The sequence below is a fragment of the Nicotiana tabacum genome, chromosome 8 (assembly GCF_000715075.1).
Source record: "Nicotiana tabacum cultivar K326 chromosome 8, ASM71507v2, whole genome shotgun sequence".
In the NCBI taxonomy this organism is placed as follows: Eukaryota; Viridiplantae; Streptophyta; class Magnoliopsida; order Solanales; family Solanaceae; genus Nicotiana; species Nicotiana tabacum.
This window is the reverse complement of record NC_134087.1, coordinates 187205929-187278017: the sequence shown is the minus strand read 5'-3', so window position 1 is coordinate 187278017 and position 72089 is coordinate 187205929. Positions and strand designations below refer to the sequence as shown.

At 37.7% G+C, this 72089-nt stretch overlaps 3 protein-coding genes and 1 non-coding gene across 6 annotated transcripts; 1 reads left to right on the top strand and 3 right to left on the bottom strand.

The window, feature by feature from the left end:
• Window positions 1-35252: 35252 nt before the first annotated feature.
• Window positions 35253-39692, bottom strand: LOC107781511 (putative polyol transporter 4). Its single transcript, XM_016602224.2, has 2 exons — window positions 38910-39692; window positions 35253-36948 (listed from the first exon to the last, which is right to left on the bottom strand). The coding sequence occupies exons 1-2, from the start codon at window positions 39139-39141 to the stop codon at window positions 35588-35590; spliced, it is 1593 nt and encodes a 530-aa protein (XP_016457710.1). The 5' UTR covers window positions 39142-39692; the 3' UTR covers window positions 35253-35587.
• Window positions 39693-44448: 4756 nt separating this feature from the next.
• On the bottom strand, window positions 44449-48887 carry LOC107781512 (uncharacterized). Of its 3 annotated transcripts, XR_012693829.1 has the most exons (6): window positions 48031-48882; window positions 46348-46420; window positions 46009-46263; window positions 45387-45523; window positions 44933-45309; window positions 44449-44859 (listed from the first exon to the last, which is right to left on the bottom strand). XR_012693829.1 is itself a non-coding variant. In XM_075218853.1 (5 exons), the coding sequence occupies exons 3-4, from the start codon at window positions 45660-45662 to the stop codon at window positions 45169-45171; spliced, it is 417 nt and encodes a 138-aa protein (XP_075074954.1). In that variant the 5' UTR covers window positions 45663-46263; window positions 46348-46485; window positions 48031-48882; the 3' UTR covers window positions 44449-44859; window positions 44933-45168. The 3 variants fall into 3 exon arrangements, 2 of the variants coding, with proteins under 2 accessions (XP_075074954.1, XP_016457711.2); XM_075218853.1 differs by having other exon boundaries at window positions 45387-46263; window positions 46348-46485; XM_016602225.2 differs by having other exon boundaries at window positions 45387-46263; window positions 46348-48887.
• Window positions 48888-56916: 8029 nt separating this feature from the next.
• On the top strand, window positions 56917-56989 carry TRNAV-UAC (transfer RNA valine (anticodon UAC)). The gene has a single exon. It is a non-coding gene; the product is annotated as a tRNA-Val (tRNA).
• Window positions 56990-57819: 830 nt separating this feature from the next.
• Window positions 57820-61166, bottom strand: LOC107775103 (uncharacterized). The gene is made up of 2 exons (XM_016594786.2): window positions 60755-61166; window positions 57820-58080 (listed from the first exon to the last, which is right to left on the bottom strand). Exons 1-2 carry the CDS (start codon window positions 60996-60998, stop codon window positions 57851-57853), a joined length of 474 nt encoding a protein of 157 aa, XP_016450272.1. The 5' UTR covers window positions 60999-61166; the 3' UTR covers window positions 57820-57850.
• Window positions 61167-72089: the final 10923 nt, after the last annotated feature.

Here is a 72089-nt window from a genome sequence, read left to right as displayed (position 1 = left end):
AAGGCCCAAATCTATTCAATTCGATTACATAATGTAAATAATACTTCAAGTAACTGATTCTACAATTAAATTCTAAGCTAATACGCGAAATTATGTAAAATGACCAAAATGCCCCTCAGGCCCACATCTCAAAATCGGGTAAAATTTACATTTTTAGATTCCTCATACCCTCACGAGTCTAAGCATACCAAAATTATCCAATTCCGGTACCATTTGGTCCTTCAAATCATCATTTTACATTTTTGAAAGATTTCACAATTTTTCTTCCCAAATTCCATCCCAAATGATGAATTCAATGATGGATTCATGTACTCTAGCCAAATCTGAGTTAGAATCACTTACCCCAATGAATTTCTTGAAAAACCTTCAAAAAATCGCCAAAATCCGAGCTCTCTAGGTAAGGTCCTAACTCATATGCACCCTTTCCTGCAATACCTCGAATCATGTAAGGTCCTTCCCAATTCGGACTCAACTTTCCTGCATTGGCCGCTTTCGTTGATTGAAAAACTTTTTTGAGTATGAATTCCCCAATCTTGAAGTACCTAAGATGAGCTTTCCTATTGTAAATATCGCTCAATAATTTGCTTCTGTGCCACTATCCTTATCAAGGCTATTTCTCTCCTTTCTTCAAGCTAATCGAGATTTATTCGCAACTCTTCCTCATTTGACTCTTTGGTTGCTTGGGTGTATCTCGTACTTGGTTTACCTATTTCAACTGTAATTAAGGCTTTAACACCACACACAAGTGAGAATAGAATATCTCCTGTACCTGTTTTTGCGTCGTGTGGTAAGCCCATAAGACTCCTGGTAACACTTCTAGCCACTTAACTTTTCTCTTCTAACCTTTTCTTCAGGTTATTAATAATAACCTTATTTGTTGATCCAGCTTGTCCATTGACCACAGGATGATAAGGTGTTGAAGTTATCCTTTTAATCTGCCAACTTTGAAAGAATTCTGTGATTTTTGCACCTATGAATTGGGGGCCGTTATCACACACAATTTCTTTTGGAACTCCAAATCGGCATATGATGTTTCGCTAAATGAAGTCCCTGACTTCTTTTTCCCATATCTATTTGAAGGCACATGCTTCTACCCACTTGGTAAAATAATAAGTTAGTACTAGTAAAAATCGTACCTTTCCTTTGGCTTGCGGTAGTGGACCCACGGTATCCATCCCCCACTTCATAAAGGGTCACAGTGCAATAACTGGATGTAATAACTCTGCTAGGCGATGCATGTTATTACCATATCGTTGGCGTTTGTCACATTTGGCCACATAGCTTTCTGCATCTTCTTCCATTTTAGGCCAATAATACCCTGACATAGCTTTATGCATCTTCTTCCATTTTAGGCCAATAATACACTACTCTAATTAGAGTTTTTACCAAGTATCTTTCTCCTATGTGATTTACATAGTGCCCCTCATGTACTTTTTACATCACATACTCTTTTTGAGAAGGTCCAAGACATCTTGCTAAAGGTCCACCGAACATCTTTCGATATAAGTTGCCTCGATCCAAACAATAACGGGCACCTTTTCGCCGAAGAGCCTAAGCTTTTTTCTTATCTTCTGGTAGGATACCGTACTGCAAAAAATTGAGGATCTCGTTTCTCCAATCCCAAGTTAAATTATTGAAATTTATCTCTTTTTATCTTGATCGAGTACCGAATGAAATAAATGTATTACGGAAGCATTTTCTTCATTTGTCACTTCTGCGGCGGATGCAACATTAGCCAGCACGTCTGCTTCGGCATTTTCTTCCTTGGGTATTTGCACGATTTTCCAATATTGGAATTGTTTGATCATATCTCGTGCCTTTTCCAAATATTGTTTCATCCTCGCCTCTCTTGTTATATAAGTCCCCTGTATTTGATTAACCACAAGCTGCGAGTCGCTCTTGATTACAACCTGCTCTATTCCGAGCTCTCGTGCTAATTCTAGACCTGCAATTACAACTTCATATTCTACTTCATTGTTAGTAATGGGATGACACTTTATGGCTTGCCTTATAGCTTCTCCTGAAGGTGGGATTAAAATAATGCCTAAACCCTCTCCTTTAACATTTGAGCAGCCATCAGTAAATAGGGTCCAAGTACTTGGATTAGACCCGTTGAATACCTGTAGTTCTTTTTCTGCTTCTATTATCATCCCTGGGATGAAGTATGCCACAAAATTTGCCAAAACCTGTGATTTTATCGCAGTTCTAGGTTGATATGTGATATCATATTCACTTAGTTCTATAGCCCACTTGGCTAATCTACCTGATAATTCTTGCTTATGCAATATATTTCGTAAGGGATAAGCGATCATTATAGAGATAAGGTGACATTGAAAATAAGGCATCAACTTTCTAGATGCCATTATTAATGCTAAAGCAAGTTTTTCTAAATGAGGATATCGAGTTTCAGTATCCAATAAGGACTTGCTAACATAATAAATTGGATATTATTTACCTTTGTCTTCCCGAACTAATACCGCACTTACTGCCACTTCTAAAACAGTAAAATAGATGAGTAGCCTTTCTCTGTCCTTTGGTTTAGCCAGCAACGGTGGATTTGACAAGTATGTTTTTAGATTTTTGAGTGCTTGTTGGCATTTCTCAGTCCACTCAAATTGGCTTTGCTTTTTCAATACTGAAAAGAACTTAAAACTTTTCTCCGAAGGGTTAGAAATAAACCTCCCCAATGCTGCTATCCTACATGTCAACCTTTGCACCTCTTTTTTTGCTTGTGAGTATATCCAGTATCTCCTATCCGGTATCTCTTCGATGGCTTTAATTTGTGATGGATTTACTTCAATTCCTCGGTTATAAATAAGGAAACATAAAAACTTACCTAAAGGCAAGCCAAATGCACACTTCTTAGGGTTTAACTTTATATTGTATTTGTGGAGAATCTGAAATGTATCTGACAGATGTTGGATATGATACCCCATCTGTTGTGACTTGACCAGCATACCATCGATATAAATCTCCATGATTTTTCCCAGATGTTCTTGAAACATCTTCGTTACTAACCTCTAGTACGTGGCTCCTGCATTCTTTAGGCCGAAAGGCATGACTTTATAACAGTAAGTCCCCCTGTCTGTAATAAAGAAAGTTTTTTCCTCATCTGAAGGATCCATTTTTATTTGATTATATCCTGAATAGGCATCTAAAAAACTCAACAATTCGTGTCCTGCAGTAGCATCAATTAGTTGATCTATGTGTGGTAAAGTAAAAGAATCTTTAGGGCAAGTTTTATTCAAGTTAGTATAGTGTGATGACCCGCCATGTCATCATGCCACATAGGCGCCATTTGGCATATATTATTGCCATGTGGAAGCTTATATAAGAAGAAGGCTAGTATTTGTAAGAAAATTCTAGAGAGGTATGGACATTTCCTTAGGAAGAACCTAGATCCTTATGGATTTGCTAGGAAAGTCCTTGGAATCCTCTAGGCTTGTAGAGAATTCTAGAAAAAGCCCTTATCTTGTAAATATCAAGGACTTGTGTAATAATTAATATTTACACACTAGCCCCTAGGAGACTAGTATATAAAGGGGGTCATTCATTTGTAATTCATCAAGTAAACAATTCAAGTTCTCTATAATACAAAGCTTCCTTTAACAATTCTCTTGTGTTCTTTCTTCCATTCTCTTAGAGATCTTGAGTGTAGTAAGGTTGACTTGACATAGCAAGAACGTGAGCAAGTTGTGCAAGATTGTGAGCGATTTGTCAAGTGTCGCACGTGTACTTAGTTAACAACTAAGGACGTGACAACGTGGTATCAGAGCGAAGGTTTCAACTAAGGGAATGGTGAACGACGGAGAAATTAACGATGCCAACACCCAAGCCAATGTCATCCAGGATGCTACTTGCAAGAGCGGTCATATCAAAAAGAGGAATGCCACCAACAAGAGCCAGGAGGTGCCACCTGAGGTTATGTCAAACGAAGGGCTTACATCCCAAATAACAATCTACCACTGAGGCGAGCGAGGATGAAGTGGAGGTCCTTCCAAAGGATGTCTCACTCGGTAAAGAGTGGGTGATGAAGATGAACGCGGGGATGGACGTCGTGGAGATCTTTGGCCAATGCTTGGGGAAAGTGGAAGACACCCTTAACGTTCTTGAGGGGCACACTCTTGAAGAGATTGAGAGTATCCGAAATGACTTGGAGGGATGTACACATGCTGAGATGGAACTAAAGCAAACCATCACTGCCTTAGAGTGCAGAATCATGGAGGCTTTGAGTACTATCGATGGTATGAAGGCTAATATAGAGTCACTCCAAGAGCATGTCAATGTTGGCGTGACCGAGGTAGCCAACAATGTTGTGGTGACGAGGGAGGCCAAGATCGAGGCTCCTAAACCCCCGGTGTTCAAAGGTGTTCGTGATGCACAAGAAGTGGAAAACTTCCTTTGGCACTTGGAGAACTACTTCAGGCACGACAAAGTGAGGGACGACGAGGCCAAGATCAAAACTGCGGTATTGTACCTCTCAGAGACTGCCATGCTATGGTGGAGAAGGAAGATGGCCGACGTGGATAAAGGTCTATGTACTATTAGCACATGGGATCAATTCAAAGCGGAGTTCAAGCGATAGTTCTTTCCAAACAATGTCTTGTACGAGGCAAGGTGCAAGCTTAGGGAATTGAAGCAAACAGGGACCATACGTAACTATGTCAAGGAGTTCACTACCCTTATGCTTCAAATTCCCAACCTGACCAATGATGACTTGTTGTTCCACTTCATGGACGGGTTGCAAAATTGGGCTAAGCAGGAGTTGCAACGCCGACAAGTCACTGATATAGACCAAGCCATAGTGGAGGCCGAATCATTGATGGATTTCAGGCATGACAAGCACGACAAAGGCAATGTCAAGGAGTCAAAGGTTAACAATTCCAAAGGTGGAGGAGACCATGGCAAAGTCAAGGAGATACAACAACAATACTCCAAGACTCAAGATTTCAAAAAGTCGAGTGGTCGTCAGGGCTACGCCGAGAAGAAGGCGCAGGTCGAGAAGAAGGGATGCTATATATGCGGAGGGCCACATGGATTCAGGAATTGTCCTGACCTCAAGAGCCTCAGTGCCATGGTACATGAGCGAAAGGAGCAGCCACATGGAGAGAGTTTGGGAACCGCACAGTTGGCTATGATCGGATTATGTGGTGCTGTCATGAAGCAAGCTATCCAACCTACCGAGAATGGCAATCAGTACGTGGATCTCACCATCAACAACAAGCCCGCTCATGCAATGGTGGATACTGGAGCAACTCATAATTTCGTGACTGAGGTTGCCGCAAAGAGACTAGAATTGAAGCTTGCTCCAACCAACTCTCGTGTCAAGACCGTGAATGTCGAGATACAGAATGCTCGTAGGGTAGCTAATGGAGTTGGTGTCAAATTGGGAACTTGGAAAGGTATGACAAACTTTACCGTAACCGCTATGGATATCTTTGACATCATACTGGGGCAAGAGTTCTTTAGACATTGTCATATTTTAATCGACCCCTACCTCCAACGTCTCTTGATTATGGAGCGACAAGGAGCTTGCATGGTACCTACAGTGACTATGCCACACGGACAGATCCAAGCACACCTCTCAGCTATGCAGGTTGTCAATAGGATCAAGAAGGGAGAGCCGACGTTCATGGAAACCATTGCAAGTCTAGAGGAAGAAAAAAAATTTCAAGAGACAGTGCCGCCTTGCATAGAGAAGTTGCTTAAGAAAAACAAAGATGCCATGCCCAAGGAGTTACCTAAGCACTTGCCGCCCAGGTAAGAGGTGGATCACAAGATTGAGTTGGAGCTAGGGGATAAGCCACTCGTATTTGCCCCATATCGTATGGCACCTCCCGAGCTAGAGGAGCTCAGGAAATAATTGAAGGAGCTACTAGATGCTGGTCACATTCGCCCATCAAAGGCACCTTTTGGCGCACCAGTATTGTTCCATAAGAAGAAGGATGGATCGTTGCATTTGTGCATAGACTACCGAACACTTAATAAGGTCACAGTGAAGAATAAGTACCCGATCCTGCTTGTCACACCTCTTTTTTCCTACACCCCCAGAAGGGGCAGTATAAGGGAGTTTTTTCCAACTTAAAGTGACAATCAAAACAGGATTTATTTATTTAATGATTCAGAGTCGCCACTTGAGATAATTTATGGTCTCCCAAGTCATTGGTTCAAATCCCAAGTCAAGGAAAAGATTGACTCTGTTTTGAAGTCCGCGAACACAGAAACTCAGGTAAGGAATTTTGTTAACCCGAGAGAAGGTGTTAGGCATTCCCGGGTTCCGTGGTTCTAGCACGGTCGCTCAACTATTATAATCGGCCTATTATCTGATTTCAATACATGTTTTAGCCTATATTTCAATTTTAACTTATTAACCGCTTTTATTCATTTTTAGGAAGATTGCAACATTATTAAAACACGTCTTGAACCACATCACATAAATGCACCCGCGGTCCTCAGCATATTTTATCTAACATTGTTGAGATTTGAATTTGGGTCACATAAATGCGCACCCGAGTTTAAGAAGGTAAATTATTAAAATAACGCGCCTAAAGCAACTGCGCGTTTGCAACTTTGCGAGGGCCATGAAAATTCGCCAAATGACACGCCTTGATTTCTAAGGATGAACAATATTAGTTGAGAGAAGGCCATGCATTTAAAGTTTTTGTTTGGCACGGCGCACCGCGATTTATTCTAACCAAAAGGTTTCTAAACTAACTCCTGAGGGCTATAAACTATTTGTATTATATATTATGGCTCGCCTTAATTGTAAAAGGGGTTTGGCTAATTGATTAAAGGGCATAAGAAATTCTCGAATCAATTTTACGAAACCAGACTTAACCAATTTGTAACGATGAGGAATTGGGTCAGCTATTAGATACTAATTGGGCCAACAATGGCCATCAACAAGAGAGACTATTTCGAGGCAAGCCAAACGCATAGAGCGGGGTTTACCATTTTTTGGCTCCGAGTGCTTTCAAGATTCTGGGCCCATATTGAGCCCAAATTCTTAATGTGAGATGAATGTCCAAGGGCATACCCCTAAGCAGACTTAGCAGGCCATAACTTGCGTCAAATGGGCTAGTATCAGGCCCCAAACCTTGGAATCAGCCTTTAAGCCCAGATCGGCTAGCTAACAAATTGATTTAGATTAAAAGCACAGTGAGATTAAACTAACAATTATTTCTGAACCTTAACTAGTTAACACAAATTGCCTAATTAAATTTCTATTTATATTTTTTGGCATGTATTAGCCAAATATGCTTATGGAAGGGAACATTCAGTGATCCGAACGAATGAGATACTGGGCTCGAGAAACAAGCCCATGTAGCAGCAACAAGCCGTTTTCTTTACAAAGGACCTCACAATCCAAAGCTTAATGAGCTCAGAACCTTTAAAGAACAAGGCTGAAGATCATAGACTTAATATCGAATCCATGCTAATGCAAAACAACCACAATTAACAAGTGAAATATGTATTGACAAATCTCATCACTGTCCAATAATGAATACACCCAGGAAACTTTGAATATTATTAACAACACATGTCCAGAAATGACTCGTAAGGAAAAAATAAAACTGACCATCACCTGGGACCCCATTCGATTAGCTATTCCTGAATGTTGTTTAAACACAATACATATGCCATGACATTTAAAATGAATCATACAACAAAAGATAGCTCTAATACAGTCCCCTTCACTTAAATTCCATAATGAAATGTAGGATCCAATTACTGACTCATTTAACACATACTGCATAAGGTCTAAAATGTTCTGAATCACCTACACTCCAACAGAACCATATTCTAATCCTAAAGTAAACACATAGCATTTAGGAAGAACATGAAATGGAAGAAATTCATAAAAGACATGAAACTAAGCTATGAACCATTAGACTAGTGTTTAAACTTCAAAATTCTATTTCCATTTCAATCTTCAATTTGAGTATCACATTGTATGAGTCTCAAGAACGTGTACCTGGAAATAAAGGGGAAAAACAAAGGGAATGGAGGGTTAGTAACTAGCAGCAGTAGATCAAGAACCCAACAATACCAATAAAATAGTAAAACCTCCACAACAACCCAAAACCAGCTTTTAAAATCCAAATCAAACCATCTTTCAACCCATATGAATCAGAGGTAACTTCAGAAATAAATAAAAAAACCTCAAGAATCAAAGAATTACTCCAATGGAACAGTGAAGTTCTTATATTTTAGACCCTTACAGTATTTCCAGCCATTTTTCAATTTTTCAGATCTCCTCCCCAAAGAATTCAGCAAATTATGCTTTTATACAGGGGTGTTAGGGCAGCAGAAATGGGTTTCAAATTTTGCTCTTCAATCCCTCTTCAACTTTCGTTTTTGCTTAAAAATTCTCAGTTGCAAAATTCAATTTCATTTTAGTCTCAAAGTCAGCTTCTAAGAAGCTTCCCATTTCTGTTACAGAAAGATTCCTTAAGCCTAAGTTCCTAAACTACTCCTTAAGCACCTAAAAATTACCCCAAAATTCATAGGTCAAGCTAACCCAATAATTAAACTAAAATACATATGGGTCAGAATGCCCCGACTCAATTTGGTATGAGTCTGTAAACCCCAATTACATTCCCTCTTGTGCTTTTGATTCTTCATAACCCAATTCAATATCAAACTCAGAAAAACTGATGGCTAATCGAAATTGCCCCCTCAAGAAAAATTAGAATTCCTTTATCTTGCAAACAAAAGAGAAAAAATGAAATAAAACAAAAGAACCAAGGCGTGAAACAAACACGAACTGACAACTTTTGATTTTAAGAGAGAAGAAGAGATGGAGCAAAAGGGGAATGAAAACTGGAACGAAACGAACAGGAAAACAATAAAAGAACTCGAAATACCTAATTAGAAATGGACGGACCTCTGCCATGGCTTTGAACGAACCTCCATTATCCCGAGTTCAAGCCGAAATTGGTATTCGTCGTGGGTTCTTGTTGAAAACCAGCGAGAAACACCAATTTAGACCCTAACCGGTCATGGAGACTTGAAGAAGTCAAGAAATTTTGCTTTTTGTTTCTCTGTCCCTTTTTAGATTTGAAATTGGCTCTACTTTGTGGCGATTCGAGGGATATTAGTTAGGGATTGCAAAAGGGGAGGTTGAGGGGGTTCTATGGTGAGATTTGAAGGCTGGTCCGAGGCAGCGCCGCTGGGCTCGAGGCGGTGGGGAATGGTGGTGGCGTTAGGGTTTAGGTGGTGTCTCTGAGAGTGAGTTGAGAGAGAGATGATGAGAGGGGGGGTTAGAGGGGTTCGAACACTATTATACCTATCAAACCCCACTTCCGGACCGTTAGATCAACGATCCTAATTTGGTCTGTTAAAACGGGGAAATTTCGGTTAAGTGGAGACCGGACCGGGTGGGAAACGGGTTTGGGCCTCTATTAAACGGGTTTCAAGGGAAAATTGTTTGGGCTGGATACTTGGAATTAGATAAAGCCCAAAAATCTGATTCAATTCCTCTTTTGCTTTCTTTTCTTTTCATTTCTCTTTTTTCTAATTTCTTTTAAATTAAAATTAAAAATAAACCTAAATTAATCCCTAATCAAATTATCTTATCAAATTAAATTAATTAACTCTAGAACAATTACCACAAATAATTAAGAACCAAATTTAAATGGAAAACTACCAATATTCCAAATGTAAAATTAAAAAACGCAAAAATAAACTATTTCTTGTGATTTTTCCATTTCTATGGGACAATTAAATTACTAATTAATTTTAAAAATGCAAGATTAAATCCGAAATGCGAATGCAACATATTTTTGTATTTTTCATAATTTAAACAAAATTAACATGTGTAGACAAAAATGCAAACAATTAATGAAAAATACTACAAAAATCTACGAAATTACAAAATAATGGAAAAAAATTATTTTTCTTGAATTTATGGGAGTAATTCATATAGGGCAAAAATCACGTACTCACAGCTGCCCCTCTTTGCTTGAAAATATGAAGAGTTTTCGTGCAAAGATAAAGTGAGCGGATACGAGCGATTTTTGCCCGTTTGAATACTCTATGGGAAGCATTTTTGAAAGATTTGACCGCACCCTGCTTCCGAGGTTGCCTACCTATCCTTGGCTATAAAGGAATCAGGTCAGTGTAGTTCGGGAAGTTTCGGTAGCTGGGACTACCATGAAGCTGTGATTTCACTGTTGATGCTGCTGCTGCTTACTGAACTCCTTATTACACCATGACAAAATAAAAGAAGCTAGACTAAACTATGATCTATGCATTACAAAAATCCTATCTATATCTTCAAACTTGCTCATGTGATTCTTGTTGCCTTGTTGACTTGTATTTCCCAGGTGAAGTTTCTTTGTTGCCGACTTGAATTGTGATATGAGATGCTTTCCCTTTTCTTAGGTGGACACCTGATTGCTGAGCTCGAATTATAATCCGAGATGCTTTCCTTTTCTCCAAGTGGACGCCGGATTACCGACACTTAAATTGTTTCTTTTCCTTAAAACTAGTGTTGTTCTCCCTTACTCTCCAGGTGATCGCCTGATTGCCAAAACTTTAGTTGTATTCCCCTACTTTCCAGGTGGGCGCCTAATTGCTGAACTTGAACTGTATTCCCGTGCTCTCCAGGTGGGCGCCTGATTGCTGAACTTGAACTGTATTCTCGTGCTCTCCAGGTGGGCGCCTGATTGCTAAAACTTGAACTATATTCCCGTGCTTTCCAGGTGGGTGCCTCATTGCTAAACTTGAACTGTATTCCCGTGCTCTCCAGGTGGGCACCTGATTACTCAACTTGAACTGTATTCCCGTGCTCTCCAGGTGGGCGCCTCATTACTGAACTTGAGCTGTATTACCGTGCTCTCCAGGTGGGCGCCTGATTGCTGAACTTGAGTTGTATTCCCGTGCTGATATAGTTAGTTGTGGGCGCCCAATTTCAACAAAATAGACAAAACAAAGAAAATTTTCAGCCCCAGTTTGGTAGCTGCGCACATCTGTGAGTGTTAATCTGAATAATGTTACCAAATATTCTAAAAATTTGAAAGCTAGATCCCATTATCCAGGAGGGTCCTGACAACTCCTAGTTAAATGACAGTTTTAAAAGCTGAATTATGTTTTCTAAAGGTATGACTTTCTCTAAATCTTGTTATCTAAGAAGGTCTTACAACTACATCCCATTATCTAGGAAGGTCCTGAAAACCAAAAATCAAGTCTTATCTTAAGAGTGACAATTTTATGGCTACATCTTGTTATCTAATGGAAATCTTAAAGCTAGGTCCCATTATTCAGGAGGGTCCTGAAGACTTCTAATTGAATTCTATCTTAAACATGCAAACTTTGAAACCAACTTATGTTCCTCTGGGTACATTTACGCTAGGTTTTGCTACTCATAATTGTTTTGATTTTTAAACTAGGTCCCATTTTCCAAGAGAGTCCTGAAAATTTACGGTCAACCTGTTTGGTGCTTGCTCTTCCCCTACGGAGGGTTTTTCCGAAATAAACGAAATTTTCTGCCCCTGTTTCAATCAAAGAAAAATCTTGTCAGCTTAAAATGTGGTGGTTAGTTTGTGGCATTCTTGCTGAAGGTGGTCTCCGTTGTCGTGTTTTGTTTTAACTAACTTCCTCAAATTGGCCAAGAACCCCTTTGACTTTCCGACTGACTTTCAACCCCCATGACCTTGGATGATCCGAGTGTTCTATACCCAAACCATTGTGTTACATCTCAGAACCATCTGTTTAAACCTCTGCATCTCCCATGAAATTACTAAAACCATTCCACCAATGAAGCTTTCGCTAACCCTTTATATCCCATTTCGCATCATACTATCTTTAGCAATGCCTTGACCGCCTTGTGCTTTGTGCAACTTGGAAGTTGGTAGTGAGCTTTGAAATCCTTTCTTATTGCTTAAACGGAACTGACATTGGAAAAACTTTAGAGAAACAAACTCAAAAGAAATGAAATGTAATGACTTTGAGAGTTAGGGATAAGAAAAATCCAAAACTGGAAGACTATCTAAAGGAAAAAGAAAAGAGACTTATCTGAGTGGAGCAGCTGGCAATAATGATCATGACATGCATTTGGGATTAATCGGCCTAGTCTGTCCAATCCAATCAGCTTTCCTTTATGCCCCGAGATCTTCAAAACCCAATTTCTTCACCAAAACCTTATCCTTGTTCGACCTGCAGTGCCCCGAAGGGTTTTCACCAACAAACCTCTCTCATTTGTTCATCTCTCAACTCACTTTCGCTTTAAGGTGCCCGTGAAGGTTTTCACCAATAAGACTCTCTCATTTTTTATTTCTCTCAGCTTTCATTGCCTTACGGTGCCCGTGAGGGTTTTCACCAATAAGACTCTCTTATTTTCATTATTTTTTCTGCTTGGACTAGAGTGTAGCCCCTGATATGAATCACCTCTACTTGCTCGACTTGGCGTCTCTTGAAGACTGATCAGAAGGTCTTTCTTTGGACCATAACATGGGCTTTTGGATAGGGTCAGAAAGAAAAGGTGTCAAAAAAAACAATTCAAGTGGGTTCAAAATTACAACTTTCGGAATCAGATTTCTTAACAATCACAACTTCTGCCCCAGTTTCTTTGCTTGTGGTCTTTTGGATTTTTATTTTGATGGGACCGAACCGTGAGGCTGCCTACGTATCCTTAAAAGGAATCAAGTCGAACGTAGTTCGTGTCATAGAAATTACTTTATTGTTGTGATCTTTCTTTTCTTTTTCTTCCTCTTTCTCTTCTTTTCTTTTCTTTTTCCTTTTCTTCTTTTTTTCTCTCTCTTTTCATTCTTTTTCTTTTCTCTTTTTCCTTTACTTATCTTTCACACTTGCGTTTCTGATCTTTGCTACTGATTCCAAAAGAGGTGTATGGAAGGAATAAATAAGGCTCAAAAGGGGTAACAAAGGATAAAGTATTTGGATAGCATAACAAAATGCCTTCGTCATTCCAATCTTCAAAATATGTCAAGTATAAACAAATACAATTTAAACAAAGAAAATCATACATAATATCTCTTGACCGCGTCGAAATTGATGGCCATTTATACACACTTGCCTTCAATGTCTGTTAAATACAAAGCATCATTGGACAACACTCTAGTTATGATGAACGGCCCCTGCCAATTTGGGGTGAACTTGCCTTTAGCCTCGACCTGATGTGGACGGATACGTCTCAACACTTACTGACCCACTTCAAACTTCCGCGGACGCACCTTCTTATTATATGCTCTTGCCATTCTCTGCTGATACAACTGGTCATGACACATTGCTACCAACCTTTTCTCATCGATCAAACTCAATTGTTCCAGGTGGGTTTTGACCTATTCATCATCGCCAATTTCGACTTCTATGACAATCTGAAGGGATGGGATTCCGATTTCTGCGGGTATCACTACTTCAGTGCCATACACCAGCAAATAAGGAGTTGCCCCTACTGAAGTACGAACAGTGGTGCGATAGCCCAACAATGCAAAGGATAGCTTTTCATGCCACTGTATGGAACCCTCCACCATTTTTCGAAGTATCTTCTTTATGTTCTTGTTGGCCGCCCCGACTGCTCCATTCGCCTTGGGGCGGTAAGGGGTGGAATTGCGATGTGTAATCTTGAACTGCTGACATACCTTTTTCATCAGATGACTATTGAGATTAGCACCATTATCTGTAATGATCACCTTTGGGATCCCAAACCGGCAAATGATATTTGAGTGTATAAAATCGACCACCGCTTTCTTGGTCACAAACTTGAACGCTTTAGCCTTAACCCACTTGGTGAAATAATCGATGGCCACCAGAATGAACCAGTGCCCATTTGATGCTGCTGGCTCAATTGGCCCAATGACATCCATGCCCCACGCAACAAAAGGCCATGGTGTAGACATTGTGTGCAATTCAGATGGTGGAGAATGAATCAAATCTCCGTGTACTTGGCACTGATGACACTTGCGCACAAAACTGATACAATCTCGCTCCATAGTGAGCCAATAATAACCTGCTCGAAGAATCTTCTTCGCCAGCACGTACTCACTCATATGCGGTCCACAAACTCCAGAATGTACTTCGGTCATGATAGATGTGGCCTGTCTAGCATCTATGCATCTCAATAATCCAAGATCCGGAGTCCTTTTGTACAAAACCCCTCCGCTGAAGAAAAATATGCTTGCCAACCGCCGAATTGTTCTCTTTTGATCACCTGTGGCTTGTACTGGATACACCCCCATCCTGATATATTCCTTGATATCATGAAACCAAGGCTCACCATCAAGTTCTTCTTCCACCACATTACAGTAAGCATGCTGATCATGGACCTGAATATGCAAAGGGTCCACATAAGCCTTATATGGATAATGTAACATTGATGCCAAAGTAGCCAAAGCATTAGCAACCTCGTTATGGATCCTTGGAATATACCTAAACTCTACTGATCGAAAACGTTGACAAAGATCATGCAAACATTGCCGGTACGGTATGAGTTTTAAATCCCGTATTTCCCATTCCCCTTGGATCTGGTGTACCAGAAGGTCCGAGTCTCCCAAGACCAAGACTTCCTGGACACCCATATCTGTAGCTAACTTCAAATTCAAAATGCATGCCTCGTACTCAGCCATGTTGTTAGTACAGTAGAAACGAAGTTGAGCTGTAACAGGGTAGTGATGCCTGTTTAAGAAATAAGTAAAGCCCCTATCCCGACGCCTTTCATGTTAGCAGTTCCATCAAAGAAAGTTTCCAATCTGGCTCTCCAACTGGTTCCAACTCATCAATATGCATTACCTTTTCATCAGGGAAATAAGTCTTCAAAGGCTCATATTCTTCATCCACTAGGTTCTCAGCCAAATGATCGGCCAATGCTTGGGCTTTCATCGCAGTCCTAGTCACATAGACGATGTCAAATTCTGTGAGCAATATCTACCACTTTGCGAGCCTCCCTGTAGGCATAGGCTTCTAAAAGATATACTTTAACGGATCCAAACGAGAGATGAGGTAAGTAGTGTAAGATGACAAATAGTGCTTCAACTTCTATGCTACCCAAGTTAGGGCGCAACATATTCTCTCAAGGTGAGTGTACTTAACCTCGTAAGATGTGAACTTCTTGCTGAGATAATAGATGGCCTGCTCCTTCCTGCTAGTGATTCCATGCTGACCCAACACACAACCAAACGAGTTGTCCAAAACCGTCAAATACAGAATCAAAGGTCTCCCTGGTTCAGGTGGCACCAATACAGGTGGGTTCGACAAGTACCCCTTTATCTTATCCAATGCTTCTTGACACTCGTCTGTCCACTTGACCGCAGCATCCTTCTTCAACAGTTTGAAGATAGGCTCACAAGTTGTCGTAAGATGAGCAATAAACCTGCTTATGTAGTTCAACCTCCCTAATAGACTCATCACCTCAGTCTTGTTCCTTGGGGGTGGCAATTTTCGGATAGCTTTAATCTTTGACGGGTCCAATTCTATACCTCGGTAGCTGACTATGAATCCCAATAATTTTCTAGACTGTACACCGAATGCGCACTTTACAGGATTGAGCTTAAGATTGTACCTACGAAGCCTTTGGAAGAACTTTCTCAAATCTCTGACATGTTCAGGCTGCTTTCTAGACTTTATGATCACATCATCTACATAAACCTCGATCTCCTTGTGTATCATGTCATAGAATATGGTCGTTATTGCCCTCATATACGTTGCCCCAGTATTTTTCAAACCGAAAGGCATGACCATGTAGTAGTATGTTCCCCATGGCATGATGAATGTCGTCTTCTCCGCATCCTCCTCATCCATTAAGATCTGATGATAGCCCGCATAGCAATCCACAAAAGATCCAATCTCCTGTTTGGCACAATTATCAATCAAAATATGGATATTTGGAAGTGGGAAGTTGTCCTTTGAACTTGCCTTGTTGAGATCTCGGTAATCAACACACACTCTGGTTTTACCATCCTTCTTTGGCACAGGCACAACATTGGCTAACCAAGTGGGATACCGCGTGACTCGAATGACCTTTGCCTCAAATTGCTTTGTGACTTCCTCTTTAATCTTTACGCTCATGTCAATTTTAAACTTCCTTAACTTCTATTTGACGGGAGGAAATGCTGGGTCAGTAGGCAATTTGTGAACCACCAAGTTAGTGCTTAGACCCGGCATGTCGTCATATGACCATGTGAAAATATCTTTGTATTCAAACAATGCTTTAATTATCTCTTCCTTGATTTGTGGTTCAAGATGGACACTTATCTTAGTTTCCGTGACATTATCTGGGTCCCCTAAATTGATTGCTTCTGTATCATTCAGGTTAGGCTTGGGTTTTCCCTCAAAATGACTTAGTTCTTTACTAATATCTTCAAAGGCCTCATCGTCATCATATTCTGATTCATCATCACACTCTATTTCTTGAATTATTATTTCAGAATTAGATTGACTTTTAAGACTGGGCCGAAGATTCCCCATGCATGTCATGTCATTGAAACCAGCATAAAAAGAACTATACAAGGAAGAAAAGAAAAAGAAAAAATAAAAACTATCAGGAATGATGAAAAAGGGAAATTGCATTTCATTGAAGATAAAAGATAACAAGGTTTATACATCCAAACGGACGGAACATAGAATCTGAATTACAACCCTGGAATAATCCAGATAAACTGAAAGAAAATCAAAGCAAACTACCAAAACTCCTTCCGGGTAGGGAGAGGAGTAGCTTCCCAATTGTTAATCTTTGCACTGGGCCCAACAAATTGCACATCCGCCTTGCTAGAACCCTTTCCAGCTTCCACCATGTTCACATCATCGAATAACTTCTCGAACCTTTCAATCAACTCTTTGTCAGGACCAACCATAGAACTGGGAACTGTTGTTACTGGGCATTTCTTGGTGTCAGGCCTGACAAATGATCTGGAGAGATGTGGGACAGGCTTTGGGAGGACCCATGCCCTCTGTTTCAACTTTTTGGATCTTTTCACGTCTGCAACTGTAGGCTTGTATCCCAAACCAAATGTATCCAAGTTTTTGGGGAGGGACACCGGTTGTACGATACCTTGCAGAGATGCACCCAAACCCTTTCCAGGTACAAAACCATTTTTCAACATTTCAACGGCTACCATGACTGATGTGGCGGTTACCCTTGGCATTGGAACGCATTTCCCTTCTGGAATTTTCTCAACCGACACTGTGTCAAAAACCTAATAAACCCAAGGCCCCTTATCGTCTTCAACCTCAATGAACGGAACAATGGCATCACTGGGAGCGCACAAATTATCCTCACCGTGCACAACGATTTCCTGTCTGTCCCATTCATACTTGACCATCTGGTGTAGGGTAGACGGGACTGCTTTGGCGGCATGAATCCAGGGTCAACCCAACAGCAGATTGTAAGAAACAACCACATCCAGCACCTGGAACTCCATAGTGAATTCAACTAGGCCTATTGTCAGCTCAAGTACTATGTCCCTGACTGAATCTTTCCCTCCGCCATCGAATCCCCGAACGCAGATACTATTTTTGTGAATTCTTTCATCCTCCACTTTCAACTTGTTTGGAGTGGAGAGAGGCAAATGTTCGCACTGGAACCATTTTCAACCAATACCCGAGTAACCACGGAATCTTCGCATTTCACCGTAAGATAGAGGGCTCTATTGTGCTCAGTACCCTCCACGGGCAACTCATCATCAGAAAAAGTGACTCTGTTTACCTCAAATATCTTATTGGCTATCTTTTCCAAATGGTTTACTAATATTTTGTCAGGAACATGGGCCTCGTTCAGGATTTTCATCAAGGCTCGACGATGCTCGTCTGAATGGATTAACAATGACAACAGTGAAATCTGAGCAGGCGTCTTCCTCAACTGCTCCACAATGGAATAGTCTTGCATATTCATCTTTCTCAAAAACTCTTCTGCCTCTTCTTCGGTCACAGCTTTCTTCACTAGCACTAGATTATCTTTAGAGGTTCTAACTTTTCTTAGCTCCTCGGGGGCAAAGCATCTCCCCGACCGAGTCAATCCATGAGTCTCATAGACTTCTTCTTTAACTTCTTTTCCTTTGTACGTTACTATCACCCGTTCATAATTCCAAGGGGCAACCTTGCTATTGACTATCGGTAACTAGGTTACAGGCTTGATAATGACGGGATCTGTGCGGGCCCCCTCCACAATTACAACAGGCTTGTTCGCCACCCCTGGCACAACCACTTTTGCTCTTTCTTATTTTGCCGCGACATCACTTAAGGACCCCCTCTTGGCTACCACAGATGGTTCACTGTTTGTCCCGTTCAACTTGATCACTGGCTTCTCACTTATTGACTTTTCAACCGACCTGACCTCATTGGGCCGAATCATCATGACGGTCTGTGAAGGCTTCTTAGGTTCCCCCTCCCTTATGCACTATCTCGATCATATTTGTCTCATGATGGGCAGGCAATGGGTTCTGGTTGATATTGGGTGCCTCCGGAGCTTGGACTTCAATCCGATTGGTATCGATAAGCTCTTGAATAACTGTTTTCAATTGCCAACATTTCTCCGTGTCGTGCCCCGAAGCACCAGACAATATTCGCAACTTACATAATGATCAAGATTTCTCGGGGGAAGATTTGGCAGTTATGGCTCGATCGGCCTTAGCATATCCAGTTGTCTTAGCCTGTGGAACAAACTAGTATATGACTCTCCCAATGGAGTGAAGGTTTTCTTCTTCTGCAATCTCTTGTTCTTAAATACTTGATTGGGCCGAAAACCTGATCCAGGAGGGTTTTGGTAGGCTCTTGGGGGTGGATAGGCATTTTGTGGAGTTGGGTATGTATTTTATAGGACTGGCGCATGCCATTGTGCGTGGGCCAAAAGTTGGCTATATGTTTGGGCATGGTGGACAGAAAAATGGGGGTCTAGTGGTGGGTAATAGTGTTGGGGTGGATTATACGGGGTATGGGGGTAGGTTTGGTGGTAGGTTCGAGGCTGATTATAGTGGTGAGGTGAGCCCCTAGGTCCGAACCAAGCTCATGAATCAATCGTTGCTATATCCTCTTTCTTTTTCTTTCCAATTACCCCCCAGTTCCACTTTGAACGGCCTGGGTGGTTGCCTTAATAGTTGAATAGCTCATGATTTTGTTTGTCTTGAGCCCTTCTTCTACTATACTGCCCATCTTCACCATTTCATTAAAGGACTTGCCTATAGCTGATACCAGATGACCGTAATAAGTAGGTTCTAAGGCCTGCAGAAAATAATCCACCATTTCACTTTCTTTCATTGGAGGGTCCACCCTTGTTGCCTATTCTCTCCACCGAAAACCATACTCCCCGAAACTTTCATTGTGCTTTTTCTCAATCTTTGTCAAGGACAGACGATTTGGAATAATCTTGAGATTGTACTGGAAGTGACAAACGAATGCTTGGCCTAGATCATCCCATGTATACTTTTTTCTGTGATCCTGCCGGGTGTACCACTCCAACGCCAAACCACTTAGACTTTGACTGAAATATGCCATTAGCAACTCGTCTTTCCCACCAGCTCCCCTCATTTTGCTACAAAAACCTCTCAAGTGCGCCACTGGATCACCGTGCCTATCGTACAAATCAAACTTGGGCATCTTAAACCCTGCCGGCAATTGCACATTTGGAAATAGACATAGATCTTTGTAAGCCACACTTAACTGACCTACCAACCCCCGCATTCTCTGAATGATTGTTCCAGGCTTTTAACTTTCCTGAACATCTCCTCTTGTTCTGGATTTTTAGATGGTTTCTCATTTTCCAAAGGGAGATCAAAACGAGGAGTGTAGGAATAGGGTTCTGGAGCATTGAAAGTGGGCTCCGGGGGGTAATATTGGTTATCATGGGCTTGGAGTAAGGGCTCGCTGGAGGATCTCTGGAGTGTAGCGGGTGTGGTGCCACGAAGACAGGAGTGGCTGGTGGAGGAGGGTATGGAACTGGTTTGGGTGGTGGAGCTTGTGGTGTTTGGGAAGTAGTGCCCTGATAGTAGTGGTAAATGGGAAAAACCGAGGATGAATCGGCCGTGGAAGGTTCCTGGGACTGAGCCAATGGCGGGACAAAGGCAGGGTTAGTGGGGTAAAGTGGTGGCAGGTGCCCTTTTACCCATGTTTGGTACATCTCGAAGGATCGATAACACTCACATCAAGTTCCTGGTTGGTCATGATCGACTTGTTTTTGGACCGGGTGTTGTATGGGTGAGTTGCCAAAATGCCACACAAACTAACCACCTGCCTATTACTTGATGACAACAACAAACTCGTTAGCGATCAGGGTTTAACAGATAGGCAACCGCACATTTGGGGAATGTAATCCACCTAAGCAGTTAACCGTTTCTATTATGGATTTGATCGGTTGTTTGCGTCATCCCGGCTTTCCGTTATTTCCATTTGCAACTTCTCTATTTCTTTTCTTTCCTTTTTCTTTTATTTTCTCTTTTTTTTTCTTTTTTTTCTTTGCTTGATTCCCGCCGTTTTTTATTCTCTCATCTTTCTATCTTGTTTTTCCATTGTTTCCTTCCCACAGTTTCTTGTTTTCTCTCTCTCTTTTCTTTTCTTTTTTAGTTATGATCAAATCCTTTGGGGATTACCTACGTATCATGACCCTGCATGAATCAGATCTTTGCGTAGTTCTGGGGGATAAGTGTGAAAATAAATAATAAAAATATTTTGGGATTTTCAAATTTTTTCATAAAATGAACCTTTTGATTACCACGACTCAAAAACTAATAGACTTGAAGAAGAAACTAACAGACTCCAATGGAAAGACGAAAATACAGACTCAAAAACAGACTAATAGACTTCAAGATGAAAATACAGACTAACAGACTCCAATGAAAATCATGAATACATCAGTGCCTCAACTGCTCCTGGGGCCCACGGGACATCATTCGGTCTCGCCATGGGCCTACGCGCCAAATCCCCTTGGAGATGGTAGAGATCTTCCATTATCTAGCGGACAAAGGTCATCACAGTGGCGAAGAACATGGATCTAGTCATGTCCTCACACTAACTGCATTTCATTGTGATGTAGTCGGCGATCCTTCTGACTCTCTCTCTTATGACACCCTTTTCTTGCAAAAAATGCCCAATCTGCTGGGCCCTGGCTTCCATAGTTTGTTCGGCTACATGATTCTGTTCTTGAAGTTGTTGCAAATCTCTTTCTAACTATGCCATTGCTATATAACAGTGTTCTCTTTCAGCCTTAAAGTCTTTCAGCTGCTTGATCATTTTGTTCTCAACGGTGATGACCCTTTTCTTCAACCCCGCAACCTCATTGTCGTATTTCTCTTTTAACTGTTTAACCAGGCGCGCTCGTTCTTCCCCATTCTTAGCCAATTTTGTTCGAACCCTGGCTAGTTCACCCTCTACTTTGTTCAAATCAAAACCTTACTCATCCACCTTCTGCCTAAGGTTCTTTATAAGTTTTTCATCCTTTGCATTTCTGGCAGGATTTTCAGCTGTTGTTTTCATTTCTCGAATCTGGGCTCGAAGGGCCTCATTTTCTTTGGCTAGCTTTTTCTTTTCACCCTTATCCGCCGCAGCTTGCAAACCGTTCTCGAATTGGAGACCCCTGACTTGCTTTTCCAGCTTTCCTATTGTGGCCCTATACTCATTCTCCTTGGACAACCAAGTCCACTGTTCTTGCGATGCCTCAACAAATTCCTGAATGTGGGGCTTTTTGGCTGGTCTTTCCGGTTGCAGTGTTCTTCTTTCTATACCAGGCAAGGTAGGCGGGTGAGACCTCGCCTCTAGATAGGTCACGCACTCGAGTGTTCGCTGTCAAATACTGGCACTCGTTCCAAATACAACGAACTGTTTCTTCATGAAATTGGCCGTCAAAGCTAACCTCGATCGCATAAACACTAAGATCTTTGTCTGGGTGCGTCACCTAGCACCTTCCCAACTGTTTCATCACCTGGTATGGAGCGTAAGGCTGAATGCCTCGAAGACCCATTAGGAGGAAGTAAGGACTGGTGGCGGGCATATACACAATTTCTTCAACAGGAAGCCAACCCAGTGTCCATTCTATTTGCCCCGCAGTGATGGAGCGAAGGCGGGATACCCAACCTCCAAACCCTTCTATTAAATTGAACCTGAAATCCTTGTGTAGAACTATTCAATGCAACTTTTCTCTGTGGACCCATAACTCATATATTGAGGGCAGTGACACAGGTGTTCGATCATCCACATCTGTAGTAGCAAATTGCATCCCTCAAAGAAATCTGCCCCAGCTTTACAAGCTATGAGAGCTCGGTATATCTCAGACACTATCATATAGGCAAGGGTGCTCTTGGCATTGGTAATCAAGACATTGACGACTCCAGCCACCCGCAGATCGATATTTCCTCGGTTCCCTTTGCTACAAATCCTGCTTTTCGGGTTGTAGAATCCTCCTACATACTCGTACCTCTGGTATATGAAACGTAGGGTGGGAAAACCGTCTGCCAACTCAGAGTACGGTATTCCCTTGCTTATTTTTAGCAAATCCATGAATTTGTGAGAGTTAACAACTCTTGGAGCGATCAGATACTTATGCCTCAGACCTTCAGTATTTCCCATATAACCTGCTATCTCTTCTAAGGTGGGTGTGAGTTCAAAATCCGAGAACTGCAAGATGTTGTGAGCTGGGTCCCAAAACATAACCAACGCCTTTATGATGTCTCCTCTAGGCCTGATCTTCAACAACCCAGTGAGACCTCCCAAGTGTAGATTGACCTTATCTTGCTCTGATTTACCCAGATCTTTCCACCACATTTGCAACTTCAAAGGGATCTTGTTCATGACTGTTATTGGCAAACTTTGACTCGTGCTCATTCTACACATTTATTAGGGTGATTAAGCAAAATCAAGACTTATTTGACTCAAAAATAAAGTTAACACTGTTTTTCTCTCTCTTTTATTTTTCAAATTTTTATTTCAAAATAAAACCCGGCTTTGCAAATACAGCCTTTCAGCGCTTCCGAGGAGAAGATTTTAAGGCTGTGCTTGCTAACCGGCCAAAATGCCAAAAAAGAAACCAAAGGTGGCTGTTCTTGCAAAAACAGCCTTCCGGCGTCCTTTTGGGGACATTCAGCTATTTTCAACAAGAATGACTTCACCTTACTTATTTCCAACAAAGTAATAAAATTTTGATGCCTTTTGAGCTATTTTTGCAAAAAGGAAGTTGGACCCGATGGGGGTTGCCTACGTATCCCACATCTGGTGAGAATCAAACTAGCGTAGTTTAGGCAATTTTGACAAAACAAAAACCAACTTTTTTTTTTCAAGACAAAACAAAAAATTTCTCTCTTTTTATTTCAAAATTTCGGTAGAGTTTCAGTATATTTTGGGACATCGGTTTTTCAAAAACAAGCAATGATCTCTTTTAGGCCTCACATTGACTTTCCTTCTCTCAACCTTTTCCCTATAAGCCGGTCAACATGCAAATCCGAAGAAAATGAATGCACAAGTAGCAAGTAGGATGCATCAGGATGGTCTTTTCATTTCGGGTATACCTGTCCTAGATAGATCCAACCCCTGTGTTGAGTCTCCAAAGTCAAATGCATATGATGCAGATAAGTGTTTCTACTAGGGATCCAGCATGAGGCTGAGTTATTCTAGGTTTAAAACCTGGGTGTATTGTTCTAGACCTGGCTTACCCGAGCGGACAACTCGAGCCGAAGGAGGGCTGCGTACCGGTAACCAAAAGATCATCCGGCTTTGCAACTTATCCGAACCTCGTTCTATTTGGGACATGACACTAACAGAAAGAAGTCATGACTAGCGTGCACTCCTCGGGAGAGAGAAGAGAGGGGTTTCGTAGCAGTTTATATACAGTTCAGCATATCAAAGCGGTAAAAGCAATATTTAGCACATTAGGCCCAAACATCTAATAAAATCAGATAACAGATAAAACCAAATATAACAATTCATCTAAGCTCGAATTCTTGAACACTAAACTAGAGATTCTAGGTTCGGTTCCCCAGCAGAGTCGCCAGAGCTGTCACACCTTCCTTTTTCCTACACCCCCAGAAGGGGCAGTATAAGGGAGTTTTTTCCAACTTAAATTGACAATCGAAACGGGATTTATTTATTTAATGATTTAGAGTCACCACTTGAGATAATTTATGGTGTCCCAAGTCAGCGGTTCAAATCCTGAGTCGAGGAAAAGATTGACTTTGTTTTACAGTCCGCGAACACAGAAACTCGGGTAAGGAATTCTGTTAACCCGGGAAAAGGTGTTAGGAATTCCCAGGTTTCGTGGTTCTAGCACGGTCGCTCAACTATTATAATTGACCTATTATCTAATTTCAATATATGTTTTAGCCTATAATTCAATTTTAACTTATTAACCGCTTTTATTCATTTTTAGGAAGATTGCAACGTTATTAAAACACGTCTTGAACCACGTCACATAAATGCACCCGCGGCCCTCAACATATTTTATCCAACATTGTTGAGATTTGGATTTGGGTCACATAAATGCGCACCCGAGTTTAGGAAGGTAAATTATTAAAATAACACGCCTAAAGCAACTACGCGTTTGCAACTTTGCGAGGGCCATGAAAATTCGCCAAATGGGACGCCTCAATTTCTAAGGATGAACAATATTAGCTGAGCGAGGACCATGCATTTTAAGGTTTTGTTTGGCACGACGCACCTCGATTTATTCTAACCAAAAGGTTTCTAAACTAACTCCTAAGGGCCATAAACTATTTATAATATATAATATGGCTCGCCTTAATTGTAAAAGGGGTATGGCTAATTGATTAAATGGCATAAGAAATTCTCGAATCAATTTTCCGAAACCAGACTTAACCAGTTTGTAATGATGAGGAATTGGGCCAGCTATTAGATACTAATTGGGCCAACAATGGCCATCAACAAGAGAGACTATTTCGAGGCAAGCCAAAGGCATAGAGCGGGGTTTACCATTTTCTGGCTCCGAGTGCTTTAACAATTCTGGGCCCAGATTGAGCCCAAATTCTTAATGTGAGATGAATGTCCAAGGACATACCCCTAAGCAGACTTAGCAGGCCATAACTTGCGTCAAATGGTCCAATATCAAGCCCCAAACCTCGGAATCAGCCTTTAAGCCCAGATCGGCTAGCTAACAAATTGATTTATATTAAAAGCACAACGAGATTAAACTAACAATTCTGAACCTTAACTAATTAAAACAAATTGCCTAATTAAATTTCTATTTCTATTTTTTGGCATGTATTAGCCAAATTTGCTTATGGAAGGGAACATCCAATGATCCGAACGAATGAGATATTGGGCTCGAGAAACAAGCCCATGTAGCAGCAACAGGCCGTTTTCTTTACAAAGGATCTCACAATCCAAAGCTTAATGAGCTCAGAACCTTTAAAGAACAAGGCTGAAGATCATAGACTTAATATCTAATCCATGCTAATGCAAAACAACCACAATTAACAAGTGAAACATGTATTGACAAATCTCATCACTGTCCAATAACTAATACACCCAGGAAACTTTGAATATTATTAACAACACATGTCTAGAAGTGACTCGTAAGGAAAAAATAAAACTGACCATGACCTGGGACCCCATTCGATTAGGTATTCCTGAATGTTGTTTAAACACAATACATATTCCATGACATTTAAATGAATCATACAACAAAAGATAGCTCTAAAACAGTCCCATTCACTTAAATTCCATAATAAAATGTAGGATCCAATTACTGACTCATTTAACACATACTAGATAAGGTCTAAAATGTTCTGAATCACCTGCACTACAACAGAACCATATTCGAATCCTAAAGTAAACACATAGCATTTAGGAAGAACATGAAATGGAAGAAATTCATAAAAGACATGAAACTAAGCTATGAACCATTAGACTAGTGTTTAAACTTCAAAATTCTATTTCATTTCAATCTTCAATTTGAGTATCACATTGTACGAGTCTCAAGAATGTGTACCTGGAAATAAAGGGGAAAACAAAGGGAATGGAGGGTCAGTAACCAGCAGTAGCAGATCAAGAACCCAACAATACCAATAAAATAGTAAAACTTCCACAGCAACCCAAAACCAGCTTTTAAAATCCAAATCAAACCATTTTCCAACCCATATGAATCAGAGGTAACTTCAGAAATCAAAAAAACCTCAAAAATCAAAGAAGTGCTCCAATGGAACAGTGAATTCTGATATTTTAGACCCTTACAGTATTTCCAGGCGTTTTTCAGTTTTTCAGATCTCCTCCCCAAAAAATTCAGCAAATGATGCTTTTATACAGGGGTGTTGGGGCAGCAGAAATGTGTTTCAAATTTTGCTCTTCAATCCCTTTTCAACTTTCGTTTTTTCTTGAAAATCCTCAGTTCTAAAATCTAATTTCATTTTAGTCCCAAAGTCAGCTTCTAAGAAGCTTCCCATTTCTGTTACAAAAAGATTCCTTAAGCCTAAGTTCCTAAACTACCCCTTAAGCACCTGAAAATTACCCCAAAATTCATGGGTCAAGTTGACCCAATAATTAAACCAAAACACATATGGGTCAGAATGCCCCGACTCAATTTTGTATGAGTCTGTAAACCCCAATTACATTCCCTCTTGGGCTTTTGATTCTTCATAACCCAATTCAAGATCAAACTCAGAAAAATTAATGGGCTAAATGAAATTGCCCCCTCAAGAAAAATCAGAATTCCTTTATCTTGCAAACAAAAGAGAAAAAATGAAATAAAACAAAAGAACTAAGGCTTGAAACAAACACGAACTGACAACTTTTGATTTTAAGAATGCAAGCATCTACTAACTCAGAATAAAGGAAATAATAGAGAGAAGAAGAGATGGAGCAAAAGGGGAATGAAAACTGGAATGAAACGGACAGGAAAACAATAAAAGGACTCGAAATACCTAATTGGAAATGGACGGACCTCTGCCATGGCTCTGAATGGACCTCCATTATCCCGAGTTCAAGCCGAAATTGGTATTCGTTGTGGGTTCTTGTTGAAAACCAGCGAGAAACACCAATTTAGACCCTAACCGGTCATGGAGACTTGAAGAAGTCAAGAAATTTTGTTTTTGTTTCTCTGCCCCTTTTTAGATTTGAAATTGGCTCCGCTTTATGGTGATTCGATTGATATTAGTTAGGGGTTGGGAAAGGGGAGGTTGAGGAGGTTTTATGGTGAGATTTTGAGGCTGGTCCGAGGCAGCGCCGCCGGGCTCGAGGCGGTGGGGAATGGTGGCGGCGTTAGGATTTAGGTGGTGTCTCTGAGAGTGAGTTGAGAGAGAGACGATGAGAGAAGGGGGGTTAGAGGGGTTCGGACACTATTATACATATCAAACCCCACTTCCGGACCGTTAGATCAACAGAGATCAACGGTCCTGATTTAGTCTGTTAAAACGGGATTGTTTTGGTTAAGGTGGAGACCGGACCGGGTGGGAAATGGGTTTGGGCCTCAATTAAACGGGTTTCAAGGAAAAATTATTTGGGCTGGAGACTTGGAATTAGATAAAGCCCAAAAATTGGATTCAATTCCTCTTTTGCTTTCTTTTCTTTTCATTTCCCTTTTTTCTAATTTCTTTTAAATTAAAATTAAAAATAAACCTAAATTAATCCCTAATCAAATTATCCTATCAAATTAAATTAATTAACTCTTGCTAACAATTACCACAAATAATTAATAACCAAATTTAAATGGAAAACTACCAATATTCCAAATGTAAAATTAAAAAACGCAAAAATAAACTATTTTTTGTGATTTTTCCATTTCTATGGGACAATTAAATTACTAATTAATTTTAAAAATGCAAGATTAAATCCTAAATGCAAATGCAACATATTTTTGAACTTTTCATAATTTAAGCAAAATTAACATGCGCAGACAAAATGCAAACAATTAATGAAAAATAATACAAAAATCTACGAAATTGCAAAATAATGGAAAAAAATTATTTTTCTTGAATTTATGGGAGTAATTCATATAGGAAAAAAATCATGTGATCACACCGCTCATTGTTGACTTGTTTGATAGACTTGGGCAATCCAAGTACTTTACCAAGGTGGATCTTCGAAAGGGCTACTACCAGGTTCGCATTGCGGAAGGGGATGAGCCAAAGATAGCATGTGTGACGAGATATGGAGCCTTTGAGTGGTTAGTGATACCCTTCGGCTTAACCAATGCACCGGCCACATTTTGCACCCTTATGAACAAGATTTTTCATCCCTACCTTGATCAGTTCATGGTAGTCTACCTAGATGACATAGTCATCTACAGCAACACCTTGGAGGAACACATGGAGCACTTAAGGAAGGTTTTCCAAGTCTTGCGGGAGGACGAGCTATACATCAAGAGAGAGAAGTGTGAGTTTGCACAATCAAAGGTGCATTTCTTGGGCCATATCATTAGCAATGGCGAGCTACGCATGGACGAGGCTAAGGTACATGCTATCCAGGAGTGGGAGGCACCCATAAAGGTAACTGAGCTGAGATCCTTCCTTGGCCTTGGTAACTACTATCGTCGATTCATCAGTGGATACTCAGCAAAAGCCGCACCATTGACCGAGTTGCTAAAGAAGAACAAGCCATGGGTTTGGACGGAGCATTGTCAAAAGGCATTTGAATGCCTTAAGGCAGCTGTAACAAATGAGCCAGTCTTGGCATTACCTGACTTTGCCAAGACATTTGAGGTGTATACATATGCCTCAGACTTCGCCATTGGGGGTGTCCTGATGCAGGATAAGCATCCCATAGCATTTGAGAGCGGCAAGTTAAATGAGACGGAGCGTCGTTACACAGTACAAGAGAAGGAAATGACTGCCATTGTGCATTGCCTTCGTACATGGAGACATTATCTGCTCGGGTCGAGGTTCGTGGTCAAGACTGATAATGTGGCTACTAGCTACTTTCAGACACAGAAGAAGCTCACACCAAAGCAGGCTAGGTGGCAGGATTTCTTGGCTGAGTTTGATTATGCGCTGGAGTATAAGCCTGGCAAAGGTAACGTTGTAGCCGATGCCTTGAGCCGGAAAGCCGAGCTTGCTGCAATCACTTTAGCGAGATTGGATATTCGTGGGGCTATAAAAGAAGGCATGCAACATGATCCAGCAGCCAAACAACTTATCGAGTTAGCCAACCAGGGCAAGACGAGACATTTTTGGGTAGAAGACGGAATATTGCTCACCACGGGTCGGCGGGTCTACGTGCCTAAGTTTGGAGACATTAGACAGCGAATCATAATGGAGAGTCATGATACAATGTGGGCTGGTCATCCAGGCCAACGTCGCACCAGGGCCTTGGTTGAGTCAGTCTACTATTATTCACGCATGTGAGATTATATAGAATGTTATGTGCAGACTTGTCTTGTATGTCAGCAGGACAAGGTTGAGAAACAACAACCCGGAGGACTTTTGGAGCCACTACCAGTTGCAGAGCGTCCATGGGAGAGCGTGACTATGGACTTTATCACTTTCCTACCAAGGTCCGAAGGTTATGGTACTATTATGGTGGTCGTAGATAGAGTTTTCAAATATGCCACCTTCATGCCCACCTCACCAGGTTGCACAGCCAAGGAAGTCGCCAAGCTATTCTTTAAGTACATGGTGAAGTATTGGGCCTTACCAAGGCATATAATCAGTGATCGAGACCCCTGCTTTACTATAAACTTTTGGAGAGAGTTGTTTGACATACTTTGTACGGAGCTGCACTTTTCTACTAGTTTTCACCCACAGATGGATGGACAAACGGAACTAGTCAATGCCTTACTAGAATGCTGCTTGAGGCATTATGTAAGCGCGCATCAGAAATATTGGGCAAGGCTCATAGACATCGCCCAATTCTCTTATAACTTGCAGCGGAGTGAGTCCATGGGACGGCACCATTTGAGTTAGCCACAGGATAACAACCACAAACTCTACATTCCTTACTAGCCGCGTTCGAGGGAAAGGGTTTGGGGGCTTATCATATGGCCAAAGGATGGGAGGAGCAGCTCGACACTGCTAAGTCCTACTTGGATAAGGCAGCTAAGAAGATGAAGAAGTTTGCGGACCGTAAGCGGCGTCCCACATACTATAGAGTTAGGGACATAATCATGGTGAAGTTTAACCCAAGACAGTTCAAGGCACTATGAGGCATGCATCAGAATCTGATTCGCAAGTATGAGGGGCCATTTAAGATCGTCGCCAAGGTAGGCAAGATCTCATACAAGCTTGACATGCCACCGTATCTTAAAATCTACCCTGTCTTCCATGCCAGCATGCTTAAGCCATATCATGAAGATAAGGATGATCCGAGTAGGGGCCAACCAAGTCAGGCGCCAATGACTATCACCGCCTAGCATGATCGGGAGATTGAGGCTATCATAGATTACCAGGCCAGGCGAAAACAAGGGCAAAAAGCCATCGCTATGTTCCTCGTCCATTGGAAAGGGAAATCACCGGAGGAGGCCATGTGAGTACGATATGAAGACTTATGGCAATTCAAAGATAAGATCCGAGGGTTTATACAGCAGCATTGCACCGCGGTCGTCGCAATATTGGGTGGGGAAGAGTGTGATGACCTGCCATGTCATCATGCCACATAGGCACCATTTGACATATATTAATGCCATGTGGAAGCTTACATAAGAAGAAGTCTATCCTTTATGAGAAGATTCTAGAGAGGTATGGACATTTCCTTAGGAAGAACCTAGATCCTTATGGATTTGCTAGGAAAGTCCTTGAAATCTTCTAGGCTTGTAGAGAATTCTAGAAAAAGCCTTTATCTTGTAAATATCAAGGACTTGTGTAATAATTAATATTTACACACTAGCCCCTAGGAGACTAGTATATAAAGGGGGCCATTCACTTGTAATTCATCAAGCAAACAATTCAAGTTCTCTCTAATACAAAGCTTCCTTTAAACAATTCTCTTGTGTTCTTTCTTCCATTCTCTTAGCGATCTTAAGTGTAGCAAGGCTGACTTGACATACCAAGAATGTGAGCAAGTTGTGCAAGATCGTCAGCGAGTTGTCAAGTGTCGCACGTGTACTTAGTTAACAACTAAAGACGTGACAATAGTCTACATAAACTCGTCACTTACCATTATTTTTGGGCACCACAACAGTATTAGCTAGCCAATTAGGATATTTTACCTCACGGATAGACCCGATTTTTAAAAGCTTTTGTACCTCATCCTGAATCACCTGGTTTTTGAAGGATCCTTGCTTCTTTTTCTTCTATTTGATAGGTGGATACGTTGGATCTTTATTCAACTTATGGGTCATCACCTCAGATGGTATACCTGTCATATCTGAATGCGACCAAGCAAAGCAATATGTGTTAGCTTTTAAAAATTCAATTAACTTACCTTTCATCTCTAGGCTCAGGTTATTTCCGATGTAAACTTTTCTGTCCGGCCAATGTATAAACAGCACCACCGCTTCGAGATCCTCTATTGTTGTTTTGATGTTTTCGTTCTCTTCTGGCTCTTGAATAGTATCAGGCCTTGAGTCTACATCTGTTTGTCCATCTGTAGTTGAGGTTTGTGTTGTTAAATCCTCAACTGAATTCTGTGCTATTTTTTGTCTGCAACGTCATTTTTTATGCGTAAATCTACCACTGAATTGATACTTTTAGAAGCCTGTTGATTACCACATGTTTGTCTAATTCCCTATTGTGAACGGAACTTAATAACTTGATGTAAGGTAGATAGAACAACATTCATCTCGTAAATCCAAGGTCTGTCGAGGATCATATTGTATGCCATGTCCATATCTATTAGTTAAAATTTTGTATCTTTGACTACTCCTTCTGCGAATATAGTGAGCATTATCTCCCCTTTTGTAACAACGCTTGAATTGTCAAATTCAGAGAAGGTACGTGCTTTGGGTACCAACTTGTCACCAGTTTGCATCTCATTTACCACTCTTAAAAGAATGATATTTATAGAGCTACATGGATCAATCAAAACTCGTTTCACATTAGTATCATGTACAAGTAAAGATATTACCAGTGCATCATTGTGTGGAATCATCACGCCATCTGAGTCTGCATCATCAAATGTTATGTTGTCTTCTTCCAAAACTTGGCGTACTCGCTTTCTGTGGGTAACTGTGACTTTTGACACCTTTTTCGCAGTTTTATATGTCACATCGTTGACCTCCTCTCCTCCGCTTATCACTTAACCATTCTTTTTGGTGACGGAGGTTTTGGTGGCTCTTGTCTATTTTTCATATATGCTTGCTTACCCTTCTTACTAAACAAGTCGGTTAAATAGCCTTGTTTTAGTAAGTGCTCTACTTCATCTTGTAGCAATCTGCAATCTGATATTTTATGACCGTGATCATTATGAAACTCGCACCAGAAATCTTGCTTTCTTCTATTGGGGTTCGATCTCATTACAGTGACAAGAAAGAAAATTAGAATATGAAATAGCAAAGTAATCAATAGAAAGCAAAAGAAAGTAATTGTATTCCAATAATAATCAAAAAGTGTCTGTACAAATGATATGTCTTTTCCTTATATAGGAATCTATAAGTACTACGTCTTTCCCCTTTTATGACCGAATCATTATGAGCATTAAAGATATTAATGAGACGTTATAATTGATAATCGTAACTGTTCATGAAGATTCTATAGCGTTTGAGATCATTCACGCTCATTACTTGATGATTCATGAATCTTTCCTTTTTGTTGTCTTTATTCATTCCGACGGTACCTCTTCATATAACCATTTAAACTTGTGCGAGCATATCTTTTTCTCTCGTGGATGATTTGCTCATATCTATTACGACTCGTGCCTCTTTCAATGCATCTCTCCAGCTGTCGCTTTCTTAATGATCCACATGTCTTGTCATATCAGCCACTCATATAAATCCACGTGTAATATTTATTTTTACCAATACATAAACGTATTATATATTATTAATCTTTAATACTTAAAGTTTTTTGTTAAAACACTCGTTGATTTGCTAATATTATTATTAATCTTTAATTATATCTTTCTGGGGAAATATTTTCACTCACCAACAAAACATCGAAAAATATATTTTTCGAAGAGTCACTTCTATCACACTAAACTAAACACACTATAAAAATAAAAAAAATAAAAAAAATTCTAGTTCGTGATTACGGTATATAACTCACGATTTAGGTAGCAGTCATCACTCAAGCATCTAGAGCAACAAAAAGTACTACGTATTACATAACGAATGGTACAAATGTACAAAACAATTTGTACAAAAGTTTATTTTTCTTTGACTATTATATATGCCTTCCTATATTATTTTCAAGTAGTTAAATTTATTTCAAAAGAATTTTAAATTTTTTACTCATTAATACAGATTCAGCCGAGGTATATCGAAAACAGCTCCTTTGCTCTTTCAGAATAGGATAAGGCTGTGTATATCTTACCCCTAGACTCCACTTACAGGAATTCATAGGGTTTGTTGCCGTTGTTATTGAGACATTAATGTAGATCAAAACTAGATAAGTTAGACTCTCGCCTTCCAAATCCACATTTTTTTTTTGGAACAAAGGGAATATATATCTTGGATTAACAACAAAAGGTTACATATTGTATACTTAGCATGCTTTTCGTGGTTAATTACTTTTTTAAAATCTAACTGGAATTTGGTATAATATTGACAAATATTTTGTTTGACAAAAGTGGGTCCATTGGCCGTCCCATGAGATCATCTTCGAGAAAATGATAAGCTTAAAAATTATAAAATAATAAAAGATGAAAAATCTTAATATTGTGGCCGGTTAGATAGCTAATGATTAGGGTTTAAATGTTTAATGATCAACATTGATGTCATGGTGCGGCTGCAGTACTTTGATCTCTAAAATAGAAAATTAATTCCATGTCAATTTATTAATGGAAGTGTCCATTTTTTGTTTATATGCTCGCAAGATATTTATTTATTTTTGTTTTTCACTCAGTGTCTAGTCAATTAATTCAGATTTACGTTAAGAGCCAGGGACATCCTATTTTGGAGTAAAGTCGTCTCTATCAAAAGCAACTCTATTTTCAAGGTTTAAACCAAAGACATTCAGTAGTTAAGAATAAAAGAATATTTATCATTCTACCGCAACATTTACTGATTATTCCTAAGATATTTGTGCGCTTTTAATGAAGACAAAACCTAGGACGTGGTAATTCATATTATAAGTTGAGCAATCACGCATAATCCTAGGGAACTATATTATAAAAAAGTTTGACTACTCTTAAAAAATATGATTTTATTAGTATAATGCTAAAAATCCTATATTAGACAAAGCTTGTAAAAGAATTAGAAGTTTCCTACGTTGTGATTACAAAGTCATGTTCTAAGAACTTGTCATACAAGGAAAATAGGTCATTCTTCAAACCAAGATGAATTTTGTTTGTTAAAGAGAAAATATGGAATGAATTCAAGGCTTCCATTTTCATTCTTTTAGGCTTTCGGGCAATTTCGATCTTTTCCACAGTCAAGAAGAAGAAGTAAAAATCAATTTTTTTTTGCTAAAATATGAAGTAGTATTTTCATCCAACTAATCATTCATCAATAATATAAAGGAGAAACGGGTAGGAAATTTTGCTTGTAATATAAAACAAACATATGGATTAATGATTGTAATATTAAATCACAACAACAATTATGCTTCAACCAAAGCAAGTTCGGATGGTTTTATATGAATTTTTGTTTTCCATGCATGCATGTCGCTCTATTTAAATTCATAGCAGTTCAATTTTATAAGAGTATAAAACAAAATTTAAATATAAATATGTGACAAGACTAAAGGACTCCTAAAAAATATTAGACCTATAATAAACACAGTAACATGACCAAAAGTTAATCTTAGCTAATTGGTGATGTCTAAATATGTCTTTTTGTTTCATTGCGCTTTATTTCTCATTTGATCTGTACGAATTCCAAGAGATGCTAGTCTTTTAAGAAAATTTCCATTTATGTGATTTAGGTCTACGCGAGGAGCGGGGTTGAGCGAGGAGCGGGGTTGAAAACAGAAAATTTTGTTATGTGAAGCAGGACAGTGCGACTTGAAGTCTGCCCCACTTACTTTTGAGTCTATCAGCTGCAACAACGGCTGCGAGAACGAGTGATGTGCTTGCCCCGACCGATTCCATACGTAATTCAAGATGTCGTTTGTGTTCATGTTGGCGATTTCTGATGTAAATTCGGTTGGCGATTTCTAATGTAAATTCGGTGGCTCGTTTTGTTGATAGCTTAACAATTCAAGAAACAGAATTGCTGCAGTTTCCCAAATATTTGGCTCCAAGAGAGTAAACAACAGAATCTGCTTTGGTTCTAACATAAATCATTTGCATAAACAGTGCTGTGAAGTTTGCACCAAAGTAGTAACCCTCATCTTTTCATTTAACCAATAAATCAATAGATATTTTGAAATATATCCAGCATGAGTCTTATACATGTGATTCTTTCCATAAATAGAGTTACATTTCCTGTCTTAAACATCAGTTTTTCTGTCTTACTATAAGTAAGAGATGTATCGTGTGATCTCCCGTTCTCCTCCAACGGTTCAAAGGGGAACGCTGTAGTGGCATTTGCAGATAGCCACATGAAGTAGTCTCTCCTAAACTCCACCACTCAAATCTGGTGAATAATAAATCAATCAATCAGGGTAAATAATAGGTAATCGTTGAGTGTCGTATTTCCTGGTACAAGCGCTGTATTTTGGAAACTTTCCGAAGACCACTACTTCTGCACCAGATGTTCAACATCTCCAAGTTGCACTTCACCTCCTTGTAACACGTATTCATCCTGAAACAACATTTCAATCTGCTCCAGCGATTTGCCTTTCGTTTCTGGAACATATTTATAGACAAATGCAACTGACAGTGCAGAGATTACTGAAAAGATAAAGAAAGTTCCACCAACAGTAATTGCACGTGAAACAGAGAGAAAAGACATTGCGATCAGGCCACTGCACATTCTATTACCTACTGCCCCGAGCCCTGATGCTTGAGCACGAAGCCGTAAGGGAAAGATTTCTGATGTTAAAACCCAACAGACTGGACCGATGCCCACTGAGAAGAATGCTACATTCCCACAAACAAATAGTATTGCTAGCGCGATGCTAATTGATCCTTGTTTCAGTAAAATTAGAGTGATCCCCACGCCAAACAAACATGTAGTCATACCAATTGTGCTCACATAGAGCAATGGCTTTCGTCCGACTTTGTCAATGAGAATGATGGCTATTAGTATAAATGTTGTTTTGCTGATTCCAACAGCCACCGTGGCAGCGAGAAGTTTTGATTCATCCTCAATACCAGCTGCTTTGAAAATTGCAGGACTGTAGTAAACAGTAGCATCAATTCCAGTAATCTGTTGGAAACATTGAATTCCAATACCTGTGATCAGCATCCTACGTAAAGCAGGAGAGGGCGTCAAAAGTTCACGCCAAACGGGTTTCTCTTCATATTTGTCTGTGTTTGTGCTTCCAGCAGCTTGTTGTATCTCGGCTAGTCTCTCCTCAACTTCTGACTCGTTTTCATCTGTTTTCATTAGCACTGACCTCGCTTCGTCTACTCGGTTCTGCAAGACCAACCACCTAGGTGACTCGGGGATGATGAAGAGAGCAACTCCGATAAAGACTGAGGGAAGAATACCAACAGCTAGCATTATCCGCCAGCTTATATGTGCTGAAAGACCCGAGAATGCATAATTAGATACATAACCAAGTAAAATTCCTAGATTTATGAAAATCTCAGGAAAAGATGTGAGCGAGCCTCTAGCAATAGTTGGCGATATCTCAGCTATATAGACGGGTGCAATCATGACACCAAAGCCTATGCCAACTCCAGCTAAAATCCTTCCTACCATTAGTATTTCAAACGAAGGAGCAATGGTCATTACAGCTGCACCTATTTGAAAAATAACAGCAGCTAACCCCATTGTCCACTTTCTACCAATTGCATCTGATGTTCTCCCACCAGCTAAGCTACCCAAAAGTGAAATTATGCTCAAAACACCAACTAGAACTTCTTGTTGCACTTCTGTTATTTTCAAATCTTCTTGAATAAATAAGATTGCTCCACTCATCACACCTACATCTGCATTTCAAAAACACACACATTGATATCAAGACTCGGCTAGTTAATAAACCTTTACGAAAAGGCACACAGAGTGTGCTGAATAAATTGATGAATATATTCAAAGCATTTCTCCCCCTCCCGCCTCCACCCTCTCCACCTCGGGCTTTATATTCCCCTACTCCGACACCAGGTAGTACATATTCAAAGTGCATTGTAACATATATCACTAAGTATTACGCAAAATTGTAAAAGGAGATGACAATTGTCACTGTTTCTTTTCAATTCCACTAGATAAAGTAGGTAACTTTCTCCATTAATAATGAACTAAAAATTGCATCACCTGGAATTAGTTAACGTTTTCTGCATTAATGCAAAGAAGATGAGGCAACATTATTTCTGTAATAGAAGCTCTATCCATATGTACTTCTCCTTGATACATTGTTCAAGAGAAGCTAATTCTGTTGCTGATGAACTGCTCAAGGCTGTTTCTCAAAGTGGACAAGATGTTCTTGAATCCAGGGAAGTTGATTTGCCTAGGAAGCTGCGGACCTTATTTAGTCATATTAGGGCTTCATTGCCAAGTCTAAGACTTTTTAATGATTCTTTTTTTTTTTGATGAAGTGGTGTATTATTGACAAAAGCATCCAGTGGATGCACGTATTACAAAATAAAAGAAGATATCAGCTCCTAAGAAGAGAGCAACAAAAAATCTATCATAAGACTAGAGAGCTGATAAATTCCATAAATTGGTCAGAGTTATACATAGGGGAGAGTTTAACCCAACTAAAAAGAGTGACCAAACATCTAGCCTTGAGTAGGTATCTAGCAGTTGAGATGCCATCAAAGCATCTTTGATTCCTTTCTGTCCATAAGCACCAAAATATAGCAGCAGGAACCATCTTTGTTCATTTATTTATTGAAGAAAGTGTAATGTTTTTTGCTCAAGAGTTCATTTCTTTTAACTTGTAAAGGAGCGAGTCTTTTCCCTCCTTTAACAGTTTTGGTGTAAGGCTCTAATCCATCCCAAATATGTAATCACGTTATATAATATCATCCCTAGAACTCCAAGATTGGAACAATATGATTAGCGGAAAAATTACCAATTGCTCTTCCAAAGGATTTCTAGGCTTCAAACATGAATTACAGTCTCTAAAGATTACATTCCAGCAGATGTTCTTATGTGAAAGTCGACGAGATAGTAAATCATCTGACAACAGCATTGTGCTTGATCAGAAATTACAAAAGATGTAGGTAGAATTCCTCATTACTATATGTATTAGACGCTCATGTCTCGTCCTAAAAAATCATGCAAGATACATACATTTTTCCTGAGGCAAGCATCCAATAACTTGCTGGTTTACTACTTTAATTATCACCAATATTCTAGAATCATAACATCTCCTTCAGTACTACAAATGAGTCCCCATCAGAAGCCACAACGCAAATCACAAGGTAGAGTAGCAGTGTAGAACTTCAACATAAATCTTGAATAAAGTCAACATTTAAGAATGACAAAAGGTCACAACTAGTTTCATTATACAACAACAACAACAACGACAACAACATACCCAGAGTAATCCCACAAGTGGGGTCTGGAGAGGGTAGAGTGTACGCAAACCTTACCCCTGGCTTTAAGAAGGCTTAGAAATACTAATACTTTGACTTTCAATTCCATTCTTCACTATTTGATGAGTCAAAAATTCCTGGTTTGATATCAATTAGCCATTTGCCTCTCTATCTTCACAAGATAGGGTAAGGTCTGTGTACACTCTACCCTCCGCAGACCGCACTTGTGGGATTACACTAGGTTTGTTGTTGTTGTTGATATCAATTAGCCATTTAGCATAGTTACAAACACATTGGTTTATACTTTCTTTTAGTCTAGGTATGTACCACACAAAAAAGATTCACAAACAGGAGAATAGTTCATCATTTGTAGGTAAGTGCGGACATATAAAATGTAATGATAAAAGATTTACCATAGCCAAGGAGGACATTGTTGAGAGAAGCAAAAACAGCACAACCAAAGACATATTTCCTTGTACTCTTTCTTCTCCTCTCCATTTGATGATGATGGTGTGAAGGATCATCATCTCCATCATAATCTGTTAACTCAGAGACCATTCTCTTGTACTTGTTCTTGCTCCCTAAAGGAAAATCAGACAAACCCAATTCCCCATGTCCATTTTCTTGGACACTTGACATACCCATCTACCCCCTTTGACCCAAAAATCCAATCTTTAACTGAAAAAACTGAAACTACAAAAAGCCAATCTTTAACTGAAGAAACAGAAAGTTAAAGTTATTTTGACCCAAAAAATCCAATCTTTAACTGAAAAACTGAAACTACAAAAATCCAATCTTTAACTGAAAAAGCAGAAACTTGAAGTTACTTCGACCCAAAATCCAATCTTTAATTGAAAAAACTGAAACTTGAAGTTACTTTGACCCAAAAATCCAATTTTTAACTGAAAAACTGAAACGTGAAGTTACTCTTGATTCAAAAATCCAATCTTTAACTGAAAAAACAGAAATTTTGAAGCTACTAAAAGTCTTTCAATTCTTGATTAGATGGGTTGAACTGGGTCTAAAAACACAAGAATGGAGTTAGGAATTGGGTTTCAGTTCCAAAATCAAGATCTGGAAGACAATTAGAAAGAATTAAAAATTAAGGAAAATAGGCAAGTGGGACTTTTTTTTTTTGGTATGTAAGCGCAATAGGTTTACTAGTGAAATGGCAGTACTATCTCCGTTCCAATGTATCTAAACCTATTTTTTAAATTTATGGTTCTAAACAAGTTAAAATATTTGTGTGGTTATAAAAGTTATAGAATTGTAAGTAAAAATTAAATTATTACCAAATTTAAAAAGAGGTTATTATTTTTGAAACGGACCAAAACGAAAATAGATTCTAATAACTGAACACAGAGGGAGTACATCACACGTCCTTGACTTGACCAAAATAAAGAATGTGAAGCTTTCAAAGCTATAGCTGTAGACTTAGCAAATTTGCAGTATTTCTAAAAACAACAATTGTTTCTCAGTAAACTTTATGTTCTTATATCAATTTTAGACTTTTAGTAGCCTAATTAATACTATAGGAGTTTCTTTGAAGGTACTATCGTTGTGCGAAGGATTTTATCAACGTTGTGTTCCATTGTCTGTGTTAAAACCACTATTTCAGTCAAGAAGTTTATTGTCAAGGCCATAATTTTTGCGTAATTACACTTTAAATGTGTTTTTCCTTTTATATCTATTCAAAATCTACAAAAAAAATAATTGCTCTGCCCTTTCGTTTCCTTTTTCTTTCTCATTTGCCACGTGCTCTTTTCCTATTTTAAGGTTTTTGTGCTGGTTTAATTCCACCTAGTTTAGACTTTAGATAGGGATTTAAGCACTTTTGGTTTATTTATATGTTTGGTAGAAGTTTTTGATAAATACCATAATTATTTTTAAGTCAAGTGTTTATATATTAAAATCAAATCAAAAGCCACTAGTTGGTTACTGCCAAAAAAAATTTAGTTCGAGTACTTTTGGTGTGACAATTTTTATTTTATTTTTATCTCTTATATCTTCTTATAATAAAATTCTTACCAAAATAAAACCCTTACACCTCCATTTTTTCATGTAAGGATACTGTTTTCTAATTAGAAATTTGTTAACAAACACACTCACTTATCATCAGTTTTAGTAGTTATATCCAAACGCGTGATTATGTGAGCGATTAAATTATTTTTCAACACTATTTACTGATAGAATATATGAGTCCACCAAATTATAGAAAGATCAGGTCCTTTATGAGCTTCTACTGAAAATGCTAATGAAACAGTAAGTAAATAAGACAGGGAGTTTTTCCGTGGAAAAATCCATCTTCAATGGGATAAAAAACCACGACCTATACTGGTAGGATTTTAACTTTACTACTGAGCAAACTTTAGATTACAACCTATGTATTTTAGGAATTAAACTCTTAATCTCTCACTAACTTGTAATACACCTATTACAAGCCACTTTGCAATACACATATTACAAAGACTTCAACTCATGACTAACTCTAGTCACGACACAAACACTAAGGGTTTATAATTTCACAAGAGGTTCCTAAGTAACGCTTCTAAATAAGCAAAGTAGGAATTACAATGAAGAACAATCACAAAGTTACAACTCAACTAAGGACATACAAATTACTAGCTCTAGGAACTGGTCCATAGTAGTGTTAAACTTTGTTCTTGATGCACTTGAGAATTGAATGCTTGGATGTCAGATGCTTGAATGGTTGAATGAATTCTCAAGTGTTCAAGTGATGTTTTGTTGTAAAGTTTAACGTTAATACAACATGGATGACATCACTTGAATGATGTAATCACTTGGTAAGACAAATGAGAAGTGACTGCAGAACTCTGCTGCACTGTTTCTATGTACAGTGCAAGCAGTCACTTTCCAGCTGTAGACAGTTGATTTCGTACTGCTGTCAGGGAAACACAAGGGTATCATGTCCTTGTATTGATTTCCTATCTTCTGAAGTTGTAGCAGTTCACATTAGCTGGAGTCCGTTGATTTGCGATGTGTATCAAGTGTATCAGGTTCCTTATCTGATTCTTTGACAGTAAATTTGTTAGATCATCAAAACATAAAGCTAAGATATTGTAAACTCATCAAATACTTATCGGTTACTTTTAATTAGTTAAACCAAACAGAATTTTAATCTCTTGACTAATGTGTTGTCTCCTTAAGAACAACGAATTTTAATTTGGAAACCTCAAACTCGTGTTTATACTTAGGAAAAAAAAATGGTGGATCGCACGATGGTATTCTTTTTGTTTTTAGACAACTCTGTCCTCATTTTTAGGAATAACTTGAGAAAAAAATTCCTAAAATTATGGATTTCACTTGGTTACACAATCAAAAGAAGAAAAGCTTACCACTTTACTTTAGATAGGTTGTTCCAATCTCAAAGATTAGTGCCTGTAAGATCTTTTGACAAAGTCACATGACCATCTAAAGTGTTTTGGAAACGCGAGAAAGGAATTATTTACTTTTCAGATTTGAACAATTAATAGTTAAATATATATCAAGCTCACTAATATTATTGGATAATTAAAAAAGGTTAATGCATGAGAGGGTTCACCCTTAGCTTCCACAAGAAATACAATGTTACAAATGCTTTAAAATATAGCAAACGAGTTACGTACTGATAAAGTAAAATAAAGTTGGTTAATAATATTATATCAGGTGTATGTAAATTTATTAAAAAGTTTATAAAACTTAGATGATTTTTTTGTACCTATCAGTACGTGGTTGAAAGCAAGTGATAAGACCATTTCATGTCATTCAATAATTGATTATACATAATTATATCATATAGTACATAAATTATGCATATATTATACGTCTATATTTTTAGTTTAAGCAATTGGGTGGGCGACTATTTGAAGTAATTCTTCTATTTTTTTCCTGCCCCTTTGCACAGCTTAGGACTGTGAATTTGTTTTTTAAATGAAGGGCCAAAAGCCAAATTCCCCTGCCAAAAAGGAGAAAACCCGTTGTGGCTACTTTTGTGGCCTTGTATTTACAAAATTAGCCACTTGCTTTAAAATTTGACCATTTTAAAGTTTGGATCATGTGACCGCTTTCAGACTTTAGGCAACTTATCTAATTTTAAAAAGGGCAGAATAGCTTAAATGTCACATATACTTGTGTCACTTTGTCATGTCAGTCCTCAAACTTGACAATTTGTCAATTGAACCCTTACACTCCTTCAAACTGTGTATAATAAACGCTTATGACAGGAAGTTGCCGGTGCGTGTAATACAATCTCCTCCACGTTGGTTGTCACGTCAAAAAATAACCATGTGTAGATGCCATGTCACATGGTAGATTAAAAATAATTAAAATAAAAAAATAAAAATAAAATTCAAACATTAATTCCCTAATCCCCTCCCTCATTGATTTCTCTCTCCCCTCACGTTCTTTCTCCTGCCCATCTTGCTTCTCTTTCTTCGTGTTCTTCCTCTTTTCCCTTCCAATTCTTCCATTTTTATATTATAGAAATAAAATTAAAATATGTAAAGAAAAGAAACTAAGTAAAAATTATTTTTTTTCCAGATCGAAAAGTGGGAGAAGAAGTTCGATGGTCCATTTTCATGGCTGACGGCGTTAGGTGGCGGAGAAGAGGTTCGATGGTCCATTGTTCGTCTAGCTCGAAAATTAATACCCGCTGCCCCTTTAGTATATTTTTGACTTGTTCAGGATTCAAGAGTGGTAAAAAAATGACACTATAGTATACAGAGATGTTTGAGGAGACTTTAGGGATTTAGTTTTTTTTTTTGTTGGAAGGGACGAACAGGGGAGTAGGGAAGAAGAAAAAGAAGAAAAAGAAGCATACAGGGGGAAAATCAAAAAGGGAAGAGCCGGAGGTGGTTTTCTGGGGGGTGGGGAGGGAAGAAGAAGAAACATACAGGGGGAAATAATCGAAAAGGGAAGAGGAAAGGGAGGGGTGCGGTGTTTGTTGAGTGGGGTGGGGGTAGGGTTAATAGGAAAAAGAAATTAAATGGGGGGGGAGTTGCGGGGAAGAACTGAAAGAGACGATATTTCTTTTGCTTTTTTTCTTTTTTGACTTATTTTATCTTTATCTTTTGGCAGAATAGCCTAAATGGCACATGTACTTCACCCACTTTATCATGTCGGTCCCCAAATTTAGATATTCGCCAATTGAATACTTACACTCATTCAAAACGTGAATAATAAACGCTTATCCAACGTGGTTTATCATATGTGTCATATGTGGCTTCAGTGCGTGATTCATACGCCTGTAAGGGGCGTGAAGACAGTTAAAAAAGCCCTAACGGTAATAATTTAGCCTATTTAACAGCCATCTTCTTCTTCCTACCTTATTCTCTATTGTTGAACATTATAGAAGCTAAATTTAGCAAATCTGATGTCTTCTTCTTTCTTTGTTAGCTTCAACAGTGAAAAATAAAATTTTATTTTCCTGTGACTCTTCGTTGCCCATCAATTTTTGCCATTTCCTTTTGTTTTGAAAGTCAATTTTTTTCTGCTTCTCTTGCAACAAATAAGCTATTGCCGCCTCTTCTCCTTCAACAATGAGGAAGGAACCTTTGTGTTATTGTGGAGTTGCTGCGTATCTTAAAATGTCACGAACACCCACCATCCTGGAAGGAGGTTCTTAGGCTGCCGAAGATATGAGATTGCTGAAGGTGATGGCCTTTTCAAATGGGTTGATCCTGCGATTGAGGAAGAACACTACAAGACTCTTCTTGCGGCTCTTATTAAGAAGAGTGATCGATGCTATTGTCAAAGAAGACAAGGAAGGTCGAAGTTCAGAGTTGTTGTTATTATAATTGTGGTTGTAGTTGTTCTAATGTTAGCTATTATGTTATTTGTTTAGGATTGATAGTGCACTTTTTTATTTCCTGGGTTTAGGCTACATATTTTGTGTTGATGTAAAATTTTATTCATGGAATATATTGACAAAGGATCCATTACAGCAACAAGTACTAATATAATGGCATGTGTTATAGGCAGTTAATAAAACATCCAAAATAAGGGAGTTGGTTTACAAAATATTGCCAACGATAGGCGGTCAACAAAAACATACATAATGAAGTAGCTTTACAAAATATTGTCTACCACAGTCAACAAAACACATACATATGTAAATATCAGTTGAGCACTTCAATTAATGTTTGTTGTGGCTTGGCTGCTTGGTGTGGATTGTGTAACTAGGGTGGCTTGAGTGGTTGTAGTAGACTTTGCCCTTCTGTAACTCTGTTCTTGCAGCTGCCTTTGTGTAACTGCTGCTCGGCCCTTCCACTTTAGTCCAAGTGGTTTGAACCTAAGTTCAATGTTGGTAGGAGCAGAACTTATGAGTGTAGAAGAATTGTGTACCACTTTGTCAGTAGTTCCAGACTACACAAAAATAAAAGGTTGTGAGTGAGGGATTATGTAGTAAACCATTGTGTAATTAAGTGAAAATATTTACCCTCTGTATAACAGTGCCACTTGAATCAAATAGCACACTATATCCTGCTGTCTTTGGTCTCTTAGACCCTACATTTACACCACCTCTTCTAGGCTCATTGGTCTTCCTTTTTGGACCTCCTGTAATATTGGTTGATTGTTGTGTGCTTGGATCAATGATTAGTAGAGTGAAGGCAACACTTTCCATAGTTGAAGGTGTTGTTGATGATCCGGCTGTTGGTACTGATGCACTTCCAGCTATTGTTGATGATCCAGCTGCTGCTGCTGATGATCCAACTCTGGTACTGATGCACTTCTAGCTGCTGCTAATGCTGCAGTTCCACTTTCAGCAGTTTCACCTCCAACTGAACTAGTTCCAGCCCTTCCCCCTTGGTTTCTCTGCATACACATAACAAAACTATCACTAGTAATTGAATTCTTTCAATATTAGCAACAAAACAAACATTAATACTTACTGTTAATGGGAATCCTTTCTTGTTATGTCCTAGAGTCTTGCACAAAGAACATCTCATTTGTCTCTCTATCCTTGTACCCTTCCCAAACTTCTTCTTTGGTTCATCAGCAGCTTTTCTCCTTTGGTTCTTTGGCCTTCCTGGCATTGCAATTATAACAGGTGGCTCAATAGCTGGCAGTGTGCTTTTTGGCCATAAATTCATACTAGTTAAAGGTTGAATAAATCTGCTATATGCCTTAAGGTAGGTATCCTTTCCCTCATAGTTCTTATAATGCATTGTTGTAATTGCATGTGCACATGAAATTCCTTTGAGTTGTCATGATCTACAAGTACAGGTACATGTCCTAAAGTTAACAACATGTTTATATGGATCTCATACCCTATTTCACCATTAAATTTGACTTCACATTTGGCTGCCCTTTAAGCATTCTCTCCAAGTATTTCCATAGCCATGGGTGATATCTCACCTACCCATTTTTCAGAAAAATCTCTCATGCTATTCATCCTCTCCATACACTTGATTTTAATTTCCTCTAATATAGTAATGATAGACTTGTGCCTAGCTGTTAATATCCAACTATTGAATGTCTCACACATGTTGTTCTCCACTACACCACACTTACTATGTTCTTTGAAGTATGCCTTACACCATGTTTCCTTGTTATATTTCAGTAAGTCTTGAACAATATCTCCCCCAGCTGGTCCATTTCATCCAACTTCTTGCTAAAGTAAACTTCAAATGTAGCTCTTGCACACTACCAGAATTTTTTCCTTCTTTCCTCACTAGGCCAAGCTTGCTTCCAATTAGCCCAGATATGTCTAGCACACCATCTCATCTCAGTATTTGGCAATAACTGAGTTATTGCTAGATGAAGACCCTACAATCATAAAAACTATATTGTTATAACTTAAACATAAATGAAAACAATTACACTTTAACGAAAGAGTATTAGAAATCATACCTTCTGCGTATCAGACATGACCGTCAGCCCTTCTCCTTCAGTTTCTGTCAAGTTTAGATCATGCTTGAGACATCTGATAAACCAAGACCATGTATCCTTTGATTCCTTGAGACAAAGCAGTTCACTTTTGCATGTCCCCTTTAGGAATGCAAAGCCAATTATGTTTCTGCACTTTTCTAACCATCCAGTTTTTAATGCTTCAAGACAGACATAAATGCCTATAAACACCTCCTTGCCAGGAATTGAATCATTATATGTCCTTATTGTCACACCTCCTTTTTGCGCCTACCCCGAAGGATAAATGCATGAGGGGAGTTTTTTCATTTTAAGTGACATTATTTGAAAATGAGATTATTTATTTAATTCAGAGTCGCCACTTGGGAAAGGTTTGGCTTTTGGTGTCCCAAGTCACCGGTTTATCTTGAATCCCAATTCGAGGAAAATATTCGACTTTCCAAATGAAGTCTGCGAACCAGAAGTTCTAAGTATTCTGTTGACCCGAGGGAAGGTGTTAGGCACCCACGGATCCCGTGGTTCTAGCACGGTCGCTTAAATTGTTATAATGGCTAAATATCTGATTTTAATACATGTTAACTTGTGTGCTTTTATTAAGTTTAAACCGCTTTTATTATTATTTTTTAATAAAATTGCAACGTCGTGAAAATGCATCTCGAACCACGTCGCAATCAATACACCCGTGGTTGTTAATACATTCCGACTCCGTTGAGATTTGGATTTGGGTCACATAAATGCGCACCCGAATTTAAGAATGTAATTTAATTAAAATCGCGCCTAAAAGGTCTAACGCGTTATTATCTTTAGGGAAAGCCGTGAAGTTCGCTAGATGGCTCATCCCGTATTCTAAGTATTTTTAATATATACATTTATGAGAGCTCCGCGGTTTGTGCACTTTTTTTTTTGGCGAGGCTCGTCTGACAACAAACTTAAAAATACTTCAAATAACAATAGACACATGCTGTACATATGTTTAAACTAAAGTTAAAGCCAAAAGCAAAAGTTAAAGCTTAAAGGGAAAACAAAAGCAAAAGTTAAAGCTAAAACAAAAGTTAAAGCATAAAGGGTGTTATTATTTTAATAGCTTTTAACATTTCGGAAAAATTCAAGGTTATTTAAAACATCTCAAACCATAACACCTGTGCTTCACGACACGCTTTATCTAACCTTGTTCGAAATTGAAGCCGGGTCACATGAAATGAACCCTCGAATTTAGAAATTAAGCATCACAACTACATCACGGGAACCGTACCCGTAATCACGATAATAAATTAAAGGCGCGCCTAAAAGTATACTAGGTGTTCGTTATTCTTTTATATAAACTTTGTGACTATTGTAAAGCAAGCATTATAGAATTAGACTAACAATTAAATCATGAAGACTAATAGTTAAGCTATAATCTAAATCCAACAACTTATTTCTTTCATGTACCCATTTTGTGGAACATATCTTATAAGACAAAATTCAAACGAAAAAACGAAATAAACGAAATAACAATGAAGTCATCCGAGGTTAAACAAATATGGAACAACAATTCTAATAGGTAATAATATCCATGGTAAAATCAAAAGCAATTCAACAAAGACGACACACAAACAGTTCATAAGAAATCCATACCATTTTTATTCCATTTAAGCAAATATCACAAGTTTAGAAATGTGTATGCACCTGTTTGAAGCAAGAACAACAACCAAACTGGACCGACAACTATCGGAAACCTCTTCAACGACGGAACCTTGGAACCTCGATGTCAAGCTCAAAGATCTCAGACCGGAAACCACGAGCACAACCCAAACGATGACCTCAGACGGACTGCGCGACGACAGTGAAGAAACAGCGGCAACTGGGCTGATTGGTTAGAGACCTGGGGGCTGGTGTTATGGTGTTCGAAGGAGAAGAACGTGAAGCAACAGCTGCTGCTCGACGAGGCTCCGGTGTTCGTGGGGCTGGTTGATTGGTTGTCGACTGGAAGATGGATGACGGGGACGATCTAGTTGCTCGATAGTGAGGTTGAGCTCGTCCGGTTGACGAATGTAGCGACGAACGGAGGGAGTCTATGGCGACGATGAGGGTGGTCTGGGTGGACGATGAGGAAGGTGATGACGTAAAGGGGGTAGTCGTTTGAACGTGAGGAAGGTGATGACGTAAAGGGGGTAGTCGTTTGGACGTGAGGAAGGTGATGGCGCAACAGCGATGACTGTTTTGGTGGAGCTGGAGCTTGTTGGCTGGAGGATAGGGTGGTCGACGGACTGTTTGGTTGACGACGTTGCTGCTGGTTCGCGAGGGATGGTGGGCTATTGATGGTGGTCGTGAGACGGAGAGGAAGCTGGGGCGACGGTGGTTGCTAGAGGTGGAAGGGTGGTCGCTGGACGATTTTTCCGGTGACGGGCAGTGGTGGTTTTGAGGCGTGAAGGAGGTGGAGTTATGGTCGTGGTAGTTTTTTTCTTCTTCTCCATTTTAGTGGTCTTCCCTTTCTCTTTTCAAAAAAATGTCTAAGTCCCCCCTTTCATGTGCTCCTCCGTGTATATGTAAATGTAGGGTATTTTTATATGCTTTTTCTCTTTTTTCTTTTAAATCTAAATGGTCCAATTTTAAAAGCCTTCCCATGTTACTTTGTCCATGTGCCCATGTTCTTGTGTTTTGTCTGTGTCCCCCACGTGTGGTGGGCTCGGATTGTTACGGGCTAGGTTCGAAAATTAGGCCTAAAAATGGGTCGTTTGAACCCGAATATCATTCTTTGCCCGGAATCGAGAATGAAAACATGAATTTATTTAATTAATCCTACATAAGAAAAATAACTATAAAAATAAGACTGACAATTAAAACGAAACTATTTCTATATTTTTCCAAGTTTTTTTAAAAAAAAAAAAAGAAGCTACAACACATTAATTAAACTATTTTTTTACAATTTTCGTTTTATATATATATATATATATATATATATATATATATATATATATATATATATATATATATATATATATATATATATATATATATAAAGATAAAAATATAAAGTACTATTTTTATATTTTTTAAAGTTTATGAGAAATAAATAAACTAAAATTTATATATATTTTTTTTGTAATTTTTATTTTTGTGATGAAAATAAAGTAAAAGAGTCAAAATAAGCTGAAATAGCTACATTAAAGCTAAATTAAATATTTACGTGCTAAAATGCGAAAAATTTGGGGAGGGACAAAAATCACATATCAACACTTATCACTACAGTAGTGCCAGGATTAGTAGACTTTAGCATTTCTGCATAATCATGAAGCCTAGTAAATTCTTTCTTGTAATCACCCATATTCTCCTTCATAACTATCATTTTTACTCTTCTACGGGAAGTTTTACTCACATATAAGCCATATGATTTCCTAAGTAAGGCTTGAATCTGATGAAGCTTAATTTTAGGCTCATTAATTATTCTGTCTTTGAATTTTTTTGCAATCCATGGTGGGTTACACATCTTGTTCCTTATTTTCTTGTAGCATTTATGGACAGGGTAGTATGTAATTACCCTAAAATTACAGGTACTGCCTTCTATGCTACCAAGGATATGCCATGGACAACCTTTCTTTGTGCACTTTGCCCTAACCATTTCCTTCTCATTAGGTTTCAACTTAAGGTTCACACCTTTTTTGAATAGAATATGTCTGCAATGCCTCTCTAAACTGTACAACATTCTCAAATATCATATACAGTTCAAAAAATATTTTTTGGCAAGTTGTGTCAAAGTAGACCTTCTTACTTGGATTCCTAGCTTGTGCATCCCTTACTTCATCAGGGCAAACAAGTTCTCTTTCATCATCACTACACTCACTACCTGGATCTGAGCTATCAAAATACTTGTCATCCCCTCCTAGTTTCCCTTCATATTTTCTCCTTTTGTTTTTATGCATATCTTCAAAACCAGCATCTATACCAATTGGACCAGATGGTATCTCATCTACATTTACTTGGGCATCCTTCTTTTTGTTGAGTTTAGGCTGTCTAATTTCAGCTATATCATCTTCCAAATCACTACATTCTTCAATGTTCTCATCTATATCAAACAGTGAGTCAGGCCCTTCAGAATCATCAAGGTCCTCATCAAAATCAGATTCTAATGTTTGAAGGTGATAGGATGAGAAGTTATTACCTTCACCTTCATCTGATTCTTCTATCTCTTCATTTCTATTTGCCCCCTTTTCAGTCATATTTATATCATAGTTGGGAGGTGACACATCAGCCCTAGTATTTAACCCACTGTCATGCCCATCTGTTTGTATAGTAGGGTCTAGTTCAGTTATGTCCTCAACAAGAATAGGCTCACTAATTTTATGGACAATACAAACATCAACAAAGTCACCACCTTTCAATGTATTAAGAAACTTTAACACATCAACATCTGTTTTTAAAATGTAATAACCACCCTTTTTGTTAACTTTGCATCCAAACAAATCAACTTATAAAAATCCTAAGTCACTAGCAAACTTGTGAAACAACAAAATATGTAGCTCATCAACATCAACTGTAGTTAATTGAGGACAAGTTAGTCCATTTGCATACCTTAGGTCAGGGTCGAATACAAAATTACCACTGTGGTGGATTTGTAGGTTAACTAGGGTTGAAGCCATTTTCTTTTCATACCTGCAAAGTAAAAAAAAACAGTGTTATCTATGCAATTTGTTATCAAAAGTTGCACCTTTACACAACTCCATAAACAAACCAACAAAAAAGAAAGATTTTTAAAGTAAAAAAGCTTCCAAGATTCCTTTTTCGTCCCCACAATGCCTTATAATATTCAGAAATACTGTGGTGGACCATTAACAAGAAGGATACCCAACAAACATCACAAAAAAATGCATAAACATCGGATGAAATTCTGCTTTGATAACAAAAACTCAAAACACTAAACGGAATAACCAAATATGCCATTACATACATGACACTACATTAAAAAGGGCTTTCATTCTAACATGTAGCAAAACACAACAAAAGCCCTATATATTAAGGGATATTAAACAGCAATTATGACCTAACCCAACCTTCCCCTAAAAAACCCTAAACAGAGCAAAAGCCCCATAAATAGAGGGAAATGAAGAACAATAAAGACAAATATGAAGAACAAATGAAGAATTACCCCACAAACTTTGATAACAACAGTACAGATGAAAATCCCGGCAACAACGACGGAGAAGAGAGGAGAGACTCACTGTTGTTCGATACTATCTAAGCCCCAAGTACGCGGATAATTATAAAATGAGGGGAAAATGTGGGTTTGGGGGGGGGGGTAAATAATCCTTTGCCGATTTTTTATCCTATTTGGCCATCATATGTGACTTGGAGCCTACGTGGTTTTATTTTATTGACGTGACATCTTACGTGTAGGTGATTGTCATACACACACTGGCAGCCTCCTTAGATAAGCGTTTATTATTCACGTTTTGAATGAGTATAAGTGTTCAATTGGCAAATATCTAAGTTTGGGGATCGGCATGATAAAGTGGGTGAAGTACAAGTGTCATTTAGGCCATTCTGCCTTATCTTTTTAATTTATTTTTCATTTTTATTTTCATAATTTTTTTATTCTTATTTTAATTATTTCTTGTTCAAAATTTTAATATGCACGCTCGTTGTCCGCGTGAATTACACCCACTTTGTCCAGCTCAACCATTTTGTTGCCACGTGTGCTTGGTCAATGGTCATAGGGGCTTAAAATATAGACTTTGATCAAGTTAAAGTGTCTGGATGAAAACAAGTGAAGTTTGGGGACCAGCATGACAAAGTGTGATAAGTATATGTGTCATTTAGGTCATTCTGCCTTTAAAAAGTAGCCAACTTCTAAATACAAGACCACATAAGTTACTATTTGTGCAAATAAACCCATTTTATTTTCTTAATCTCTTATTCTAACTCACTTCTTGATGGTTAAAATTTGTGATCCACGTTTGAGCGCCTAAAATTTTCTATTCTTTTGGTCGACTTCTTAATTAACTATTTTTTAGTTATATTTGTTCTATTTTAGTTTGCATGTAAATATATTGTATACTCATAGTCTCTTTGTTTTTTCCTTAGCAAGTGTCGTTATAAGTTTAACTATGTCACTAAAGAAGTTATGAATTTATTGAATCTTGAATATTTGATCAAATTAGATTAATACAGATGTGGATCAATCTGTCCTTAATTGTGAACCCATATGGAGAGGGGGATTTAAATTCAAGCCCTAGTTGTGCACCAACAACAACAACAACATATCCAGTATATTTTCATATTTGGGATATGAGGAGGATAATGTGTTCACAGACCTTACTCCTATCTAATGAAGGTAGAGGCCCTAGTAGTGCACTGTAACATAATTAATTGATATAAAAAAGGAAAATCAAGTCATGAGTTTTTCTTTTTAATAAAATGAAGATTAAGATAAAGTTATGCAATTATGCAAAGTGTTGTTTTATGAATTGTGTCTTATGTTTCTTCTTATATGTTTTCTTTCTTCTCCTCAAAATCCAAACACTTCCCATTTATCTCAAAATCAAATCTCAGGAAAAACTTCTTCTAATTACTAATATCTCAAAAATATGGCAACTATTTAAGTTCACTAAATCTTGATTTCCTTTTCTTCTATAACTCTAAATTCCCATCACGCCTATATAAGTTCTGCGCGAGAAAACATGAAAGACAAACATCACACAGAAAATGCCGAAAGAGTTAAACACTATTTACACTTTCAAGTTCCCTTCTCTTTTCTCTCTTCGACTCTTTTATCCTCGTTCCCTTTCTCAGAATTGTAAGAACTATAACATTTTGGTGTATTTAAAGAAGAATCATATCCACGATTTGCTCTCTAGCCAATGGAAATGTCAAAAACATAATATGATTGTTCTTTAAATATACTGGAATATCATGATTCTTACAATTCTAAGAAAGGAAATGAGGACAGAAAGATCCAATTAATTCATGTTTTACTGGGTTTATACTTTGTAGTTTGTACTTATAGCGATTTGACTCCATCACTTGTCAATTGGGAATAAAAATCTATTTATGTGGAATCATATTCATAATGGGTAGATTCAATTCTATAGTCTGTATCGGTGAGCATTTATCAAAATTTCCTAATAAAAACACTTTCTTCATCATCTTTGTAATGTAACCATATACAAATGTAGAGTTGTTCACACAAAGTTCTTCATTTAAGAGCCAATTTCAAGACTCGAATTCAATTTGCTAATAGTGTGAATAATCTTTACACGATTACTATGATTTGATATATTATAACATGTTACTTACTTTTTAAATTAATTACTAATCAATGCTTATTATAAAGTGTTGCTTGGAATTCCCTTTTAAACTAAAAGCTGGATTGTGAAAATATTCTTTATACCATCGGCGCATATAAGTTCTTTCTAAAACGTAGGGTTTAACTTGCCATTCGATATATACCAATAATTGAGTAATGAATAAAAAATAGGACCTTCCAATTTTTAGTGGGATTGGACAAAAGCTACTGAATTTTCGTGAATCAATAAATTATATTATAGGTCCAACTCAATAACGGAAAAATATCCAGTCAAATAATATTGCCTCAAGTAATATTCAATAGCTATTTAGATCTATGTGTTGGGTTTTATGTATTTAATTATATTAAATACTTAAAAGATGGTGAATGGAAAATGGAGAGAAATGAAATTTTTGAGTGAAATTTTAAGTTTGTCCCCTTGGCAAAGGGACATTGTCCCATATTGGAAGAGGAAGAGTTTTTTTATGGGTATATAAGCAATTGCTTTTCTTCTAACTCTTAAAGGGTTGAGAAGAAGGCAAGCCTCGCGTCGTCGTCATCGTCGCTCGCTCGGCTTCGGCTTCGGATATAGTCAAATGATTGATTGATTATTTTTTTGGACAAAATTTATTTGTTAATAGTAAAATATTAACAGAAATGTTATTAAATATTTGTTTTAATAAAAGAATATTAATATTAAAATAAATATTAATATTAAATTCTCAATCCGTTTTTCTGTTTTGGTAACAGAAAATTAACTACCCTCTTCAATTTTCCCTCTTTATTGTTGAGCAAATAGCCATTTAAGTAATGGCATGTATGTTGTGGCCGTTTTGCATAAACAACCATTCTGAAGAGTTGCACCTCTTCAGATTTCAGCCCAACTTTGGCTATAAATACAACACTATTCTACTCAGAATTTCCATACGATTTTCTGAGTTTCTTCTCCTTCTTCTGCATACTTTTAGCATCAAACAAAGCAACAGTAAGTGTGATTTGCTACCGAACTTTTTGTTCGCTGAAACACTGGGGTTTGAAGTACCACTACACCAGTGTGTAATTCGTTCTATCTTGGGAGGAAATAATCCATAACCTTGGGTACTAGGAGGGGATTAAATTCCTTAAGGAAACACTGTGAATTCAGTGGGCTCGAATTGGTTTTATGTTATTTTGTTGTTCATTTCTGTTTATGTTCATTTATATTTCCAGAATTATTTTACAAATACAGTGTACTTGCTAACACTATGCCACGTCGAATATAAAATAACTAATGGCTACGATTCATATCAATTCCTATAGTTACCAAAAAAAACTAATAATGAAAATATATATACTAGCGGTAGCCGTAATCGATTCATGTTTATTACTTTAACTACAAATAAAGTAATATGCAGTGCTCTCTATAAATGATTATATTGGAATGACATTTCTTCTATGCTTTGAAAGCAATTTTACAAATAATACACTAAATTACAAATACAAGTATCCATCTTCTCTATTTACGTGGTGATAATATGCCAAATATTATCAAATTTCTTAACAATAATTTTTCGGAAAATTCATCTGATGCCCATATTTTGCTTTATTTTGCATTTTAAAAGTAAGAAACATGATTAATATTAACGACTGTTTTTTGAAATTTTTGCCAATTTAATTTTTTTTGATAAGTATAGGATTTAAGATGAATCTTAGCCATTAATTATTTTATGATCCCCATGACATAAATCTAAAAGTTTATTGAATATTACCTGAGGCAATATTACTAGACTGGATTTTTTCCCTCAATAACCACAATCAAAAGATTCAAACATGAGGTGTTTTTTTATACCATATATACCACTTCCTAGTTTCTGTTCAAGAGTACAGTCAGACCTATCTATAACAGTATCCTCATATAATAGTCATTCACTATAACAATCGAGTTTTTCTCGCAACCAATTATTATGTTATGTTATAATATATGTCCTCTATAACAACACTTCACTATAGCATCTAAAAATATCAGAACAAATAAGGCTGTTATAGAGAGGTTTAACTAAGGGTGTCTAACGGGCCGGGTCATCCCATTTCCAGACTGGCCCAGACCGGTTGAAACCGGAACCGGCCTGGACCGGTACAAGGGGGCCGGGTGGGGCTGGGTTAAAGGGGTAGGAGGTTTGGTCCGTTCATGTTTTGACAACCAGTTAACCGGACCAGTCAAAACCGCTCGACACAAATCATTTGTTCATCTGGTTAACCGGCCCAGACCGGTATAAAGGTAACTATTTTTTTTTTACTTGTGGGCCTAAATCTGACTATTGGCAACGGTCCATTTCCCATTATGGTTGTTGCCCAACGGTTGAATTGCACGAATAGCCCATTTTTTGTTTTTGTTTTTTAAATTAACACCCCTTTGAAAAACTATAAATACACTCCCCCTCTTCTTCATTTCTTCACTCATCTCTCATTTCTCAATCTCAAATTCTCAATTGAAGTTAAATCATGCCTCGTACTTCTAGAGTGCGCTCATATGTTTGGGAACACTTTGAGTTGGTGGAAGAAAATGAAGAAGTTCAGAAAGTAAAGTGCAAGAATTGTGGTCGAATCTTAAATCTTCGTCCAAAGTGTGGCACATGCAGTTTAAGGAGGCATATGAAGACTTGTCTTGAGCGTCCTCCGGAAATTCGTATTTAAGTTGATTTGAGACAAAATGTGTTATTTTAAAATTATTAGACATATTTATGCTTAATGTTTTAGTTTGTTAGATTAATTTGAAGTATTATTATGCATGAAAATTTAGTTTTACTATTTTTTTGTTAATTTACTTGTTAAATGCAAACTTCAATTTTGTAATTTTGAAATAAATGTAGCACTTGCAATTTATAAGTGCAATTTTTTCTCATCTTCATTGTATTCTTTATATTTTTACTTTATATTAATATAACTTACAATAGTTATACAAAATAATAAAAAAATAAAAAATTACACTAACCCGGTCCGGCCCGGCCCCTTGTACCCGTAACCTTTACGGTTCAATTTTTACCCTGATGAACCCGAACCCGTTAAATCCGGTATGCCCCAACCTGTAACCGGCCCGGACCACAACCCGTACGGGTACTAAATTTCCCTAACCAGGCCGGCCCGGCCCACCCGTTAGACACCCATAGGTTTAACTGTATATCTGCAGTCACTAAAACTTCTATCACGAGTAGTAGGGACACAGAAACCATGACCTATACCAATTAAAAAGCATGTACTTACGATTTAATATTAGATTTACTATATATTAAAATAACATCACTATTAGCAAACAGGTTGCTGTGGTGTAGTGGTTATCACGTTAGTCTTACACACTAAAGGTCCCCAGTTCGATCCTGGGCAGCAACATCTTTTTTGCTTTTCCACATCAAATTTCTTCATTTTTAGTTATGATTATGTACACATTACTTGCAAAAGATACAGAATAAGCTATGCTTTGGTATTCAAATTCTTTTTTTCATTTTTCTTTTAATTGTTAGATCTTAGCGTGCTTTCTTTGGATATTTCAGAGGCTTGGCCCTTTTTTCGGTTGTTCCTATTGTACGTTAGATGGAATGATCTAGAGGGCTAAAAATCTTACCTTTACTTAGAGAGTGGTGTTTCCCGGTTCAAGAGAAAGTGAGAACTTTCCTTTAGCTACAGACCTTGAAAATATTTGTTTTGCCACTTTATTTTCCTCCACCAAGCTCTTCTTATTTACTTGCTTAGCTTTGCAAGAAGGCACACATGCTTTTATTTTGCACTCAAAACTCTTACCATTTTCAGTGTGCTTTATTTATCAAATTCTACTGTGCTTTCTTTGGGCATTTCCTAGTATTCTCCTATTTCAATTTGAGGGCATATTGCATATAACAATGGTGAAATTTCAAGGCCAATTGTGAATGTAATTTTCCCAGCCAGACGTTTGTAAGGGAAGTTAGAAATCTCTGGGGGCAAGTGGACAGATAGTTATTCTTAGGGATGCTATTTAGAGATAAGCCAGTACTTATTTTGCTCTGAATTTTTAACTAAAAATCTCAACTTCAGGACAATGCAAAACATTTTTGTCCTTAAAAACTAAAATTCAGGACGCATTGGCTAATTCCTAAATAGCAGCCCTTTAGAGTGGCTACCTGGTGTCATTTCTACAAATCTCTGTTGCACATTTTAAAGAATATGAGCAGCTGCTGAATCAGGGGAAAGATAAAAGTTCTCTCTTATTTCACTATGCTATTCCATGTCAAAATCCAAATACATCCTATAGGCATTTCTATCTGAAGAGTAATAGCCCTCCACAAGAGTATCCACTTGAAAACCAAGTTTCTTGTATAGCTGCATTGCTGGAGTCCTTGTAGGATCTACATGAAGTGATATCCGATGAACATTTCTTGTTCTGCATTTCTGCACCGCCGCCTTGAGCAATTTTTCTCCATGGCCTTGTCCCCTGTAATTCTCTTTCACTGATGTTTATTTCCAGCCCCAGAGGAAGGATGCATCAGTAAACGTACGAATATATTTTATTTGTCAAAAGAAAAAGGAAACACTGTATATGAACTTCCCTCTCTATCTCAATTTGTGCTGATTTATGCAGCCGATGAGAAAACAAACAGGAAAGCGACAGGCATGTAGTATAAAAAAACCCTTTAAACATTTAAAGAAGTTACAACAACTATGCCTCAGTCCAAAACAAGTTGGAGTCGGCTGTATGGATCCTCACTAACCATGTTTCTCCATTTAAATTCTTTAAAGGTTAATTTTATTTTATTTTTGGGTAAAAAATCATGATAACAAATTTACAACCATTGAGAGAACCAAAGCAATTCTTCCAAAAGCGGAAAAAAAAGGAAAAAAAACATCACAAGCAAGAAGGTTTTCTCTTCTATGCAAATGATGATAGACAATGCTTAACTGACCTATCAGGAATACTCAATAAAAATACCAATTCACCTGTTTTCTTTCCCGAGCAATTTAATATGATGAGGGTCAGAGAAAGATTTAACTGAACTCTCCTGCAAAATTCCTTAAAAACAAACTGCTAGCTATTTCAAGGTTCAATGTTCCTCAATAGTAGCTAATTAAGCTTTAGTCATCCTAATTTGAGTAGCAGGTTAAACAAGGTCAGATTTTGGTCAGCATGAAATACCCTACCTAGTCATACAAATCCTCAGTAGCCAAACTAATGATTATGGATGTATTTTCAATGCCGATGGTGTCCAGGCCACAACTTACACAGACCTAAACTATTCCACAGAATACCTGCTACCTCTCACTAGCACCTGTATCGGGTTACTACGGCAGCATCTCTTTTACAAATTACAACTGCTAAACACCCTGTTCAATTCTTTGTTCCGGAGGTGCCAACACATCATTATTAACATATCAGCTTGCTCGAAGAGGAAAAATGCATGACACTTCTCTAATTTATTAGACCTGGATCCTTCATAAAATGCTCATCCAATCCAGCTATATTGAAATGCATTGAATGAGCAAAAGCAACTTTTCTTACCCATCTGTTCACACAGATTAGAACTTGTTGGCAAATGCCTTCAAGCATGTTCTTCTTAGAAAGACAACTTGATTACAGATTCAGGCTCTCCGAATAAGTATCTTTATCTTTTGAATGTTCAAGCTATAGTCACATTCACACTACTGATTGTGCTTTCTCATATGCTACGTCACATCAGACATGAGTTCCTGATGAGTCATGATCATAACTTTCTATCTGATCTCACCAATTGGTCCTATCCACATCTCACCCAGAGCTGGTGCAATTCCATGAATTCAACTTCTTCATGCCAAAATTAGTTCCCAACCTAATTGTGAGTCACATTGGTTCAAGTTTCATAGACCAGCATGTCAACAACGATTACAAGCAGAGTAATCTTTTGGGAAACTAAGTAAGTCCAGTGATTTACAAATCCTTTCTCCATCCCAAATTATGATTACCAGTAGTTGCTCAAGTTAGAGAGCTTACAGAGAGGCAATAGTTGCCATTGCCAGTTATTAATCTTATAGGCTGTGGGAATAAGTGCCGCAGAATAGGCAGCTATTGCCTCCGCTCTTAAGCCTAGAGACTCATCTTCATTTAGTTTACTATTCAACTTCCCCCACTCCCTAGTTGTACAGGTACGGACCAAAAGCTTCCTCTATCATATTGAAGAAATAGCTAGGCAGTAGAGCTAGAAGAAGCATACCGCTAGCGTGAAAGACGGGCGGCTTCTCTAGGAAAGATGGCCCAATTCCTCTTTATTTGTTTTGATTTCTGCTGCTTTAGCGCGTATGAAATCATTTACCAAAACAAAAAAGAATCCTCCTCCTGTGGTCATTTACCTAGCCCAAAACCATGCTCATGGGAGAATAAGTATTTTACGTGTGTTTTTTAAACTTAGTAGCAATTTAGCTGCAACTTCCAGTTTACACTGTGAGATAGCAATCAATCAAATGTTACTTGGTAATTGCAGCAGAATAGTATCTCAACTTCCCAGCAAAACATTTGGATGTAGTCGAAAATTACACCTTAACTTCAGTCCCAGACCAGAATTTGGAGTGTTACTATAAAAATCCCGACCTCACAGGGTAGGGCTAAGGCCTACGTACACACTACCCTCCCCAGATCCACTTGTGGGAAATCACTGGGTTTGTTGTTGTTGTTACTATAAAAATTCCAGTCATCAACAAGAACTGATTAGCCTTTTGACTTCATCCCTAATCCCACGGCATCAATTTTAGGATACCTCAACAGTGAATGCATTTTATCTTCTTTTATATTTTCAAAAAGCTATTTTTCTAATATCAGCTTATAGACTCCAATCCAAGAACAACCAATAATGACTACAATGCGTCACTCCCAGACAAGTTAGGTTGGCTATAAAAATCTCACTTACCATAATTCATCATTTAAATTATCTCACTCCAATATTAACTAGAATAAAAGAAAAATAAAGAGTATCAGAAGCTATTTATATTTTCTATTAGTATAAAAATCTCTAAATGGGCTAAAAGACTCCGAAAAAGCATAACACTTAAGTAATCATACCAACTCCAATCAAAGAACAATAAGATAAATTCAAGAATAAGACCAACTACTAACAGGAAAACTTAAGCAAGATGAAAAGGGGTTCGCTTTATTCAGACCTGCTAATTTAGTGATGCAAGCACAAAGGGAAGAAGGCCAAGAGTACATGACATAACCAGCAATATCTGCACCTACTTGGGTGTACAGCAACCCACTGTTCTTCTTTCTGAGTTCTTCATCAAAGGATCGAGCCAATGACTCGTGTTTAGGGAAAATCTTCTTCTCTATTCTCACTATTTCGTTAACTACCTTAGCCCAATGTGGTGAGTTTCTCTGCAGTTCAACTATCACTCCCGTTTCCATTTCTTGGATTTCCTAAAGTCTCTGATGGGTCTTTGACTCTGCGTATATAATAACTAGGTTAATAACAAAACTCAACTGGGTCACAAAAAATACTCCCTCGATTCAAATTTTAGGAAATTACATCCATTGACCCCAAAGATGAATGTTCTTGTTTTTTTATCCTTGCTTGTATCACGGACAAACCTAGGTCTAACATTAAAAATATTACTCGTCGGGCAAGCAAATAGTAACACTTGTTAGGCTTGAAATTCTCCCCACAAAATTATCAAGAGTCAAAAAATCAAAAGTGGTACTGAAGTATCCTATTTGTGCAAATCACCCATTCAATTTTAGGTGTCATAATAACTATAGAGTCAAAATGAGCTTTTTTAGACCATATTTTTATTAGTTTTTAAATATATTAAGCATCCTCTAAATATATTAATTTTAATTCAAAAAATTTAAAAATTTTATGTTTCTATTCATCCCGAAAAGTTTTTTAACATTAGCATATCTTAAAAGCTTTACTTTATTTTTGCAATTTTTTAAAAATATTTTTAACATTTTAATAGTTAGAAATATAATGTACATTGTTTTTATACTGTTTATTAGTATATAAATTAGTAATACAAAAATAATGTATAAAATAATTTTATACAATTTTACACATTTGTTTACTCGTAAACAATACAATTGAATTTATACGTGGTTTATCACAAGTGAATCGGTTTGATCCCAAAATGATAAATAAATTAAACAAGAATGTAAAACTTAGCGTTGAAATCGAGATAAGACAACAGAAATCCTGGTTCCAGGAGCAGAGCTTCCGGAGACAGTAATAACGATATTAATAAGCAAGAAGATAAAATATTGTTGAGTTTTGAACAGTGTATAGTATGAGCTTGTCAGAAAATTCTCCTTACAATGGCTGTTGAACTCACTATTTATAATTGTTCCTAGAAAATAAGGTTCTAGGATCAAGTCCCTCTTAAATGACGATTATGGGGGTCATTGAAGAATGTGTAATAGCAGACAATGAATATCATATTCTCTGTAACGGACTACGCAGTTAATGCTATAGGACATTCTCCATTAAATGTTATTGGGTGACAGACATTTATTTTGTCGTTATGGATATCATTCCCTTCAGACACAAACGGGATTGCTGCCTTCGGACCTGGTTGCCATTCGCCTTGCTTTCTATCTGCATTCGGCTCCACGTGTCACTTTATTATGTGAGCATTTAATATGAACATATTTTACCCTATACAGATAGTCCCTTTGCTTTCCGGTGGCACACATCCTTGTGTCACCGGAAAGTTAGTGAAGATAGCTTTCTTGGCGGGAAATTCTCTAACCCCCTCTATAAAGTTTTTGACGGTTAATTAGATGCACGTCTCTCCGCATTTAATGCCCTAAACACACGTCATCCCATGATTCCGCAATATTTTCGCTAGTTCTTAAGGCAATTATGGCCACAATCTTAGCCGCCTATATCTTTATTTATACGCATCAATCTTCTCCTTTTTACACTTCATAATTTTCTAAACTCTCTCAAACTCTCTTTACTCAACTCGCACAACTTCCTTTAATCTTCTTCTTCAGAGAAAAACCATTACTTCCTTCTGATAATAATGGCCTCCTCTTCCAGAAATTCCAGTACTTCAAAAAACAAAAAGAATACTGATGATGCTGCTCCTCCTACGGTGAGCTTCATTATCCCTAGAAGGCTTACTACAACTAAAGACTTCGAAGATAAGTACCTTTCTGCTAACCCCCCTCCCCCTACATGGGTTGTTTGGGTATATCCTTCTTCCATCCGTCCTTCTAGCATCCTTGCTCTGAAGAAAGACTATGGTTGTCAAAATTTGAACATCATTGCTCCTGACCTAGCAGAGTTGGTAACCTTCTCCAAGAAGGGTTTTACGTATGTTTACACTTATCCCTTCACTTTGGGCCTGCTCTCATTGGTTGGGGGCTTGACCCTGTTATCTTGGAGTTTTGCTTCCGTTACCAAGTCTGCTTGCCACATGTGAGCCCTTCTGTGTGCCAGACGGTTGCTTGTCTTCGGCGTCTATTCTAGAAGACGGGAGAAGAGTTATCCCTGGCTCGACTGATAAACTTTAGTAAACGTGGTTACCATGATTTGCTAACCAGCATGGACGATGACAACGACCGTGGATGGATGCGGCAATTCGTTGCAGTTTCCACCAGGGATATCATCCCGGCCACGACTCTATCCTTTCCTAAATCATGGAATCGTACTCGTAAGTTCATCGTCTGTCTTTCCTTCTATTTAAAGATTATTTCATGCTATTATTGATTCTTTTTCTTTCATTATTTCAACAACTCGGTGGATACCACCAAGGATTGAAGGCTTGGACCAGTGGATCCAGAAAATTTTGGATGTCACTATGCCTGAGACCCTCAAGTGGAAAGAACTAGCCCTTAAATACGAGTAGAAGGCCAAAAATCATAGTAAGTTGAACTTATCTTGTTTTTACTTTTTGTATAGGAAAATTGGTTAACTTTTCTTTCCTGTTGAATTTAGGTCTTCCGCAAGGCTCTGTTACCGTCCCCGATGAGGCCGTTTAGGTTGATCTTGTTGATGCGATGAGGTTGTTGCAGGAGGCTTTCACCTGAACGGGTGTCATCGGGTCTGCTTTCGGTGCAAGTTCTTCTTCTCGGAGTCCCCAGCCGGAGAACAAGCAACCAAAAAGGTGACATTCATCCACGACTTAGAGTAAAAATAAAAAGGCGAAGGGCACTGCATGCGAGCCAGCCGCAGACACTGTAGTGATCGATGATAATGGAGGAGCCAGTGATGAGGGGGATTCTCTACATAGAAGACGACGACCTTCATCAGCTCAACAGAATAGTCAATCTATTGAGATAGTTACGCCAACCGAGGATGACGTCCCTGCGCTCTGGGGAATATGATGTAGTGGAAGATGCTAACTCTCTCTTTCGAGTCCTAGTCATTGTTCCTGGTACCGTGAGGTTGGGTACCGGGTCTCTTCCATCTTCGATTGATGAGCAACCAATAACTAGCACTGCTTTTGGTGCAGTTGCTTCTTAACCTACAACACCATCAACTTCATCTCCATCTTTGCCAACTTTGCCTTCGCCACCAGCAACGGCTACATCATTTCCACGGGCCACAGTCATTCGAAATGAGGATATCCCTCTTCCCCAGTCCCCAGTTCACGGGAATTTGAGGCATAATTATTTTGTCCCCTCCGAAGATCCTTAGAGGAGGAGGAGTATTTCCATCTCTGTTTCTACCGGATGCCATCTATTTTCCCGGCCGGTGAAACTTGCTAATCATCTGAAGCCTCTGGATTTAGAGAAGGATAGAAGTAAAATACAGTCTCTCTCGGGAGAGTGTATGGTAAACAATGCCATGCACAACGCAGCGGCGGTATGATCTTTGTTACTTGTGTTGTTCCTTCTATCTTTATTATGGTAGGATTTAATTTGTACTTCTGTTTTGCAGGCTAACTTCCTTGCTTCAGAGGGCCTTCAGAGGTTAATCCTTCACAAGGAGAAACTAACCTCCGAGCGAGATCAATATTGTTAGCCAAATGGGATCAAATTGCTGCTCGACTCTCGGAACTGGAAGCACAAGCTGCTGAGGCCGTTGAGTTGGAGGCTTGGTTGCAGCAAAGCGAGCAAGAGGTAGTGACCCTTAGCCAAAATGCCGCCATGATAAGGGTACAATTTGAAGAAGCTAAGGCAAAGTGGGTTGAGGTTCAAAATGTCGTTCTTGCTGCTGCCGTTCGCGAGGCTGCCTCTACTGAAAGACTAAATAATTTGAAGGCAATCTTGAACTCCAAAGCTAAAGAAGTTGCTGCTGCTGAGGAGAAGTATGCCCGATCAGTGACCTTGATGTCAGCCTCCAGGCCGCTAGATCCGAGTGGGATAACCTTTCGACTAAGGTTGACTGTCTTAAGGAAGAACTTCGATGCCAAGCGGCTTCTCTCATAATTGAAAAAACATATTATATGTATAGCATGAGGAGAAAAATCTTGGAAGAGGCCAAAGCGGGCATCATTGACCTTGATGCCGAAATTGCCAAGGCTCGTGAGCTGGAGTTCTACTGCCCGAAGGGGTCTTCCGGTTCAACCTGATGGTACTGACTCTTTTGGTTTCGGTTCCGAATTCTCGGGAACTGAAGAAGAACCTGAAGGGGATAGTGGTAAATGCCAAGATGGTAAAGGCCAAGATCTTGAGCCAGCGGCGAATCCGCCTACTTCTCCTGGGGGTGCAGATGCTTCTCTTCCTCCGGATTTTAGGGATGCAGTAGCTTAGCTTTTTTGCTTTCTTTTCATTTTGTTTTTCTTTTTCATACTTTTGTACTTGTGTTGTTTGGCACGTTTGTTGTATATAGAAGTATTTTTTCGTTTAAGTATTGCGCAAGTTTTTCTCTTTGCGTACTTTTCATTTAAGTATTGTGCAAATTTTACTTTATTGCGTCGAGTTATGCGAGGCTTTGGGTGTATTTTTTCCCGATAGCATTTGAATTCGGGGCATAAGTTCTTCCGGAATCAACCCTTTACCATGAGGGTTTCGTAAGAGAGGACCCTCATATGTTTACGATGCTCTTGAAGAGGACGTCTCCTGTTTATTACGGCACTAGCATTTGAAGTACTTGTTTAATTTTCAAATAATAAAATTAACTCATCGATTGGACAAAAAACAAGATAAAAATAAAAGGACTTACTTTATTCCTTTTATTTTCAAAAGGAATAATACATAATTACCCGGGTCGTAGCAAATTGATGCACCCTTTAATTTTCGGGGATCCTATGACCCCTTATATTTGTTAAAGGTGTAATAAATAACACCTTTTGTTACTTAGCATAATCTCAACTAAAATAGTATATGACACGCACCAATTATAATTTGACACGTGTTTTTCTTTTTTAAAACTAAATAATTTCTTTTTATTGCTATTTATTTTATTTCTTTTTTTTTTTTCATTTTATTCTTTTCCCCAATCCCTCCTCTGTATAATCCCTTTCCCGGTTTCCCCAACTGATTCTTTCTGCATCTTCTTATTTTCACATTTATATTTCTTCCATTTCTTTCTTTCTTCTTCATTCTTCTTTTTCCACTTTCAGTTTATCTCGTTTGTTTCTTCATCTTTTTTTTTTTCCGTTCTATCCCTCCGTTATTTTTGAAGAATCGGCGACGGCAAAGATCCAAGGTGGAAGAAAGAATGGTGGACAGGAAGTTCTCTATCATAAAAAAAAATTTGGGATAAAATCCATGGAAGAAAATGCAGGAGAAAGAAAAAGAAAATTAAAAAAGATATGTAGCCGATGTTGAGAAGAGTCACCGGAGCAAAAAAATTTCAGCCAAAATTTTAGTAATTTCGATTGAAAGTGTGAAAAAAATATTATATGGGTTATGATTTGAAATGAATTAAAAAGAAGCTAAAGTGGTAATCTTCAAATTCAAAGCTTGTGGCAATGGAGGATTTCGATCCAAGTTGCAAAGAGATATGAAGATGATGAAATGGGTATGGAATTATAGAGAAAAGAAAGAAAGAAAGAGAAAAAAAAATTAAAAAGAAAAAAAAAACTATTTTGGAGCTCTTCACGCACACCCTCACGTGCATAACAAAACAAGTGCCACGTGAGCTTAAAGGGTGTTATTTAATATTTATTACACTTTTAACAAATGTAAGGTTAATTTACTACCATCCTAATGGATAATTAGGTATTATCCCCTTTCAAAAGCACATAAATATTCATTGTGCTAAAAATAAATTATCATTATGTGTGACTAACCTGTACAACTTATTTTTACGGGGCTGATTGTGCAGTCCCCGATCCCAATAATAAAAGTTTGTTTCCGGGTTTCGTGTTCCCGGTGGATATGGCAGTCATTATCGTATTCTCATTATCATTCCCAACAACACTTATTTTTAAAAAAATTAGCTTATATATTTTTTTGTATTTCATTATCTTATTTGCTACCTCATCCATGAAATTTCATTTCCGTCTTGCATCTAATGTTGCTAATCACGCTTAAAATATATGGAAGGTTATTTTTGCATGTGATTCTTTGAGAGAAAGAACCTTGTTTATTTGGTTTTTCAATTTTTATATGTGTTTGGCTAATTTTGATAAGTGTATGACTAATGACTAGAAGTTGGTAAGTTAAAACTTATTTGAAACATCCGTGTAAGTTTCCCTTTAAAAAGTGGATAACTTGATGTTTTAAATGGTACCCTTAAGTTTGGCTATCTGGTGTCATTCTACTTTAGAAGGGCCTTTCTTGGCCACTCAATTTAGAAATTGCTAAGACGGCTCCCAGTGGCGAAGTTAGTAATTTCACTAAGGGCTTGTTTGGAAGTCACCCTATAATTGAATTTGGGTGTAATTAGATGTAATTACACAATTTTAACGTATTTGTCTGACCAAGTAATTACTTAGTCAACATGTAATTTGGTGTAATTGAGAGAGTATAATTACACTCTCCAATTCTCAAGGGGGAGTTGAGAATTCCTGGTAATATCATGGTGTAATTACAAGGTTATTTTCTGAATCTCTTTTCATTTGTTTTTAGTTACTTTTTTATTTTAACTTTTTAAATTCTTTTTTTTCTTCAAATTTTAGTCTTTTTAATTTATTTATCTTTTATTTCCTTATTTCTCATTTTTCAACTTCTACTTCACGTGTTTCTACATAATTTTTCATGTTTTTTTTTATTTCTTAATCATTTTCTTTATTTTTTTTTATCACACTTAGCTATGTTATTATTCTAATTTTTTAAGGAATTATACCTCATAATCTTAGAAAGAATTAGTCATTCACAAACTTGACTTATAATGAGTGATGTCATTAAAGTTAAACTTTATTATTGGATGATGTTATTAGGATTGTGGATGGTCAGCATCTACTTGCTTTGTAAAGATATTTTTTTGGAATGAATAGAAAACACTATTTACCAAAAAAAAAAAAAGAAGTTATATGCAAACTTAACTATGTTAACATGATAGAATGCTTTTTAATATTTAAATAATCTTCTCATTTTCCAACCTTTATTTTTGTGATTCCTTGTAGTTTCTCATATTTTTTTATTTTTTTTTATTTTCTTCATTATAGTTGTGCTATTGTTCTAGTTTTGAAACTACACCTCCTAATATTACAAACAATGAGTCATTAATAAACTTGGCATATATTGAGTGATGCCATTAGAGTAGAATATCATTGTTGAATGAAGTTATAGACTTATGTTTTTCTTTTCTTTTAAATTATATTTACTTAAATTACATTAAAGCTTATTTTAATTTTACATAAGAGTATTATACTAATTTTTTTGAATTTTGAATTTATGTTATATTTTCGGTTCTATCATATTTGCTTTAGTAGTATTAACTTATTAATTCAGATCGCATGCCATTCATTTTTCAGTTAAAATTGATGAAATATCTTTTTTTTAATATTTGAATAATGTTATGGCATAATATTTATAAATATTAATATTTTTATTAAGCACGCCATGACGTTACTACAAAATATGTGCTTTTAGTTTCTATAATTAACTAAAGTAAAATATTATTAATTGAAAAATATATGTCAATTATTCTTACTATGTTAGTTACAAATATATAACTAGTAATTAATATATTTTCAAGAAACAATATGTATCTTAAATGTCAAATTTAAAATCATTTATGAAGGCATACAACAACAACAACGACCCATTAAAATCTCACTAGTGAGTCTGGGGAGGGTAGTGCGTACGCAGACCTTACCCCTACTCCGAGGGAGTAGAGAGGTTGTTTTCGAAAGACCCTCGGTTCAAGAAGACAGAGAATATAAGTACCACCAATAGAAACCACAGGAAAAATAACATCATGAAAATGAGAAAGTAGATGCAATGCAAAAGCGATAGACCAGTGTTGTGAAAAGCGGGCGCTTCCTCGCTTAAAGCGAGAAGCGAAGCGAGGCGACCCATCCATCACTTCTATTAGCTGACGCGTAGCAGATATTCAAAAGTGCACGCTTCCTAATAAAAAGTGAGAAGCGACAATGTGAAGCGAAGCGGGGGAAGAAAGCGCTTCTCTATATTATAGGGCTACCAACCTATTTAATTAAAAAAGCTATTCTTTTTCTAAAACATTATCGACCAACAGCAACAGAGAAAGAAAGAGGGGACCTAGGGTTCAAGTTTTCTACACTTTTCAACTTCAAGATCATCAAGTTTGGTCCAGGTATGTGATTTCTTCTTCCTCATCCTTCTTCTTCAACGTCCAAATAGCAGCGAAATGCTGGCAAATTTTTTTCCCCTTTCAGTTCTTCTTTCTCATTCTTCTCCTCTTCTTTTTCTTTATTTTCTTGCATTGCTTTTTCATTTGAAATGCTGCCCATTTTTTACTGGAATGGTATGTTGTCCATTTTTTTTACTAGAAGATGACGAGCAATATAATAATGATGGTGGAATACAAGAATTTGACAATCTTGTAGCAGAATAGGATGCTCTTATTGTGCTTTAATTGATGCTACTCTTTAGTTTTTACATTGAAGTATTGAATATTTGCTTACAGTTACATGTGTTGTCTATGCAATATTTATTTTAATAGTTTTTCTAATATTCCGTTTCACTTCGAAAAAGCGAGCGCTTCGCTTCTCGCTTTAAGTGAAAAAGGGCTTGTCGCTGTTTCTCGCTTCACGCTCTTCACAACACTGCGATAGACAGTACATAGACCCGACACTATGAAAAACAAGAGAGTAATAAGACACAACATTGCCACTAGCTGAATTCGACAAACCCTACCAGACTAGCCTCTCAAAAGTACGAAATAAGGAAAGACTCAACTACCTCCTAACCTACAACCCTAATACTCGACTTTCACATCTTCTTATCAAGGGTCATGTCCTCGAAAATCTAAAGCCTCTCCATGTCCTGTCTGATCACCTCTCCCCAATACTTCTTAGGCCGTCCTCTACCTCTTCTCGTGCCCTCCAAAGCCAACCTCTCACACCTCCTTACCGGAGCATCTGGGCTTCTCCTTTGTACGCGTCCGAACCATCTGAGCCTCGCTTCCCCCATCTTGTCATCAATGGGAGCCACGCCCACCTTCTCCCGAATATCTTCATTCCTAATCTTATCCATCCTAGTGCGCCCACACATCCACCTCAACACCCTCATTTCTGCTACTTTCATCTTCTGGATATGTGAGTTCTTAATAGGCCAACACCCAGCCCCATACATCATTTATGAAGGCATATATTTGTTAAATTTTAACTTTTAAATTTTTATAATTAATTTTATATTTAAAATTTAATCTAACTGTGTAATTACACCTGTGCAACCAAACAATAAGCTTATAAATACAATGTAATTATATTATGATAAACAAACAAGTCGTCATAAGTACAATACTGTGTAATTACTATCCTAGTAATTATACCAATTCCATTTACCTGGTGGCTTTCCAAACAAACCCTAAGGGTGTTCACAAACTTTGAAAAAGTAAAAAAAGAAATTCGACGAATGGATACGTAATATTTAGCTAGACTATAAAAACTCTTATAATAGTCTAGAAGTTCTTATAAAAACTCTTTCTTTTTTGAACCCCTTAGCAGAAGTTCTGCTTCCGCCACTGCCCACACCCACGTCGTACCGACACGGGTATGGCGCTGAAAGTGAAGAGTCCGAGCAACTTAGGTTATAGGCAAAAATATGACAAGTTAATTGTTTTATATATAGTGTGGGCTAAAGATAAGGAGTTTATAATGTTGTAATTTAGGGTTGGATCAAAAACTTTTTTTATGGTCATTAATTAGGATATGCTTCCAAGTTTCAACTACCATTAATTATACTAGCTTTAGTGTACGTGCGTTGCACGTGTTTTTTGCGCCTCTTGATAAAAAATGTATAAAATTTGGAAAAAGAATAAATTATGTGTGCATAATGCAACATTCATTTAAATTTAAAAAAATATATTACATTGATAAAATGGTCAAATGCAGAGCTATTGAAATCTATTTTTAGAAGGTAAAAAAAGCGAACGATATTTTGCTAAAGGCTTCAGGCTTTTAATATAGTATAGATAGATAGATAGAAAAATATAAATACGAAAAAGAATTAGGTTACGTGCTTTACGCATGTACACATATCAATAATTATAAATTTTTTAATATTATATAAACATTATAATGCAATCATCGATTATCTTTTTGAAAGTTTTTCTAGAATTTGATATTAGGTTGTGCATTTACATTTTTATACGTAAATTCTTCAGATTTAATGGTAGAATTCAAATGGGAATTACAGCCTTTATATAAACTAAACATAAAATAATGTAAAATAAATCAAAAATAACTATAGACACCTAACGAAATCACCCTAACGAAAACAAATTAATTATAAAGTAAATAAGGAAAAATTTTATTTAAGTAAACTCTTACTCAGTTCTAAATTCCGAAATATTAGGAGTTTTTACATAGTTCAAATAAGGAAGAATTTTATAACCAAAACTTTTGTTGATTTTATAATAACAAATATTAGGAAAATAAATTAATTACAATTTTGTCCAATGAGAAATCTACTTTTAAGTGGTAAAAAAGGCGAACGATATTTTTCTAAGGGCCTTCGTGCTTTTAATATAGTATAAATATAGATAGATTATACCATTAATTATATAATTCTTACTATAAATGGTTTGCTAATTTAATTAAAAATAAAAGCCAATAAGACTTTTAGAACTTTGAGACATACCATTTTTTTTAACTTGAAGAGCACAGTGTTACATCTCCTTTTCCTCTGTCCTCCCTTTGGATCATATATCTCGGGGTGAACAACCTTTTGTAATCGAAACTGAGGAACTAATAATTCCACAAGAAAAGTCTTTGTTTACTAATTCCTAGTAGAACAGACTTTGTTGTTAAACCAAAAAAGGAGACCAATGCTATAGGAAGGGATCGGACCCGCGATGTTTATGTAATTTTGGAGACCCTTAGTTGATGAGTGACATTTCCAAGTTGTGTCAAGAGTATTCAAGATTTAATATATATCTATAAAAATAATATAATAACCCTTTAACTAAAAATTCTTGTCACTACCACCCTGTATCATTGTAGCTCCCCTGACTGG

Bases quoted from the DNA above. Each gene is read 5' to 3' on its own strand.
- LOC107781511 (XM_016602224.2), bottom strand. From the start codon at position 39,141: ATGGGTATGTCAAGTGTCCAAGAAAATGGACATGGGGAATTGGGTTTG. The intron at 36,949-38,909 runs GTAAATCTTTTA...TTTGAAATGCAG, and splicing joins CAATGTCCTCCTTGGCTATG to ATGTAGGTGTGATGAGTGGA.
- LOC107781512 (XM_016602225.2), bottom strand. From the start codon at position 45,662: ATGCATTATAAGAACTATGAGGGAAAGGATACCTACCTTAAGGCATAT. The intron at 45,310-45,386 runs GTAAGTATTAAT...ATGTGTATGCAG, and splicing joins AGAAAGGATTCCCATTAACA to AGAAACCAAGGGGGAAGGGC.
- LOC107775103 (XM_016594786.2), bottom strand. From the start codon at position 60,998: ATGGAAACGGGAGTGATAGTTGAACTGCAGAGAAACTCACCACATTGG. The intron at 58,081-60,754 runs GTCTGAATAAAG...AATAAACATCAG, and splicing joins TTGCATCACTAAATTAGCAG to TGAAAGAGAATTACAGGGGA.